Below are 72,089 nucleotides of genomic sequence, written 5' to 3' on the forward strand. Positions count from 1 at the left end.
TTTTGTGTTTGCAATTTGCCACTCTGCTGTGAAGTATGTCCACCCTGAAGAAGTGTAAATCTTCCCTTTGACGGGAGTTCAGTGAGACCCTCTCTCACTGCTCCTCCTATGTGACCTCCGCCTCTCTCCGACTTTTCGACCACATCCTGACCCAGACCCGCTACCATAGCCACATCATCCTCCTGGGGACATGACTCTGCCGCCATCTCGTAGTGCAGAGATTCCAGCTCCAGTTCCAGGCCTCCCACTTCAGGCCCAGTGACGATCCCAGGTACCTCCGTTTTATTGACCGTTGCTCCCTCCGCTGCTCCCACCGGATTCTCTGAGCCATGCTCACCGCCATGCGAAGATATCTACGGACCCTGTCTCTCTCTCTGCCACCACTCCGGGCCCCGCTCTCCACTGTCTGTCATGGACCTCTCCTACACTTCATTCTCCACCAGACTCTTGCCTTCAACCACCATTTCTTCTCCTTCCTCACATCCAAGAAGGACCACAAGCTCACCCGCCTGCAGCCCACGACGACGACCGCCTCCAGCCCAGTCCCCAACCCCTCAGACTTCGACTTCTCAGGCTTTCGGCAGACCAAAGACCCATTTGCCTGTGACTCTGACCCTGACTGGAACCATGGCCTCCTGGGCATGGGCACCAACCTCCGGCGGGCCATGGACTCACTTGCTTCTGACTGGGACCTCAGTTCTAGCACCCTGCAGGCCACAGGCTCAGCCACCCCCAGCTCCAGATCCAGCTTGGACCGAGATTCTGACCCTCTTCAGACTGGGACCGTTGTTACTGCCGCTGGGTCCTACCGCTCGTCTTATTCCTCTACTACCCCCTATCCTCCCCATGTCTCCCAACCTTCCCTATACTCCTCATCCTCACTCCATTCCTCTGATCCCTCATCCTCCCCTGACCCCGCCCTCCCTGAACATCCCAACCCCTCTCTATCTCCTGAGACCTCCACTCTTTATCTTCCTCTGATCCCAGCCCCAACCCTTGCCATGTCTTCACCATCCCCTTTGACCTTCCCCTCTCTGAGGCAGAGCATGCTGTCCTTAGCAAGGGCCTGACTTTTATCCCCCTCCGTCCACACCTCAGTAAGTTCCGTGCCTGCTATGATGCTGAACTCTTCTTCGGTTGCCTACATCTCTGAGCCTACTACTTTAACGAGGATTTCCCACCCCCTATTGATGCCCCCTTCTCCTGTCTTCAAGCCTCCTCCTCCTCCTCCTGGACACCACCCCCCACCCCAGGCCTTCTACCTGCACTCAATCTTTTCATCTCCAAATGTTGCCAAGAAATTAACCGTCTCAACTTCACCACTCCTCTCTCCTGTTCCAACCTCACTCCCTCTGAACGCACTGCCCTCCACTCTCTCTGCGCTAATCCTAACCTCACAATCAAACCCGCAAACAAAGGTGGTGCCGTAGTAGTCTGGCGGATGGGCCTCTACCTCACTGAGGCCAAACGACAGCTCTCTGACACCTCCTCTTACTTACCCCTGGAACAGGACCCCACCAAAAAACATCAAACCATTGTCTCCCGTACCATCACCACCTTTATTAACTCCGGAGACCCTCCATCCTCAGCCAAAAAACTCATAGTTCCCACACCCCGCACTGCTCGGTTTTACCTCCTCCCCGAGATCCACAAGCCTGACTGTCCCGGTAGACCCATAGTTCAGTCCCTCCCCACCTACATCCAGGATACATCCGATGCCCTCCATCTCTCCAACAACTTCTAGTTCCCCGGTCCCGACCGCTTCATTTTCACTATGGATGTCCAATCGTTATACACTTTATTCCCCATCAAGAAGGCCTCAAAGCCCTCTGCTATTTTCTGGACCATAGACCTCACCAGTTCCCCACCAGCACCACACTCCTCCGGTTGGCAGAACTGGTACTCACACTTAGTAACTTCTCTATTGGCTCTTCCCACTTTCTTCAGAACAAGGGTGTCGCTATGGGCACTCACATGGGCCCCAGCTATGCCTGCCTCTTCGTGGGTTATGTGGAACAGTCTATGCTCCAAATCTATACTGGTACTGCTCCCCAACTTTTCCTTCACTACATTGACAACTACATTGGTGCTGATTCCTGCACCCATGCTGAGCTCATCAACTTCATCGACTTTGCCTCTAACTTTCACCCAGCCCTCAAATTCACTTGGTCCATCTCGGACACTTCTCTCCCCTTTCTCGATCTCTCAGTCTCTATCTCTGGAGACAGACTGTCCACTGATATCTTCTATAAACCCACTGACCTTCAGAACTACCTCGCCTATACCTCTTCCCACCCTGCCACTTGCAAAAATGCTATTCCCTATTCCCAGTTCCTCCGTCACCGCCGCATCTGCTCCCAGGACGAGACTTTCCATTCCAGGACATGTCAGATGTCCTCTTTATTTAAGGATTGTGGTTTCCCTTCTGCCGTCATCAATGATGCCCTCACCCGCATCTCCTCTGTTTCCCGCACTTCGGCCCTCACACCATCCTCCCGTCACCACAATAGGGACCGTGTTCCCCTTGTCCTCACCTACCACCCCACCAGCCTCCGGATCCAGCACATTATCCTTTGCAACTTCAGCATCTTCAACAGGACTCTACCACTAAGCACATGTTTCCGTCTCTACCCCTCTCTGCTTTCCTCAGGGATCGTTCCCTTCGTGACTCCCTCGTTCACACGTCCCTTCCCACGGATCTCCCACTTGGCACTTATCCCTGCAAGCGTAAGTGCTATAACTGTCCCTACACCTCCTCTCTTACCACCATTCAGGGCCCCAGACAGTCCTTCCAGGTGAGGCAACACTTCACCTGCGAGTCTGCTGGAGTCATCTATTGCATCTGGTGCTCCCGGTGTGGCCTCCTCTACATCAGCGAGACCCGACGCAGATTGGGGGACCGCTTCATCGGGCACTTCCACTCCGTCCACCACAACAGACAGGATCTCCCAGTTACCACCCACTTCAACTCTGCTTCACATTCCCATTCGGATATGTCCATACATGGCCTCCTCTACTGCCATGAAGAGGCCAAACTCAGGTTGGAGGAGCAACAACTCATATACCGTCTGGGTAGTCTCCCTTGGCATGAACATTGAACTTTCCAGTTGCCGGCAATTCCCTCCCCCTCCCTTCCCCCATCCTAGTTTCACTCTGCCTCCTCCTCCAGCTGCCTATCACGACCCTCATGGTTTTGCCTCCTTCTACTTCCCATAGTGCTTTCCCCTTACATTTCTTCTTCACCTTTCCTGCCTATTCCCTCCCCCACCCCTTTCATCTTTCCCCTTACTGGTTTTTCACCTGGCACCTACCAGCCTTCTTCCCACACTCCCCCCCCACCTTCTTTATAGGGCCCCTGCCCCCTCCCTCTTCAGTCCTGAGGAAGGGTCTCGGCCCGAAACGTTGACTGTTTCCATGGAGGCTGCCCGGCCTGCTGAGTTCCTCCAGCGTGTTGTGTGTGTGGCTTTGACCCCAGCATCTCTTTAAGCTGTTTTGGCTCATTTCCCTGCTATTGCTAAACCCAAAGGTAAGCAGTTGTAAGCAATTGCACTGCTGGTGGCGCTGTTGCCTCTGAGTCACAAGGTTCAAGTCGTACTCCTGAGGCATCAGTCTACGATCTCGGCTTGACATACAGTGCAGATCAAGGGGAGATCTGTACTGTCGGAGGTGCCATCTTTCAAAGAGAGACATTATACCAAGCCCCTTTCTCTCCTCTTCCCTCGCTCTTTCTTTATCTCTCTCTTGCTCATAATTTGTCTTCTTGCTATTTTGGTGCTGAAAGCGTGGTGAGACTTGTGGGCTGTCTAGTACAATCCCCACTGATTTGATTTGACTCAATCTACATGTATGTCTCAACATACATGTGATAAATAAAGCTAAGCCTTATCTTTTTTTCACATCTCTGAACAATAATGATTAAATTATTGTTTTAGTAAATACCATATCAGTTATCCCTAGATGGTATTTACTAAAACAATAATTTAGTCATTATTGCCTGGAATGTAAGTTGGTAGGCCATATTTACAACATTACAAAAGGAGGTATGAAGAACTTTAGTATGTTCTGTAGAGTACCAGGCAAATTTAATCATTTCTATGTACGTCCCACTACGACATATTATTGTTGACTGTAGGCTTATCAGCACTAATACAATCCCAGCTACAGTACATTGCATGCCGGCAACAATGTTAAGTCTCTTCCAGAATTAAATCCAAAATTTGTAACTTGGGCACAGTATACATATTAAAATGTCAAATTACCAGGACATATTACATTAAAGCAAATGGCCTGCCCAAGGCTGCATCCTACACTTGTGAGACCAGCACTAACAGTTAGTCAGTCAGTTAATCAATTTCTTTCTTTCTTTCTTTTTATTGATTTTTTAATGCATTTTCTACAACACTATAAATAAAACAAAACCCAAAACAAAGTAAAAAAAAGTACAGTGCAAGATAAACATACAATAGTAATATAATACAAAAAAAGATAATTGAGAAAGCACCAAGTTGAAGTCATATAAAGTTCTTGTCCTCCCCAAGCCCAATAACAAAAAATACTCCAGACCAACCAAAACAAAATGTAGAGAATATAAATCAGAACATTCAAACCCCCAAAACTGTAAATATACTTGAAAACAGAAGATAATAATGCCTACTACCAAAAAAAAAGAGCTGAAAGCAAGGGACTGAAAAAAAAACTTAATTAAGAGGAAAATTATGAAAATACTCAATAAAAGGTCCCCAGACCTTGTGAAACTTTATATCCAAATTAAGAATTGAATAATGGATTTTTTTCAAGGTTTAAACAGGACACAATATTGTTAAGCCATTGAGCATGCGTGGGCGGGGCAACATCTCTCCATCTAAGGAGGATTAGACATCTAGCCAGGAGAGAAGTAAAAAGATAATTTTTGACATTTAGTCGAACTCAAACGTATATCTGTCTCACCCAAGAAACCAAACAGAGCAATTAAAGGGTTAGGTTCTAAGTGGTGATTCAGAATACAGGATAAGGTTATAAAAACATCTCTCCAAAATTTCTCTAAGCAAGGACAGGTCCAGTACATATGAATAAGAGAAGCCTCGCCACTTTTGCATTTATCACAAGGAGGACTAATATTAGGGTAACATCGAGATAATTTAGATTTGGACATATGGGCTCTAAGAACAATCTTAAACTGTAAAAGACAGTGGCGAGCACAAAGAGAGGTTGAATTAACCGATTTGAGAATCGAGTCCCAAATCTCATCAGATAAAGGGATATTTAAGTCATGCTCCCAAGCCATTCTGATTTTATGCACAGAGGCACGCTGTAAGGATACTAATTTATCACGAATAAATTATATTAAGCCTTTACCCAGTGGATTAATAGAAAGAAAGAAATCCATAGCATTTTTCTCAGGCATTTCAGGGAAGTTAGAAATTAAAGGATTGATAAAGTGTCTGATTTGGAGATATCTAGAAAAATGGGCATTAGGCAGATTGAACTTAGCAGAGAGCTGTTGAAAGGATGCAAAGCGATTATTGATAAAAAGATCTTCAAAATGCCTAATGCCCTTTCTATACCAATCATAGAATGTTGAATCATACATAGTAGGTAAAAAAAAGATGATTATGCAAAATAGGACTAGAAAAGGAAAAACCATAAAATTTCCTAAACTAGGCCCATATTCGCAAAGTATGTCTAATAAGAGGATTAAAATTAGTCTAGACAAACCACTAGGGAGTACAGAACCAAGAAGTGCAGAAATAGATAGATCTTTAGTGGAATTCAGCTCCATTGCTACCCAATTAGGGCACTCAGATTGGCTATGAAAAAAAGACCAAAAGGTAGTGCAACGAATGTTAGCTGCCCAGTAGTATAAACAAAAATTAGGTAAGGCCATGCCACCCTCATTTTTAGATTTTTGAAGATAAACTTTATTAATTCTAGAACGCTTATTCTTCCACAGATAGGACAAAATAATACAGTCTAAGGAATCAAAAAAGGTTTTAGAAATAAAAATTGGGATAGATTGAAATAAATATAAAAATTTAGGGAGAACATACATTTTAACAACATTAATACAACCTACCAAGGACATAAATAGAGGTGACCATTGTGACAGACTCTGTTTTATAGTGTATAAAAGATTGGCAAAATTTTCACGAAAAAGATCTTTAAACTTCCTTGTAACTGTAATACCAAGGTAAATAAATTGATTATGAACTACTTTAAAGGGGTGGTCATGAAATGCTAATACTTGTGCTTCATTATTAATTGGGAGAAGTTCACTCTTATGTAAATTAAGTTTATAGCCAGAAAACTGGCTAAATTATTCAAGAAGTGAAAACGTTGGAGGAATCAATTTCTTTCTTCTGCTACAAATGAAAATTTTAAAAAATGCATCAACCTTAGGCAGTCTAAATTTATTATATGGTTCAGATAGTATGGGCTCCCCAGGACCCTGATCGCAACATCATCCGGGCTGCCTGGGATTACCTGGACAGACAGAAGCAGCCAAAGTCTGCAGAAGAACTGTGACAAGTTCTCCAAGATACTTAGAACAACCTACCATCCAATGTTCTTATCAAACTGCAAGAGTGTACTTCCGAGAATTGATGCAGTTTTAAAGGCAAAAGGTGTTCATACCAAATACTAATTTGATTGAATTTTCCTGTTTACTGCTCCATTGTATATTTCTGATATTTAGAAACTCTTCATTATATTTGAAAACATCTTCACTCTACAGAATTTTTACGTGTGCCTGGGACTTTTCTACAGTACTGTAAATGTCATCTTCTTGTGAATATTCATAGTAAATAAAAATAAACACAACAGAATTAATGCAAGACTGTGCGTAACAAGGCAGACAAACAACCTATGTGCAAAGAAGCAATAATAGTAATAATTTAAAAACAAGCAATAAATATTGAGAACGTAAGTTGTAGAGTCCTTGAAAGTGAGTCCATAGGTTGTGGAATCAGTTCAGTGTTGGGGTGAACGAAGTTCAGTGAAGTTATCCCCTCTGGTTCAAAAACCCGATGGTTAAGGGCAATAACTCTTCCAGAACCTGGTGCTGAGGGGTCTGAGGCTCATGTATCTATTTCTTGATGGCAAAAGTGAGAAGAGAATATGGCCTGGATGGTGGGGGTCCTTGATGGCGGATGCTGCTTTCCTGCGACAGCGCTTTTTGTTATTCCCATGTCAGGCAGTGTCGCCACCATTCAGAATACTCTCCATCATGCATCTATGGAAGTTTGCTGAAGTTTTAGATATCATGTCAAATCTTTACAAACTTCTAAGAAGGTAGAGGTGCTGCTGTGCCTTCTTTGTTATGGCAGTTATGTGTGGAACTCTGGACAGATCCTCTGATAGTAATACGCACAGGAATTTAAAGTTGCTGACCCTGTCCACTTCTGATCCCCTGATGAAAACTTGCCTCGTGGGCCTCTGGTTTCTTCCTCCTGTAGTCAATCATCATTTGGTTTTGCTGACACTGAGTGAGAAGTTGTTGTGGCACAATTCAGCTAGATTTACAATCTCCCTACTGTATGCTGATTCATTAGAACCTTTGATATGGCCAACAATAGAGGTGTCATCAGCCATCTTAAATATGGTATTGGAGCTATATTTAGCCTCACAGTGTTAAGTATTAAGTGAGTAGAGTGGAGGGCTAAGCACACAGCTTTGAGGTGCACCTGTGCTGGCTGAGATTGTGGAGATGTTGTTGCCAATCCAAACATACTGGGGTCTACAAGTGAGGAAACTGAGGATCCATTTACACAAGGAGGAATTGAGGACTAGGTCTTAGAGCTTATTGATTAGTTTTGAGGAGATGATAGTGTTCTTTTGCGCACTGATTAAACCCACAAGTTAGTCCAGTCTTTCATTGATTCTGTTATGGTTATTATTCTATCACAGATTCATTGAGTATGTCTGCTAGAAAATATACCTCAGGGTTGTATAGGGTACAAATGGCATCTGCTGTTGATCTGCTGTGATGGTAGGCAAATTGGAGTGGATCCAAAACACTCCATGTGCAGGAATTGATATGTTTCATAATCAACCTCTCAAAGCAATTCATTGCAGTAGATGTAAGTGCTACTGGAAGACAGTCATTGAGGCAGATTTATCACATTCTTCTTGGAAATGTTGAAAATCCTGAAATAAAGAATTATGTAAAATCCAGAAACATTGAGCAGCTCATGCAGGATATGTACAAAAAGAAGCAGTGTGAACATAACAGGCCAAAGGACCATTTGTCACAAAACATTTAGTCATATTTCCTTTGCCACACACATTGCCGGACCCACTGATTGTTCCTGTTTTGTTTATTTCTGTTGTTTGAACCTGTCATTCCATGTACAGTTTTTCCTGCTTTTGCATCTTCTGAGGTGAATGATTCCTGCTCCCATGGATCAATCTGGGCAGACTTCAGGATTTGTTTTTAATAGTTGCAGATAAGAGGCTTATTCATAGTATATTTTATGCTTTTTGATTACATCACCTTGGGAACATAAGAATGGTCCATGAACTTATAGACACTACCTCAATATTTTTCTTTATTCTATTTATTTATTTTATTTTTGTTGCAACTTATACTATTTTTTATGACTTGCACTGTACTGTTGCCAAAGTTAGAATCAGAATCAGGTTTATTATTACCGGCATGTGATGTGATTAAACGAACTTCATGACATATGTCAACGATGATAATCCTGATGCTGATTCTGAAGGGGCCACTTAATCCCTCAAAATTATTAGACTGTGTTCCATTTACTTACCCTCTTGCCATCTCTCAAGAAACACATAACAGACTGCTTTGAAAATTCCAATCTTCCCAACATCAACAAACTTACCCAAAAAAAAATTCCCACTTCTCACTATTCTTTCTTGGACATATGAGTGTTGAACTTATGTGTACATGTGTGTAGGCATGCTTGTATGTATCTGAACATATATGAAAGTGAGAAAGAGTGAGAGAGAGAGAGAGAGAGAGAGAGAGAGAGAGAGAGAGAGAGAGAGAGAGAGGGAGGGAGAGAGAGAGAGAGGGAGGGAGGGAGGTTTGGAGCAAGAAACCTGGCCAGTCTTCCATCTCTCTAACTTCAGAATCCCAAATTCGCTGAAGTCACCTTGTCTGCATCTCTGCGGATTTAGCTATGCCAGCAGAACTAGGTCTGAGATGGGACTTGGAAGTATATTGCAATTATACTGATATATCCTCTTCCAGTAATCTAGTTTAAATGCAGCACAAGTGAAGCTGAGTCAGATGAAGAAGTGTTATTTTACAAGAGCTTTTTTTTTATACAGATGTAACAGGAGTAGCTTGCAAGGATACCAAGACCTTTTGCAGAGATGAAAAGATGCCCACAAAGTATGCTTGCATTGCTGCAACAAAGTTGATGCTGAGGCAAAGAGACCAAGAGAACCTGAAGTAATCTTTAACACTCATTATCATAATATGAGAGAACTTTCAGATGAGGAGAGTGACTTTCATGTCTAAAAATATTGACTTTGCCATTCAGCGTAAAGTGCCAGCATGACTCAGAACTTACTAGACTCATCACTGTATAGAGGATAGGATATGGTTTTAGTGGTCTTCTGGGTCTCTTATATTTCAATACTCTTTTGGGTTTTCAGTTACCTGGGATGTGTGCTATGAACAACCTTGCTGAGCTACTCTGCATGAGAACACAGGCTTATAGTAGGCCCTTCAGTCTGCCTTATGGTCATCAATATTCAATGTAGGCCTCCACTTTTCTTCTGCGCTAGTGCCCCGTTACTCTTTATTCTCTGCTCATTTATCTCTCCTGCTACCCTTCTTTCTTTCTCCAGGACTTCATTTCAATATGCCTCTTTGCCTCTGCTTTTGGTCACTATGCTGCTAATTGTAACATCCTCATATAGCAATTGGGTCCCCAGAGGAGACAACCTGCCCTGCTTACCTGGTTGGGCTTATATGTGAATTCATACCCAGCCCGTGTGGTTGATTATTGCTAAGCAAGAAAGTCACTCTGATTAAGGTCAATAGGGAAATGAGGAACAAATGAGTAGACCCTGACAAAATGAACTTAAAAATTCCCCTTATTTGACAAGAATGTTACACTGGACTGAAGAATTTGAGCTATTGGCTGAGACTGTTTTTTATAGAGCATAGGAGGATGAGGGGGTCACCTTGTAACGGTTTACATAATCACATGGGGCATAAAGAAGGTGAATAGTAACAGTTTTTAATAGAGAGGGGAAAGATTTCAAAAGAACCTGAGAGACAAGTTTTTCACACAGAGGATGGTGCGTATATGGAATGAGCTGCCAGATGTAGTGGTTGAGGCAGGTACAATTAATATGTTCAAAAGATGTTTGGACAGGTACATGGATAGGAAAGATTAAAGGAATATGGAATATAACAGTTGTGTTGTATAAATCTCTAACTGTAATATATATGTATATGCCTATGCAAACATGGACTGAAACAATTTGCATTGTTGTTAAAGTTTTCAGCTTTACTAGACTCCATCATTCTGTTCACAACCTCTACCTTACATGGGCTTCTTGGCAGAATCATGTAGATGTATGTACCTTCAGCAAAAAAAAATGAACTACTGAGGCAACATAGTAGGCCAGGCAGCATTCTGAAGGACAATGGATAGTCAACATTTCAGGTCGAGACCCTTCATCTCGATTGAGGGGCTGTCTAGGTCTTCACTGATGAGGACATTCAAAGTTGTCCTAACGTCGTGAATCCTGAGCAACACACACAAAACGCTGGAGGAATTCAGCTGGATCTGTGGAAAAGAGTGAACAGTTAACGTTTTAGGCCAAGACCCTTCATCAGTCCTTGCTACAAAATGTCGACTGCTTACTCTATTGCATTGGTGCTGACTGAGCTGCTAAGTTCCTTCAGCATTTTCTGTGGGTTGCTCTGGATTTCCAGCATCTGCAGAAATGTTTGTGTCCCTGATTCCTTATGTTGTCAAAAGGCCTTTTTCACTGCTTCTAAGTCTTTCAATGATCAAAGACAATTGTAAAACATTTCACTAACTTAAAGGTATTAGATACATAAAAAATATGTTTAACAAGTAACTAATCTATTTAAAAGCATATTTCATTTTAATTAATTAAAATTGATATTATCTAAAGCACTAAAGCATAGTTATAAAAAATATAATGCCTACATTTTAGTGAAATTTGGCAATCCCATTTTAGTCAATGGAGCCACTCTAGATCTGCCAGTGAGGGCTGATTTAAGGCTAATGGACTAGATAAAATGACCCTGCCAGAGGGGTAGGAGGACAGATGTGCCAGTGCTATAGCAAGTCAGCAGTTCTCTAATGAAATGTCATTTGAATGTCAGTCTGATCACATCTATTGGTGAAAGCCTACTGTTATTTTGTAGAAATTAAGAAAGCCCCACCAACTGAAATGGAAGATTCAATATCACTCTGTGGCTCAGAAAGGAAGGGGGTGAAGAGGAGTGCAGTAGTGCTAGGGGATTCCATTGTTAGAGGAGCAGACTGGAGATTCTATGGATGTGAAAGGGACACCAGCCTAGGGTCAGAGATGTCTCAGTTCAAGTCCACAGCATTCTAACAATAGACAATAGACAATAGGTGCAGAAGTAGACCATTCGGCCCTTCGAGCCTGCACCACCATTTTGAGATCATGGCTGATCAACTACTATCAATACCCGGTTCCTGCCTTGTCCACATATCCCTTGATTCCCCTATCCATAAGATACCTATCTAGCTCCTTCTTGAAAGCATCCAGAGAATTGGCCTCCACTACCTTCCGAGGCAGTACATTCCAGACCCCCACAACTCTCTGGGAGAAGAAGTTTTTCCTTAAATCTGTCCTAAATGACCTACCCCTTATTCTCAAACCATGCCCTCTGGTACTGGACTCTCCCAGCATCTGGAACATATTTCTATCTTGTCCAATCCCTTAATAATCATATATGTTTCAATCAGATCCCCTCTCAATCTCCTTAATTCCAGTGTGTACAAGCCCATTCTCTCTAACCTCTCTGCGTAAGACAGTCTAGACATTAACCTCATGAATCTACACTGCACTTCCTCTACAGCCAGGATGTCCTTCCTTAACCCTGGAGACCAAAACTGTACACAATACTCCAGGTGTGGTCTAACCAGGGCTCTGTACAAATGCAAGAGGATTTCCTTGCTCTTGTACTCAATTCCCTTTGTAATAAAGGCCAAAATTCCATTAGCCTTCTTCACTGCCTGCTGCACTTGCTCATTCACCTTCAGTGACTGATGAACAAGGACTCCTAGATCTCTTTGTATTTTTCCCTTACCTAACTCTACACCGTTCAGATAATAATCTGCCTTCCTGTTCTTACTCCCAAAGTGGATAACCTCACACTTATTCACATTAAATGCCATCTGCCAAGTATCTGCCCACTCACCCAGCCTATCCAAGTCACCCTGAATTCTCCTAACATCCTCATCACATGTCACACTGCCACCCAGCTTAGTATCATCAGCAAATTTGCTGATGTTATTTTCAATGCCTTCATCCAAATCATTGGCATAAATTGTAAACAGCTGTGATCCCAATACCGAGCCCTGTGGCACCCCACTAGTCACCACCTGCCATTCCAAGAAACACCCATTCACCATTACCCTTTGCTTTCTATCTGCCAACCAGTTTTCTATCCATGTCAATGTCTTCCCCCCGATGCCCTGAGCTTTGATTTTACCCACCAATCTTCTATGTGGGACCTTATCAAATGCCTTCTGAAAATCGAGGTACACTACATCCATTCGATCTCCCCCGTCTAACTTCCTGGTTACAACCTCGAAAAACTCCAACAGATTAGTCAAGCATGATTTACCCTTGGTAAATCCATGCTGGCTCGGCCCAATCCTATCACTGTTATCTAGATATGCCACTATTTCATCCTTAATAATGGACTCTAGCATCTTCCCCACCACCGATGTCAGGCTGATAGGTTGATAGTTCTCTATTTTCTCCCTCACTCCTTTCTTAAAAAGTGGGATAACATTAGTCATTCTCCAATCCTCAGGAACTGATCCTGAATCTAAGGAACATTGGAAAATGATTACCAATGCATCAGCAATTTCCAGGGCCACCTCTTTTAGTACCCTAGGATGCAGACCATCCGGACCTGGGGATTTGTCAGCCTTCAGTCCCATCAGACTTCTCATCACCGTTTCCTTCCTAATGTCAATCTGTTTCATTTCCTCTGTTACCCTATGTCCTTGGCCCATCCATACATCTGGGAGATTGCTTGTGTCTTCCTTAGTGAAAACACATCTAAATTACTCTTTAAATTCTTCTGCCATTTCTCTGTTTCCCATAACAATTTCACCCAATTCATTCTTCAAGGGCCCAACATTGTTCCTAACTATCTTCTTTCTCTTCACATACCTAAAAAAGTTTTTGCTATCCTCCTTTATATTCCTGGCTAGCTTGCGTTCGTACCTCATTTTTTCTCCCTGTATTGTCTTTTTAGTTAAGTTCTGTTGTTCCTTGAAAACTTCCCAATCATCTGTCCTCCCACTCACCTTAGTTCTGTCATACTTCCTTTTTTTTAATGCTATGCAATCGCTGACTTCCTTTGTCAACCACTGTGGCCCCTTTCTCCCCTTTGAATCCTTCCTTCTCCGGGGGATGAACTGATTTTGCACTTTGTGCATTATTCCCAAGAATATCTGCCATTGCTGTTCCACTGTCTCTTCTGCTAGGCTATCCATCCAGTCAACTTTGGCCAGCTCCTCCCTCATGGCTCCATAGTTTTCCCTGTTCAACTGCAACACTGACACCTCTGAGCTACCCTTATCCTTCTCAAATTGCAGATAAAAACTTATCATATTATGATCACTACCTCCTAATGGTTCCTTTACTGCAAGATCGTTTATCAAATCCTGTTCATTACATAACACTAAATCCGGAATAGTCTTGTCCCTGGTTGGCTCTCGTACAAGCTGTTCCAAGAATGCATCCTGTAGGCACTCTACAAACTCCCTATCCTATGGTCCAGCACCAATCTGATTCTTCCAGTTCACCTGCATGTTGAAATCCCCCATAACTACTGTGACATTACCGTTGCCACATGCCAATGTTAACTCCCTATTCAACTTGCACCCAATATCCATGCTACTGTTTGGTGGCCTGTAGACAACACCCATTTGGGTCCTTTTGCCCTTACTGTTCCTCAGTTCTATCCACACAGACTCTACTTCTCCTGACCCTACGTCCCCCCTTGCAAAGGACTGAATCTCATTCCTCACCAACAGGGCCACCCCACCCCCTCTGCCCACATTTCTGTCCCTACGATAGCACGTATACCCTTGTACATTCATTTCCCAGGTCTGATCTCCCTACAGCCATGTCTCTGTTATCCCAACAGCGGAGGGTGAACAGCAGAAGTCGTGGTACATATTGGTACAAACAACATAGATAGGAAAAGGGAGAAAGTCCTAAAGGGAGAACATAGAGAGCTTGGTAGAAAGCTGTAAAGCAGGACCTTCAAGGGAGTAATCTCTGGATTGCTGCCTGTGAGGGCAAGAATAGGATGACTTGGCAGATGAATGCTTGGTGCAGGGGGCAGGGCTTCAGACTTCTGAGTCATTGAGAACTCCTCTGGGGAAGATGTGACCTGTACAAAAAGGAGAGGTTACACCAGAACCTGAGAGAGACCAATAATCTTGAGGGCAGGTTTGCTAGAGCTGTTTGGTAGGGTTTATGCTAAGTTGGCAGGGGGTTGGAAGCGGAGTGATAGAGCTGAGGATGGAGCAGTTGGTATTCAAGAAGATGCAATATGTAGTGAGACACTGAAGAAGGACAGGCAAATAATAGCGCAATGGGATGAGCTGTAGACTAGCATGGGGGCAATATCTAAAAAGGTGATGAACACAGGGCTGAAAATGTTATATTTGAATGCAGGCAGTATATGGACTAAGGCAGATGATCTTTTTAGCACAGTTAGACTTTAGCAGACCTTATGTTGTAGCATCACTAAGTTGTGGCTGAAAGAAGATCATGATTGGGAGCTTAACATCCAAGGATATATATTGTATTGAAAGGACAGGCAGGGAGGCAGAGGGGTTGAGGTGACTCTATTGGTGAAAATGAAATCAAATCCTTTGAAAGTGGTGACATTGGATTGGAAGATGTAGAACCCTTGTGATAGATGTAAGAAACTGCAAGGGTAAAAAGTGGGAGCTATATAGATAGCTCCAAATAGTATTCAGGATGTAGGGTACGAATTACAATAGGAGACAGTAAAGTCATGTAAAAAGGGCAACCACAAATGAGAGAAAATCTGCTGGAAATCCAAGTAACTCACACAAAATGCTGGAGGAACTTAGCAGGCCATGCAGCATCAATGGAAAAGAGTACAGTCAACGTTTCAGCTTAGACCCTTCAGCAGGACCAGAGAAAAAAAGATGAGGAGTGGATTTAAAAAGTGGGGTTGGAGAAGGAGAAACACAAGGTGATACGTGAAACCAGGTTGGGGGGGGGGGGGATGAAGTAAAGAGCTGGGAAGTTGATTGGTAAAAGAGATACAGGGCTGGAGAAGGGGGAATCTAATAGGAGAGGACAGAAGGAAGAAAGAAAATGAGGGTGGATCTCCAGAGGGAAATGATGGACAGGCAAGGAGATAAGGGAAAAGAGGAAAAATGGGATGGAAATGGTGAAGGGAGGGATGGGGCATTACCAGAAGTTTGAGAAATCAATGTTCATGCCATCAGGTTGGAGGCTACCCAAACAGAATATAAGGTGTTGTTCCTCCAACCTGAGTGTGGCCTCATCACAGCAGTAGAGGAAGCCATGGATTGATATATCGAAATGGGAATGGGAAGTGGAATTAAAATGGGTGGCCATTGCGAGATCCCGCTTCTTCTGGTGGACAGAGTGTAGATAGCGAAACGATCTCCCGATCTATGTTGGGTCTCACTGATGTACATGACCCCTCCCCCACCTGGTTTCTCCCTCCTCTCTGCCCACCTTTTAAATCTACTCCTGATCTTTTTTTCCACTTGGAAACCTGAAATGTCTGAAACTAGTTGTCACTTGGAGCAAATGGACTACACCCCAGGGTTCTGAAAGAGGTAACAGAAGAGATTATGGAGGCATTAGTAATAATCTTTTAAAAATCACTAGATACTGGAAAGATTCCAGAGGATTAGAAAATTACAAATATCACTCCTCTCTTTAAGCAGGGAGGGAGGCAGAAGAAAAGAAATTATAGGCCAATTATCCTGACTTCAGTGGTTAGGAAGATGTTGGACACAATTATTAAGAATGAGGTTTCAGGGTACTTTGAAGCACATGATAAAATAGGCCAAAGTCACCATGGTTTTCTCAAGGGAAAATCTTGCTTGATAAATCCAATGGAATTCTTTGAGGAAATTGCAAACAGTGTAGACAAAGTAGAATTAGTGGATATTAATTACTTGGATTTTCAGAAAGCATTTGACAAGGTGCCACACATGAGTCTGCTTAACAAGACAAGAGCCCATAGTATTACAGGAAAGATACGAGCATGAATAGAAGACTGGTTGACTGGCAGGAGGCAAAGAGTGGGAATAAAGGGTGCCTATTCTGGTTGGCTGCTGGTGACTAGTGGTGATTCACAGGGATCAGTGTTGGAACCTCTTCTTTTCATGCATTATGCAATGATTGGGTGATGAAATTGATGGCTTTGTGGCTAGGTTTGCATATGATACTGAGATAGATAGAGGGGCAGATAGTGTTGAGGAAGCAAGGGTGGGAGGAGGGGCAAAATAGTATCAGATGGGATATAGAGAAGGGAAGTGTATGGTCATGCACTTTGGTAGAAGAAATTAAGGCATAGACCATTTTCTAAGTATATTGACAAATTGGAGGTGTCAAGCAACTTGGGAGTCCTCAAGCAAGATTCTCTAAAGATTGAGTCAGAGGTAAGAAGGGCAAAAACAATATTAGCATTCATTTTGAGAGAACTAGAACATAAGAGCAAGGATGCGAAGCTGAGGCTTTATAGGGCATTGGTCAGACTACATTTGCGGTATTGCGAGCATTTTTGGGGCCCTTATCTAAACAAAAGATGTGCTGGCATTGGTGAGGTGCAGAGAATGATTCCAGAAGTGAAAGGGTTAATGTATGAGGAGTGTTTGATGGCTCTGAGCCTGTACTCACTGGAGTTTAGAAGGATGAGCAGGAATCTCATTGAAACCTACCGAATATTGAAAGACATAGATATAGTGAATGTGGAGAGGATGTTTCCTATAGTGGGTGAGACTTGGACCTGAAGGCACAGCCTCAGGATAGAGGGGCATCCATTTAGAACAGAGAAGAGGAGAAATTTCTTTAGCCAGAGGGTAGTGAATCTGTGGAATTCATTGCCACAGGTGTCTCTGGAAACCAAGTCTTTGATAATATTTAAAACAGAGGTTGATAGGTTCTTGATTGTTTATAGCACCAAAGAATATGGGGAGAAAACAGGTGAATGCAATTAGAGGGATTAATAAATCAGCCATGATGGAATGACAGAGCAAAATTAATGGTCCGAATGGCCTAATTCTGCCCCTATGTCTTATGGTCTAATAAACACAAAGATATATAGGAAAGATTTTGTTCCTTTAGGAAGCTCCATGTCTCCTTCAGGGAGGTGCTAACAATTCAAAGTTCATTTAGTAAAGAGAGGAGTCCACAAACTGAAAATGGCCAGGTGATCTGTTGTGGTGTTGATATCTGGGATTGGCAGAGGCCGGGCAGCAAGTAAAAATTGGAGACACAAGAGACTACAGATGCTGGAACCTGGAACAACAAACAATTTGCAGGAGGGACTTGATCCATTGAGTACTCCAGCAGATTCTTTGTTGCACCAGACAAACCCTGTTCTTCAACTTGATCTCATTGGAATCTTAGCACTTCTGAGAGCAGGAAGGATGTCAGTCTAATGGTTTTCCAAAAGATGGAACATCTGACACTGTACTTTGTTCTTCAAAGTAGTGCTAGTGCAGTCTCCGAGAGGGACTTGAGCTCAGAACCCCTGAGTAAGAAACAAAAGAGCAACTCAGCAGAGTCCACCTTGCCGAGTGTGGACCAGAACTAGATTGGTTTGATTGCTGTAAGGTGTAGGCTGGTTAGTACCTAGAAATTCCAGATCAAAGGTGACCTGAACAAAGAGCTCAGAAGGAGCTTTAATCATTCATTTGTCTAAATAATAATCTTTCAATACTAAAGCCATTATCGACTTTTTTTTAAAAAGTGAATGCATTCAAGCTTGGCTAAATGCTTTATTTAGAATGTGGCCCTGGAATTTTCTCAAAATTCAAAAGTTCAAAGCAAAGTTATTATCAAAGTACATATGCATAACCATATACACCCCAAGCTTCATTTTCTTGTGGGCACAGTCAATAAGTCTACATTAGAATCAATAAAAGACCACACCAACTTGGGTTCAAACAGTGTGCAAACGACAACAAACTATGTAAATACAAAAATAAATAAATAATAATAAGAAGAAGTAGATAAGCAATAAATATCGAAAATATGAGATGGAGTCCTTTAAAATGAGTCCATAGGTTGTGAGATCATTTCAATGTTGGGGCCAGTGAAGTTGAATGAAGTTATCCCCTTCGGTTCTACAGTCTCATGGTTGAGAGGTAATAACTGTTCCTGAACCTGGTGGTGTGAGTCCTGAGGCTCCTGTACTTACTTTCTGATAGAAGCAGTGAGAAGCGATCATGTCCTGGGTATATGAGATTGCTGTTAGCTTTCAGCCTCAATCCCTATTACATAAAATATGATAAAATCAGCACCATTTCAATCCAATTATATCTCCAACCTTCAAATTCATATAGCTATGTGATTTTGGATATGAAGCAGATGTCAAATGCCCAATGAAAGCATCTGATAAATGATCAGAAATGTAGTTGTTCTACTTTTAGGTTTAGAAAGATATGGGCAAATGTGAATAGCTTGGATGGCCATCTTCATTGGCCTGGACAGGTTGGACTCCGTCTCTATAATTTACTTGGAGACAAGGCTTCACAATCTCAAGCCCAGTACTTATTGCCAAAAGCACCATGACAAGTTACACTTTTAAGTCTTGTCATCACCCACTCCACTCCACATGACTAGAAATTGAGTAAGCCTGCAGCTCAAGTTATGACAAATTTACAACCAACTTCACTTTCACTCTAAGTCAATATGTTTACATGTTACATAAGACTAGACGTCAGGCTCTTTTGGTATCTTTAAGGGTCATTGGAATATTTGAACTCTTTCTGTTCCTTTTAGCCTGATGGTGATATTATTAACTTTAATGATGTCACTTTATGAAATTGTCAGGTAAAGGAATAGCTTTAAGTCTTTTCAATAGATACATACATTCCATTTATTTTCTTGCCTGAAACTATCACTTAAGATATCAGATAATTCCACCCACCTAAGTAACCCTAGTTGCCTTTGAAGCTTTGCTTAATTCATTTTGAGTGGGTGATTTATTTAAGTTCATATGCTATTCACCTGTGTTGAAATAAAGCTTATAATGTCTTATAGTGATAGCAATACAAAACATTATCATAGTTAAAATAATAAAACTGAGCTGGTTCTCTGGTGCCAGACAAATAAAATCCTCCTCAATGTTACAGGATTATAGACCTCAGGAGAGGGGAAGCAGAGGTTCATGAGTGAGTCCTCATTGGAGAGGGTTAGCAACTTTAAATTCCTGGGTGTTACTACTCAGAGAACTGTCCTGTAACCAGCACATAAGTGCAATTGCAAAAACAGCATGGCAGCACCTCTACTTCCTCAGGAATTTGCAGAGATTCTGTATGACTTCCAAAACTTTGACACACTTCTATAGATATGTTGCAGAGAGTGTATTGACTGGCTGCATCATGGCCTGGTATGTAAACACCAATGCCCTTGAACGGAAAATCCTGCAAAAGGTGGCGAATTCAGCCCAGTACAGCACAGGTAAAGCCCTCTGCACCATTGAGCACACCTACATGAAAGCAGCATCCATCATCAGAGATCCCCACCACCCAGGTCATGCTCTCTTCTAGCTGTTGACATCAGGTAGAAGGCAAAAGTGTCTCAAGACTCACACCAGCAGGTTCAAGAACAGTCACTACTCCTCAGCCATCAGCTTCTTCAATAAGAAGGGATAACTACATTCACTTGACCCATCATTGAAATGATATCACTTTAAGGACTCTCTATCTCATGTTCTCATTATTTATCACTCGTTATCTATATTTGCATTTGCAGTTTGTTGTATTCTATATAATGCTTGGTCTTTCATTGATCCTGTTACAGTTACTATTCTATAGGTTTGCTGAGTATGCCCGCAGGAAAATGAATCTCAGGGTTGTATGTAGTCACATATACAGGTATGTATTTTGATAATAAATTTGGAAGAAAGGAAATGGTTATTAACCATGAGAATTTGCACCACTTGCACCCCTTTTTACATCAGCGACATGGCAGTGAAAACAACTAGCAGGTTCAAATTCCTGGGAGCACACATCTCACACAAAGTCTCATGGTCCCAGAACACATTCTACACCAACAGGAAAGCTCACCATCGCCTCTACCTTCTGAGGAGGGTAAGTAGAGCTGGACTGTGCACATCAATACTCATGCCCTCCTACAGAGGCGTGACAGAGAACATCCTAACTTGCTGTGTCACTGCACAGTACGTAAACTGCACTGCAGCATTCAGGAAGGCTCCACTACAGGTAGTCAACATTGCTCGACGTGTCACTAACACCCTGACACCAGCCTACCCTCGATCACGGACACATAACAAAAATGTGCCGGAAAATGGTCAGTAACCTCATGAAAGATCACACCCATTTTGCTTATGACCTGATTTCTCAATCCCATTTCGAAGAAGGCTATGCAGCATCCGTGCCAGGACTACCATGCTCAATAACAGTCACTTTCCCCATGCAGTAAGGATGATCAACACCTCTGCCCACTACCCTGCCTATCCACACCCTCCACCACCATTACTTTATCATTTTGCGTCTGAGTCACTGCTTTGCCTAGTGCCACTTCTTGGACATGCAATCTTTCTATTCATATAAGCTATTTCATGTGTTTATATTTATTGTATTTTTATTAATGTGCTCTTTATCTTTTTGCTTTTATTTTTGTGCTACATTAGATTTAGAGTAATAATTACTTTGTTCTCCTTTATACTTGTGTACAGAAAATAACATCAATCTTGAATCTTCAAGCTAATGCAACAAATCTTTGACAAGAATTTTCTGTTGAGCTATCCAGTTTTGTACATCAGGTGACTCTGACAGGAAATGATAAAGTAGTGGTGGTGGGCGGAGGGGTGTGAAGGTAATGATCAGACTGCTTGGGGAAAGTACCTGTTTTAGAGTATTTTGACAGCTTGTACATCTGCCATTGTCTTCATGTTAATTCCAACTATTGAGAAATACAGTTTTTGGTGCTCCTAATATAGATCATTTAGAAAAAAAAGGGAATGGCCAAATAGACTTTGAATGAAAGTTCAAGGAAGAAAAGGGCTTCATTCAGTCCCTCCATGCTCATTATATGCATCCGATCCCTACCTTCTCCCCTTCCTACCAACACTATGCTTCACCATTGGTCATACTTTCTGCAGCACTGCAATTCCAAGTGACCCTGAGATCTCAGTTTCCTAGGAACCCTGTAATGTGAGGTGTTACTTGTGCGACAATAAGATCCTAAGAGCCAGACTTCCATCCGAGAAAGCACACACCCCCAATCACTGCAGGACCCCTTCTTGTTTGTGATATATGCTGAGAAAGATATTTTGGTGTGAGAATGAGAAGTGAGAATTAAAATGTCTGTCAATGTCTTTATTTACTGCCAAAATGAGTCTAGATACACATCCCACCTTGGTAATCTCCAACTCGATGGCATGAACATCGATTTCTCTAACTTCTGGTAAACACGACACTCCCCTCCACCCCCTTTTGTTCCTTTATGTTTCCTTATCCCAAAGGCTCCATCACTCTTTCTAATTCCCCTCCCCTACCCTTTGAATCTACCAATCATCCACACATTCCTCACTCGTTACCTTTCTCTCCTCCTTTCCTTTATTTTATGCTCCACTGTCCCATCCTATCAGATTCCCATCACGTTCAACCCTTACTCACTTCCACCTATCACCTCTCAGCATTTTACATCATTCATAATCTCTGTCTCCCCCATCTCCTGCGTCCACCTGATGACTGTCAGCTCCTGCTCTACATTTCATCCCACCTTTTTATACTGGCTATCTCCTCTCTTCCTTTTAGACCTGAAGGGTCTCAACACCAACTGACCATTTCCTTCCATACTGTATATGTTGTCCGACCTGCTAGGTTCCTCAATCATTTTCTGTGTTGCCTGTGATCTATCTTACTGATTTGCTTGAGAACATTGCTGGTATGGTTAGTAAGTTTGCAGATAACATGACAATATAGAACTTAATACAGACAAATGAAATTAGTATAGTTGGACGAAAAGGTTGATATGGATGTGATGGACTGTTTCTGAACCGTGCAACTCAAAGCCATCCAATCCAATGAGATCATGCCAACCAGCATCCATCCATTTACACTAATCCTGCACTAGTCCTGTTTCATTAATTTTCCCCACATTCCCATCAACTAATATCCTCCCTCCAGACTTTACCATGGACCTACACACCAGACGTCATTCTACACTGACCGATAAACCTATTGACTGCATATATCTGTGGAAAGAAACTGGAGAATCTGGAGAAAACCCAAGTAGTCAAGAGGAGAACATGCAAACTAGACAGAACGTGGCCTTCAAGGTCAAGAAGGGACCTGAAACACTGGAGCTCTAAGGTGGAGACCGGACAGTTGTCCCATAGTCTATGGTGTAAAAAGATAGGAATGAAGTCAGAACACTTTGAAGTCATGATGCATACTCTTGCCAAATAAATGAGGAAGAATGCAGGAAATACTTGGCATGTAAGAGAGTGCTATAATATTAACCAGATGGTTTGTATTTGCAGTTTTCATCATGGAAAAGAAGATCTAATTCAAGTGGGCAGTCTTAGTGTTACATTAGCTTTTTATGGTCCCTGGAGTTCTACAACCACACAGACCACCATTCAGGAAGGATATATGCAGTGCCTGGAATAACTGGAAATAATAGTTGTGGGTTTTTGTCTGAAGATATGAAATAGCTGTGTGAATACAAACACCACAACTAGGAGGAGTTAATTTCAAATGTTTTAAGCTCACTCCTATTGTTTCAGAAAATATAAGCCATAAACCATTCCCAAAACTCCTTCCCAACAAAATGTGGTTAAAATTCAGGAGCTGATGGAGATAAATATAAGTTGCCTTTTGGCAGTCAGGATTGTCTAACCTGGGTAGGAGGTGTGAGGTAGGTATGGTTATCAATAGAAATGTTTTTAACTGAAGGAAATGAAAGTGGTTATAATATGTTTGATCATTTCCGGGCGCATCTCTTCCCCCAACATCAGCCAATTCCAGGAAACCCTGTTCTTATAGTTGAGAATCAGAATTATTATCGCTGAGTTATATAGCAAGACATTTGTTGTTCTGCAGCAGCGGTACTGTACAAAGACACAAAATTGCCAGAAAATACAAAATAATAAATAAGTAGTGCTAATACAAAAAGAACAACACAGTCGTGTTCATGAACCATTGACAAGTCTGACTGTGGAAGGTAAGGAGCCACTTCTGATAGGTTTCTGGTAGCGCAAACACAAGAAAATCTGCGGATGCTGGAAATTCAAGCAACGCACACAAAATGCTAGTTGAACGCAGCAGGCCAGGCAGCATCTATAGGAAGAAGCACAGTTGACGTTTTGGGTCAGGAGTAAGAGATTTGAAAGTGGGAGGGGTAGGAGGAGATCCGAAATGATAGGAGAAGACAGGAGGGGGAGGGACGAAGTTAAAAGCTGGGAAGTTGATTGGCAAAAGGGATACAAGGCTGGAGAAAGGGGAGTATTATAGGATGGAAGGTGATACATTTTCAGTGATACATGTTTGAATCACAACATTCTTAAAAGACACTTAAAACTCACAAGGGTTTCAATCTCAAACATTTTCAAATTACAAACCATTTTCATATCTCAAAGCACTTCTCAAACACAAAACGTAAAGATAAAGGATTTCCAATACATGAGAAGGACGTACCGAAGTGTTGCAGATGAATGAATTGTCTGTTGCAGAAATTGAAGCAAAGGAACGGACTATAGTTTAGCTTATGTATTTTCCTTGTTTCTTGATTTTTTTTTTACCTATTTCTAATAAAGTCAAACTACACTTTACATTTATCTCCACTTTATCCTTATTCCTTTAACTCCACTTGGTTTACTTCACATGCATATGATATTTCCTCAGATATTCCTTTTACCCAAATGGCCTAAAACAATCTTTGAGATATAGGTTTCAGCTAGCTTAATTAACGCTATGAAGTTAACTTCTTTGAGCCCAAAAATCTCCAAACATTAAACACATCAGTTATTCATATAGAAAAAGATAATACCCAACTGTTCTGCAAGCTCTTTGAACTAAACTCAGGGGAGCTTAGTGAACTAAACTCAGGGGAGGGTCTTTCCCCTCCCTCAGCTTTTAATTCAGACATCTCAGCACTTCCTCTCAATCCTTGGCCCAAAATGTCAACTGTTTACTCTTTTTCATAAATTCTATTTGACCTGCTGAATTCATCCAGCATTTTGTGTGTTTTGTGCTGAATTTCCAACATCTGCCGGTTTTCTCATGTTTAGAATCAACTTGCCTGTTAGATACAACTCAAATTAAACAGATTAACACAATAAAGCAGGTCCAATGAGTTACATCTGCTTCTCACAGACAGAGTGTATTCTATATAAAGATTTTGTTTGCAAAATGCTTCTATAGGCAGTCATCTGATTTGACCTCAATCCTAGAGGAACGCATTTGCAAAGAGATCACAGGCTGTTGCAAGAAACATAAGGTTGTTATAGTAGGTGATTTTAACTTTCCACATATTGACAGGGAGCCCCATACTGTAAAGATCTAGATGCAATAGTTTGTCAAAATGTGTTCAGGAAATTTTTCTTCTTCAGTACGTAGAAGCCCCACTGGATCTGCAATTCAGGAATGAGGCAGAGCAGCTGACAGAAGATTGTGTAGGAAACTCTTTTCATCCAGTGACCATAGTACCATTGGTTTCAAAGTAAATATGCAAAAAGGTTGAGATTATAAATTGGAGAAGGCCAGTTTTGATTGTATCAGAAATTATCTGGCAAATGTGGATTTGATCAGGCTGGTTTCTGGCAAAGGTGTACTTGGAAAGTGAGAGCCCTTCAAAAAAGAAGTTTTAAGAGCACAAAGCTTGTATGTGCCTGTCAGAATAAAAGGAAAAGATAATAATTATAGGGAACCTTGTATGAACCTTGGTTAAGAGAAAAAAGGAGGTGCATAGCAGGTAGCATGCAGGAACAACTGAGGTGCTTTTGGAGTATAAGAAATTAAAGAGAACATAAGAATGAAATCAGAAAGGCTAAAAGAAGGCATGAAATTGCTCTAGCAGACAAGGTAAATGAGAATCCTAAAATATTCTACAAATATATTAATTGTAAAAGAATTGCAACGGACAACATTGGACCTCTGGAAGACCAGAATGGTAATTGATGTATGGAGTCAAGACAAGTGGGAGAGATCTTAAGTGAATTATTTGCATCTGTATTTACTCTGGAGTTGGATACAGAGTCTATAGAAGTGAGGCAAAGCAGCATCAACTTCATGGACCCTGTACAGATTAGAGAAAAGAAGGTGTTTGCTACCCTGAGGCAAAGAGAGTAGTAAAATCCTCAGGGCCTGACAAGGTGTTCCCTCAGACCCTACGGGAAGCAAGTGCAGAAATTGCCGGGGCCCTGGCCGAAATAGTTAAATCATCCTTAGCGACTGACAAGGTACCAGAGGACTGGAGGATGGCCACTGTTGTTCTGCTCTTCAAAAAAGGCTCTAAATAGAAAGCAGGAAATCATAGGCCAGTAAGTCTGACATCAGTTGTGGGAAAGTTATTGGAAGGTATCTAAGGGACTGAAAATATAAGCATTTGGATAGATATGGACTGATTAAGGATCGTCAGCATGGCTGTATGTGTGGTAGGTCATGCTGAACCAATCTTATAGAGATTTTTGAGGAAGTTACCAGGAAAGTGGATGAAGGCATGGCAGTGGATGCTGTCAACGTGGACTTTAGTAAAGCATTTGACAAGGTCCTACATGGGAGGCTGGTCAAAAAGGTTCAGTTGCTCAGCATTTAGGATGAGGTAGTAAATTGGATTACATTGTGAGAGAAGCCAGAGAGTGGTAGCGGAGGGTTGCTTCTCTGACTGGAGGCCCATGACTGGTGGTGTGCTGCAGGGATCAGTGCTGGGTTCTTTGTTGCCTTCATCAATATCAATAATCTGGATGAATATGTGATCAACTGGATCAGCAAATTTGCAGTTGACACCAAGATTGTGGGGTGTAGTGGACAGTGAGGGAGTCTATCATGACTTGCAGAGGGATTTGCATCAGCTGGAAAAACGGGCTGAAAAATATTAGATGGAATTAAATGCAGACAAGTACAAGATTTTGTCTTCGGTAGGACAAACAAGGGTAGGTCATACACAGTGAATGGTAGGGCACTGAGGAATATGGTAGAACAAAGGGATCTGGAAATACAGGTCTATAATTTGTTGAAAGTGATGTCACAAGTAGATAGGGTCATAAAGAAAGCTTTTGGCACATTGGCCTTCATAAATCATAGTATTGACTACAGGATTTAGGGTTAGGGTTAGAGTACAAAGAAAATGTACAAGGATGTTGCTGGGTCGGGAGGACCTGAGTTATAACAGAAGATTGAATAGGTTAGGACTGTATTCAGAGGAGATTTGAGAGATGTATACACAATTATGGAGGGTATAGAATAAATGCAAGCAGGTGTTTTCTAGTGAGGTTCGATGGGACTACAACCAGAGGTCATGGGTTAAGGTGAAAGGGCAGAAGTTTAAGGGGAACATGAGGGGAAATGTCTTCACTCAGAGGGTTGTGAGAGTGTGGAATGAGCTGCCAGTGCAAGTGGTGCACGTGAGCTCGATTTTAACATTCAAGAGAAGTTTGGATATGGAGTTTGGTTAGTAGGGGTAATGGAGGGTTATGGTCCCAGTGCAGGTCATATCAGTTTCAACATGGACTAAATAGGCTGAAGGCCAGTTTCCGTGCTGTGCTACTCTATGAATCTATAACTATGATTACTGCTGGCCATTTACATTTTAAGAACTGAAGACTGACTCCCATTTTACAACCAGAAACTAAACAAATATATACCTGTAGTTGGAACTTTACTTACAGCTGTTTGCTCTTATAAGAGGCAGCTGTTGAGTTTAGAAAGTGAGCTTGGCAAAACATGAGAAAGTGGCCTAGGAAGTAAATATCCATGCAAGGCTCACAAAGCAACAGCAATCAATGTCATTTAATGTTCTATTACAAATACCACACAACATACTGAATTCACCATTCCCTTTAATCCAGGCACCAGAAACTGCAGATGCTGGAGGAACCTGGTGGGTCAGGGAGCAGCTGTGGAAGGAAATGACAGCTGAGGTTTCATCTGGACTCTGACCTGAAATATGCCACTTCGACGCAGTATGCCGACTGTCCACCTCCCTCCACAGATGCCTGACCCACTGAATTCCTTTAGCATCTTGTTTGTTATTCGCCTTAATACCTAATTTCCTTTGAACTTGAAGTATTAATTGCTATACAGCTTTCTTCAATTCTAGAAGGATTAGGCAAACTCTAGTCATTCTGAGAAGAACTGTTTTGAGGTCAGGGTGCTGAACCAAAGATCTCAGTGCAATAATTCTGACAAGAGATGCTTTGGTATGGAGGCTAGTTAGTGACAGATAAGTTCTGTGGATGTCTTTCCCTTTCTTTCTTTTAAGTCAGTAATAGCAAGGGGACGTGTCAGAGGTGTGATATGACGATATGAATTCAATCATGCCTGATCAATTTTTTCAAACTTTTTCTCCTGCCTTCTCCCAAAACACCTAAAACTCCCTTACCATTCATAGAATGACTTGGCCTCAACAGCCCTCGGAGGCAACAAAATCCACAGATTCACCACCCGCTGGCTGAAGAAATTCCTTCTCATCTCATTTCTAAAGAGACATTTCTTTATTCTGAGTCTGCACCCTTAGTTCTTAGATTCTTTTACAAATGGAAATACCTCTCCACATCCTTTTTATCAAGGCCATTCAGTATTTAGTAGGTTTCAATAAGATACCTGCCTACCACCCCCACCCCCCCCCCCCCCCCCCACACACAACTGCCATTCTGAAGCCCATCAATTTAAGGACAGGAGTCATCAAACACTCCTTATATGTTAAACATTTCTTTCCAAAGTTCATTCTTGCAAACCTCCTCTGAACCCTCTCTGAGACCAGTACATTCTTCCTTAATTACACGGCCCATAATTGCTCATATATTCGAAACGTACTCTGACTAGCTGTGCTTACTCCTTCTGTAAAAGGTGCTCTTCACTCTAACAGGAATATGTTTAAATTTAGAAACATAGAAATCCTACAGCACAATACAGGCCCTTTGGCCCACAAGGCTATGTCAAACATGTCCTTCCCTTAGAAATTCCCTAGGGTTACTTTTCTGTGCTCCATGTACCTGTCCAGGAATCTCTTAAAAGACCCTATTGTATCTGTTGCTGGCAGCCCATTCCACGCACTCACCACTCTCTGTGTAAAAAACTTACCCCTGACATCTCCTCCATACCTACTTCCAAGCACCTTAAAACTGTGCCCGCTCATGCTAGCCATTTCAACCCTTGGAAAAGTCCTCTGACTATCCACACAATCAATGCCTCTCATCACCTTATGCACCTCTATCAGGTCACCTCTCATCCTCCATCGCTCCAAAGAAAAAAGGGCAAGTTCACTCAACCTATTCTCATAAGGCATGCTGCCCAATCCAGGCAACATCCTTGTAAATCTCCTCTGCACTATTTCTATGGTTTCCACATCCTTCCTGTAGTGAGGCGACCAGAGCTGAGCACAGTACTCCAAGTGGGGTCTGACCAGGGTCCCATACAGCTGCAACATTACCTCTCGGCTCCTAAACTCAATCCCATGATTGATGAAGGCCAATGCACCGTATGCCTTCTTAACCATAGAGTCAACCTGTGCAGTAGCTTTCAGGGTCCTATGGACTCAGACCCCAAGATCCCTCTGATCCTCCACACTGCCAAGAGTCTTACCATTAATACTATATTCTGTCATCAGATTTGACCTAAAATGAACCACTTCACACTTGTCTGGGTTGAACTCCATCTGCCACTTCTCAGCCCAGTTTTGCGTCCTATCAAATATCCTGCTGTAACCTCTGACTGCCCTCCACACTATCCACAACACCCCCAACCTTTTTGTCATCAGCAAATTTACTAACCCATCCCTCCACTTCCTCGTCCAGATCATTTATAAAAATCACAAAGAGTAGGGATCCCAGAACAGATCCCTGATGCACCCCACTGCTGACCGACCTCCATGCAGAATATGACCCATCTACAACCACTCTTTGCCTTCTGTGGGCAAGCCAGTTTTGGATCCACAAAGCAATGACCCCTGGATCCCATGCCTCCTACTTTCTCAATAAGCCTTGCATGGAGTACCTTATCAAATGCTTTGCTGAAATCCATATACACTACATCTACTGCTTTACCTTCATCAATGTGTTTAGTCACCTCCTCAAAAAATTCAATCAGGCTTGTAAGGCATGACCTGCCTTTGACAAAGCCATGCTGACTATTCCTAATCATTCTATGCCTCTCCAAATATTCATAAATCCTGCCTCTCAGGATCTTCTCCATCAACCTACTGACCACTGAAATAAGACTCACCAGTCTATAATTTCCTGGGCTATCTCCACTCCCTTTCTTGAATAAAGAAACAACATCCGCAACCCTCCAATCCTCCAGAACCTCTCCTGTCCCCATTGATGATGCAAAGATCATCGCCAGAGTCTCAGCAATCTCCTCCCTTGCCTCCCACAGTAGCCTGGGGTACATCTCGTCTGGTCCCAATGTCTTTCAAATCTTTTTATTATTATTATCCAAAATAACAAGAGTACATCGAGGTAAGTAACACTTACAATGTCTCAAAGGAAAAAAAATGTTTTAAAGATTGAAAAATATGGCGACACAAAAAAAAAAGAAAAGAAAAAAAAACCCTACTAAAGTAAAGAAAAGTGAGAGAGAAAAAAGAACCCGTTAGGTGTTCAACCCCGGAGCCATGCATCATACAAAGAGCTTCTAAAGATAAACATCAAACCACCATTAAAAAAATTACCAAAATTTACAATTAGATCATGGAGGAAATCTATCAATTAACTCAAATGGTAGTAATGAGCAAATGAACCCCATCTTTTCTCAAAATCAAACATAGGTTCGAAGTTTTGACTTCTAATTTTCTCCAGACTAAGACAATAACAACACTTGAGAGAACTGTCGTGACAGAGCGGGAGCCGACGTATCTTCCCACTTCAACAGAACGGCCCTCCCAGCTATCAATGTGACAAACACAATAACATGTTGGTCAGACACAGAAATACCACAGATACTTTGGGGAATTATTCCAAAAAGCACAGTTAATTAATAAAGTTGTAAATTAATTTTAAGTGCTTTAGAAATTGTAGACAAAACTGACTTCCAAAATTGTTCCAGTATAGAACAAGACCAAAACATGTGTGTTAGTGTAGCTGTCTCAGTTTTACATCTATCACAATAACTAACAACATTAGGAAAGATTTTAGACAATCTCTCCTTCGTCAAATAGTAACGATGTACAATTTTAAATTGAATCAGTGAATGATCAGCACAAATCGAAGAAGAGTAACCAACTTCAGATTCTGTGTCCAGTCCTCTGTCATAAAAGTCAAATTAAGTTCCTTTTCCCAATATTGTTTAATCTTAAATAAAGGACGCTTATCCCATTGTAATAATAAATGATAAATTCTTCCAATGGAACCCTTCATCAAACGGTTCATACTCATAATAATATCTAACAGGTCGGCATCCAATATGTAAGGAAAATTACTTAAGTATTTTTGTAAGAAATGTCTAACTTGAAAGTATTGTAAAAAGTGTGAGTATGAAAGAGGATATTTATCAACTAATTATTCAAAAGACATCAGTCTATCTTCTTTAAATAGATCTAAAAAAGAATTAATACCTTTATTTTTCCAAAGTAAAAAAACTTGGATCACTCAAAGAAGACTTAAAAAATAATTTTGATAAATTAAACTACAAAGTTTAAATTTTTTAAGATTAAAAAAATTTGCGGAACTGGAACCAAATTTGTAAAGAATACTTAATCACAGGGTATAAATTTAAATTTGCAACTTTAGTTCTCTTGGTAGATTCTATGAAGTATTTACTTAGTAGATAGAACCCACTTATGATTTCACTTGCTGGCTGCATCCATATAGTAAAAATTATGATTTTACCAAATTTTTATATTTATTTCAGAATATCCCTGTTTTTTTGACTAAGTTTTTTGATCAAATTGATTCTATTATCTCATCTTTTATTTGGAATGATAGAAGACCAAGAATTAGTAAATGTCACTTACAAAAATTGAAAAAGGATGGATGTCTTGCTTTGCCTAATTTAAGAATGTATTACTGGGTGTTAATGTACGATGTAAGTCCTTTTGGTTACACTGAGTTGATAAGAACGAGCAGCCAGTTTGGGTAGATTTGGAATTGAAAGCTGTAAAACAGTTTTATCTAACCTTGTTATTGGGAGCGGTCCCAATGTCTTATTCAACTTGATACTTTCCAACAGCTACATCTTCTTTCTTAATATCTACATACCTAAGCTTTTCAGTCCGCTGTTAAGTCATCCCTACAATTGCCAAGATCCTTTTCCATAGTGAATACTGAAGTAAAGTACTCATTAAGTACCTCTGCTATCTCCTCCGGTTCCATACACACTTTGCCAAAGAGCTATTCTCTCATGTCTTATCCTCTTGCTGTTTATATATTTGTAGAATGCCTTGGGTTTTCCTGAATCCTGTCCGCCAAGGCCTTCTCATGGCCCAATCTGGCTCTCCTAATTTCTTTCTTAAGCTCCTTCCTGTTCATCTTATAATTTTCTAGATCTCTATCATTACTTAGTTTTTTGAATCTTTCGTAAGCTCTTTTCTTTTTGACTAGATTTACAACAGCTTTTGTACACCACATTCCTGTACCCTACAGTCCTTTTCCTGTCTCATTGGAATGTACCTATTCAGAACTCCACACAAATATCCCCTGAACATTTGCCACATTTCTTCCATACATTTCCCTGAGAACATCTATTTCCAATTTATGCATCCAAGTTCCTGCCTGATAGCCTCATATTTCCCCTTACTCCAAATAAACGCTTTTCTAATTTGTCTGTTCCTATTCCTCTCTAAAGCTATGGTGAAGAAAATAGAATTGTGATCACTATTTCCAAAATGCCCTCCCACTGAGAGATCTGACACCTGACCAGGTTCATTTCCCAATGCCAGATCAAGTACAGCCTCTCCTCTTGTAGGCTATAAGAAACACCCAGTAGAGGTATTGACCCCTTCCTGCTCCTAACTTCCACCCACAGAGACTCTGTAGACAATCCCTCCATATCTCTGATCAACAGTGCCATGTCCCCACTTCTTTCGCCTCCCTCCTTGTCCTTTCTGAAACATCTAAAGCCTGGCACTTGTAGTAACCATTCCTGCCCCTGAGCCACCCAAATCTTTGTATTGGCCGCAACACCATAGCTCCAAGTACTAATCCATGCTCTAAGCTCATCCACTTTCTTCATAATACTCCTTGCATTAAAATAGACACATCTCAAACCTTCGGACTGAGCGCGTCCCTTCTCTGTCTCCTGCCTGTCCTCCCTCTCTTGCTCCAAGCTTTCTCTATTTGTAAGTCAACCATCTCTTCCTCCAGCTCTTCAGTTTGGTTCCCACCCTCCAGCAATCCTAGTTTAAACTCTCCCCAATAACCTTAGCAAGCCTCTCCACCAAGATATTGGTCTCCTGGGATTCAAGTGCAACCCATCCTTTTTGTACAGGTCACTCCTGCCCCAAAAGAGGTACCAATGATCCAGAAATTTGAATTCCTGCCCCCTGCTCCAATCCCTCAGCCACACATTTATCCTCCACCTCACTCTATTCCTATACTGACTGTCACGTGGCAGAGGCAGTAATCCCGAGATGACTACTTTTGTGGTCCTGCTTCTCAACTTCCATCCTAACTCCCTGTAGACTGCTTTCAGGACCTCCTCCCTTTTCCTGCCTATGTTGTTGGTACCATTATATACCGCAACCTCCGGCTGTTCTTCTTCCCACTTCAGGATATTGTGGACGTGATCAGAAACATCCCAAACTCTGGCATCCTTCAGGCAAACTGCCATCCATGCTTCTTTCCTGCGTCCACTGAATCGCCTATCTGACCCCCTAACTATAGAGTCCCCTATCACTACTGCCTTCGGCTTCCTTTCCCTACCCTTCTGAACCACAGAGCCAAACTCTGTGCCAGTAAGTTTAGTATCAAAGTAAGTGTATGTCACCTGAGGTTTTTTTTCATAATAGAACAAAGTAACACAATAGAATCAATGAAAAAACAGACCCAAGGACTGACAAGCAACCAATGTCTTCTAAACTCTTCCCATCTTACTTTTAAAGTCTCTCACATTCTGGGCATCCCTAAACCTGCAACTAGCCTTACCCAATCAATCTTAGCAAGTTCCTGTGTAATACCATCAGAATTATCCCAATTTAGAATCAGAATCAGAATCAGGTTTATTATCATCGGCATATGTTTTGAAATTTGTTAACTTAGCAACAGCAATTCAAGGCAATACATAATATAGAAGAAAAGAAATAAATAAATCAATTACAGTGAATGTATATTGAATAGATTAAAAATCATGCAAAATGCAGAAATAACATAAATTTAAAAAGTGAGGTAGTGTTCACAGGTTCAATGTCCATTTAGGAATTGGATGGCAGAGGAGAAGAAGCTGTTCCTGAATCACTGAGTGTGTGCCTTCAGGCTTCTGTACCTCCTACCTGATGGTAACAGTGAGAAAAGGACATGCCCTGAGTGCTGGAGGTCCTTAATAATGGACTCTGCCTTTCTGAGACACCGTTCCTTAAAGATTTCCTGGGTACTTTGTAGGGTAGCATCCAAGATGGAGCTGACTAAATTTATGACCCTCTGCAGCTTCTTTCGGTCCTGTGCAGTAGCTGCCTCTCCCATACCAGATAGTGATGCAGCCTGTCAGAGTACTGTACGTGGAACATCTGTAGAAATTTTTGAGAGTTTTTTATTGACATACCAAATTTTTTCAAACTCCTAATGAAGTATAGTTGCTACAATGAAGTATAGAACATAAAAACAGAAATAGGAGCAGGTGTAGGCCATCGGTTCCATCAAGCCTGCTCTGCCATTCAATAGTGTCATGGCTGATCTGGCCATGGATTCATTTCCACCCACCTCCCTTTTCCCCATAACTTTTAATTCCCCTACTATGCAAAAATCCGTCCAACCTTATCTTAAAAGTATTTACTGAGGTAGTCTCCTCTGCTTCATTGGGCAGAGAATTCCACAGATACACCACTCTCTGGGAGAAGGAGTTTCTCCTCATCTCAGTCTGAAATCTACTCCCGTGGATCTTGTGGCTATGTCCCCTAGTTCTAGTCTGACCTACCAGTGGAAACAACCTTCTTGCCTCTATCTTATCTGTCCCTTTCATAATTTTATATGTTTCTGTATGATTTCCTCTCATTCTTCTGAATTCCAGCGAGTACAATCCCAGGCGACTCAAATTTTCCTCATAGTCTAACTTCCTCATTTCTGGAACCAACCTGGTGAGCCTCCTCTGCATTGCCTCCAAAGACAGTATATCCTTCCTCAAGGAGACCAGAACTGCACGCAGTTCTCCAGGTGTGGCCTCACCAGTACCCTGCACAGTTGCAGCATAACCTCCCTGCTTTTACATTCAATCCCTCTAGCAATGAAGACCAACATTCCATTTGCCTTCTTGATCGCTTGCTGCACCTGCAAACCAACCTTTGTGATTCATACACAAGCACTCCCAAGTCCCTCTGTACAGCAGCATGCTGCAGTTTTTTTACCATTTAAATGATAATCTGCTTTTCCATTTTTTTCTTCCGGTGGATGACCTCACATTTACCAACATTGTACTCCATCTGCCAGACCCTTGCCCACTCACTTAACCTATTGATATCTCTCTGCAGACACTCCGTATCTTCTGCACAATTTGCTTTTTCACTCAATTTAGAATCATCAGTAAACTTAAATGCCCTCTTCCAGATCGTTAATGTATATCGTGAACAGTTGCAGGCCCAGCACTGACCCCTGCGGCATACTGCTCCCCACCAATTGCCAATCAGAATAACACCCATGTATCTCAACTTTCTGCTTTCTATTAGTTAACCAGTCCTCTATCCATGCTGATACATCACCCTCAAATCTATGCATCCTTATCTTATGGATAAATCTTCTATGCTGCACCTTATCAAAATCCAAGTAAACAACGTCCATCTGTTTCCCTCTATGTACTGCACTCATTATATCCTCAAAAAACCCCAGTAAGTTTGTCAAACAGGACCTGCCTTTGCGGAATCCATGCTGTGTCTGCCCGATGGATCCATTTCTTTCCGGATGTCTTGTTATTTCTTCTTTAATGACAGCTTCAAGCATTTTCCCAACTACAGATGTTAAACTAACTGGCCAATAGTTACCTCCCTTTTACCGACATCCTTTTTTGAACAATGACGTGACATTCATCATCTTCAAATCCACCGGGACCTGCCCAGAGTCCGGAGAGTTTTGGTAAATTATCACCAAAGCTCTATTATAACTTCTGCCATTTCTGTCAGTACCCTGGGATGCATCCCACCAGCACCAGGGTTCTTACTTACCTTCAGGCCCTCAAGTTTGTCCAGCACTACCTCCTTAATGATGGCTATTGTATCGAGGTTCTCACTGCCCATTGTTTCTGTACCATCTCTCTTTGGCATGTTAGACGTGTTCTCTACCATAAAGACCAACACAAAATAATCATTCAAAACCTCTGCCAGTTTAACTCATGGAGCAGTCCTATCTCTTTCCATAACTGTTTTAACACTAATAGAATCATGGTCACTGTTCCCAAATTGACACTTGACAGACACTTCAGCCACTCGCACTGCCTCACTTACGAATAGGAAGCCCAGAGTTGCCCTTTCTCTACATATTGCTTGAGAAAACTTTCCTGGACTTACTTAACAAATTCTGCCTCATCTAATCCCTTGGCATTATAGCAATCCCGGTCAATACTAAGGGAAGTAAAATCATCTATTATTATACCCCTATTATTCCCACAGCAATCTGTGATATCCATACACAATTGCGCCTTTAATTCCCACTGCCATTTGGATGGTCTATAGTATAATCCCATCCGAGAGATTACTCCCTTCTATTTGTAATTCTACCCTATAGCCTCTGGATGATTCAAGAGGAATATCCTAAATACTACTGTGATTTTCTCCTTAATTAAGAAACATAACTCCTCTGTTTCACCACTGTCACCCCTGTAGTATCTGTACTCTGGAACACTGAGCTGCTTGTCTTTCCCATCCTTTGACCATAATTCTGTCATAGCTACTATATATCCATCCCATGGGCCTATTCCTGTCTTGTTTTCACAAGGATCAGGTATGAAAATTTCAGTGTTTGCAGTATAAATGAATAATTTTCGATCTAAATGGAGGTGGTCTAATTAGTAACTCTGTAAATTACACAAAACTTATGGAGTTGTGGATGACAAGGAGGGTTCAAGTTAGAACCATTATAACATCTTTATTTTAACCTTGCATTATTGAAGCAAATCTTTCTAGTAGTTCCCATTCACTCCTGTTCTACAAGGAAAGGTCATCCTCTGTGTTCTGGGAAAATGTTCTGGCTTGTCAGTGTTTTGTATAATTAATGAAAAAATTTCACTTCAGTAATGATCTGAGAATTGGCATTTCCAGTTCTTGTTGGGGTTTATTCCAAACCCATAGACAGCCAGACCACAAGAGTTTCAAAGGAGACAGGCAGACGTCGGATATAAACAGACATGTCATCACATGATTTGATCATTTAGTTCATATGCCCAATTTCCTGTTTGCTTCTATAAAGAGGTAACTGCTCAGGCATTTCCTTCAGCTCAGCTCCGTTTAGAAGTTCAATTAAATGGCATGCAGGGATATGAAGCTTGATTAATCATTCATTCTTGTACAACATAACTGTCTCCTTTAACGTTGATGTATTTTTGAGTCAAGTGCATTTTATTGCAGGTCTGGCTGTAGGGGGTAGATCCCCAAGTAACTGATGTCCTCACTCAGGGAATCAGTCCCATTTAATCAAATTCACCTTTCTTTCACTGAAATAAGATCAATTGCTTGTTCTGCTTCAGCCACATAGATGCCATGATCAAGAAAGTGCACTACTTCCTCAGGAGGCGAAGGAAATTTGTCATGCCTTGATTGACCGTCATCATTTTTATAGATAAAGCGTAGAAAGCATTTTATGCTGACGCATCATAGCTAGGTATAGTAAAGGCTCTGCTCAAGACTGCATGGAACTGTGGACCGCTCAACACATCGTGAAAACTACAGTCTCTCTATGGATTTTGTCGACACATCTTGCAGCCTCGTTATAGCCTCCAACTTAAACAAAGACCCTTCCCATCCCAGACATCCTGGCTTCTTCTCTTCCCAAAGTACATAGATTTGAGATTCAAGATACAAATATATTTATTATCAAAAGATGTATAAATGGTACACCTGAGATTTGTTTGCTTACAGGCAGCCACTAGACTCGAGAACAGTGTCTGTCCCATTGTTACAAGTCTATTAAATGGATCTTTCATACAATGAGATGAATGCTTGATCTCACAATCTGTCTCACCATGGCTGTGCACCTCATTGCCTGCCTGCCCTGCAATTTTTAATTAATTTTTTGTGCGTTTCTACAGTACACAAAGCAAACCCAACAACAAAATGAAGATCGATACAGTGCAAAACACATCTAATATATAATTCATAACAATAAGGGAAAAGCACCCAAAATAAAATCATTTAAAGTTAGTATCCTCCCCACCCTCCCACTACAAAACTCCAGGCCAACTATTACAATATGTAAAAGAAAAATTAATTGAAGCGTTCGACCCCACAGAGCTGTAAATGTGTGTATATATATATATATGTGTGTATATATATAAAGTATAACGCCTACTACCAAAACTATAATGTAATTCCCATTAAAAAAAATGTAAAACTTACAGAAAAAAAGCTGAAAGTAAGGGATTATGGTACAGAAAAAAAAGAATAAACTTAATCTAAAAAGGAGTTATGAAAGTATTCAAGAAAAGGTCCCGACAGCTTATGAAACTTTATGTCCGAATTGAGAAGTGAATAATGAATCTTTTCAAGATCTAAACAGGACATAATATCACTAAGCCATTGAGCATGAGTGGGTTAGGCAACATCTCTCCACCTGAGAAGAGCTAAGTGTCTAGCCAAAAGAGAGGCAAAAGATAATGTTGGACGTTTAGTCAGACTCAAATGCATAGCTGCCCCACCCAAGGTACCAAAAAGGGCAATCAGAGGATTAGGTTCTAAGTGGCAATTAAGAATATGAGATAAAGCTAGAAAGACTTCTCTCCAGAATTTCTCTAGACTAGGATAAGCTCAGTACATATGCATAAGAGAAGCCTCACCTCCTTTACACTCGTCACAAACAGGACTAACGTCAGGATAAAACCGTGACAATTTAGTTTTAGACATGTGAGTCCTATGTACAACCTTAAACTGTAAAAGACAGTGACGAGCACGTAAAGAGGTTGAATTAACTGACTTGAGAATTGAATCTTAAACCGTATCAAATAAAGAAATATTTAAATCATGCTCCCAATTTTATCAAAGGAGGCACGCCTCAAGGTCACTAACTTATCATGAATAGAAGATATTAATCCTTTACCCAATGGATTAATACAAAGAAACGGGTCCACGATGTTTTTCTTGGGCATCTCAGGAAAATCGGATATTAAAAGGTTAACAAAATGTCTAATTTGAAGATATCTAAAGAACTGAGTATTAGGTAGGTTAAACTTTACAGACAGTTGTTGAAAAGTTGCAGAATGATTATCTGTGAGAAGATCTTCGAAGCGCCTAATGCCCTTTCTATACAAATCGTGAAATGTTGAGTCTTGCATAGAAGGTAGGAAAAGATGATTGTGTAGAGTAGGACTAGAGAGAGAGAAACCATGAAGGCCACCTGCACTTTCTGTGTAACAATATATTAAGATTCTCTTCTAGATTTTCCTTTGTACTGTCTCAATGTACTGATGTACTGAAATGATCTGCATTGATGACATGTGAAACAACTTTTCACCGTACCTCAGTACATGTGATGTAATAAACCAATTACTGATAAGCTTGAGCATTAGTCTTCCCTGCTTCCTCCTTCATCGCCCATTCGTTCACCACTGAAATTTGATCACAATCAATGCATGAGAAAAAAATATCAACTATGAATTGATAGTTGTGGATATATTATAAATTTGTAGAGGACAGAAATTGCCCAATTAGTCTGTGCTGACTATCAATCACCCATTATACACATCCTACATTTATCCTTATTTTATTCTCCTTACATTTCCATCAAACCCTTTGAGATTCTAACATTCATCGAGATACTAAAGGCAAATTACACATAGATTCTTAGAGTCAGAGAAAAGTACAACACAAAAACAGGCCTTTCAGTCCATCTAGTCTGTGCCAGACCATTTAAACTGCCTACTCCTATCGACCTACACTGGGACCACAGCCTTCCATATTCCTACTAACCATGAACCTATCCAAACTTCTCTTAGATGCTGAAATTGAGTTTGCATGCACCACTTGGCCTGACAGCTCATTCTTCACTCACACACCCTCTGAGTGAAGAAGTTTCCACTCACTTTCCCCTTAAACCTTTCACCTTTAACCATGACTCCATTTATAGTCTCACTCAACCTCAGTGGAGAAAGCCTGCTTGCAATTACCCTATCTATACCCCTCATGATTTTGTATACCTCTATCAAATCTCTCAATCTTCTACTTTCCAAGGAATAAAATCTGAACCTATTCAATCTTTCCATATAACTCAGATTCTCCAAACCCGGCAACATCCTTGTAAATTTTCTTTGTACTCTTTCAAGCTTATTGACATCTTTCCTGTAAGTTGGTGACTAAAACTGCACACAAAGCTCCAAATTAGGCCTCACCAATTTCTTATACAACTTCAATATAACTTTACATCTCCAGTAATCAGCACTTCGGTTTATGAAGGCCAATGTGCCAAGGGCATTCTTTATGAACTGATCTACTTGTGATGCAACTGTCAATGAGTTATAGACCAGTATTCCCAGACCCCAGGAACATTGGCTGATTAAACCATCAGCAGGCACATCTTTGGGGTGTGGGAAGATATTCCTATCTCGCTTTGTTTTTAATTCCATCCAGGTTCTGTTACATTGGAAAAAGTCTCAAGGGACTGCAGATCCTGGGATGTGGAGCAAAAAGCAAGCTGCTGGAGCAACTCAGTTGGTCAGGTGGAGGCAAAGAGGTAGGTGAAGCTTTGGGCTGCATCAGGACTGAGCGCATAATGGGAGGATAGCTAAGCCAAGCTGATTCCCTGTGTACAAGTACAGTTCAGTACAGGTACAATGAAAACCTTTCTTGCTGCAGCATGACAGGCATGTAGGGACAGAAACACAGAAATTAAATACTATACAAATTATACAAGATATTAAAGAGTGAGAGAAAGAAGGCATGAAGAGAAGAAATGAAGCAAGAACTGGTAAGTAAAACGTGGGAGTAACACACACAAAATGCTGCAGGAACTCAGCAGGCTGGGCAGCATCTGTGGAAAAGAGTAAGCATTCGATGTTTCAAACTGAGACCTTTCATCAGAACTGGAGAAAAATGATGAAAAGTCAGTGTAAGAAGGTGGGGGTGGGGGGAATGGGAGAAAGAAATACGATTTAGCAGGTGGTAGGTGAAACCGAGAGGGGGGAGGCATGAAGTAAAGACTTGGGAAGTTGATTGGTGAAAGAGATAAAGGACTGGAGAAGGGGAAATCTGATAGGAGAGGACAGAAGGCCATGGAAGAAAGGGGAGGGGGAGGAGCACCAAAGGGAGGTGATGGGCTGGTAAGGAGATAAGGTGAGAGAGGGAAATGGGAATGGGGAATGGCGAGGGAGAGATGGGCGCAATTACTGGAAGTTCGAGAAATCGGTTCATGTTGGAGGCCACCCAAAAGTAATATAAGGTATAAAACACTGATTTCTCAAACAACACTCTTCCCCCTCCCAGTTTCACCTATCACCTCCTACTTTTTATTTCTTCCCCCCCTCCTCTCACCTTCTTACTCTGACTTCATCTTTTTTTCTCCAGTTCTAATGAAGGGTCTCAGCCTGAAACGTCGACTGTTTACTCTTTTCCATAGATGCTGCCTGGCCTGCTGAGTTCCTCCAGCATTTTGTGTGTGTTACTTAGATTTCCAGCATCAGCCAATTCTCTCTTGTTTGTGAAGTGTGCAGTGCATCCAAGTGGGGAGGGTTTGAGTAGGCCGATGAGGACAGGTGGGCAAGGGAGGAGTGGAGAAACTGACAGAGGCTGGAGGTAATAACTGGAGATAACAAAGGGCTGCAGACTATGGAAGCTGACTAGTAAGAAGTTGATGAGTGAAGTGAGACAAGGAAGAAGTACTGGGTAGATGGTAACAGTGGGTGTAGGAAAGAGGATAGTGGACTGTGTGGATGATAGACAGGTGGAATAAGGTAAGAGAAGAAAATGTGTAACCGGGATGTGGGGGAGGATGGGTGTTGGAAAGGAGGGGACTTGGCTGAATCAGAAGGCAAAAGAGGGGAACAGAGGGAGGAGCAGGTTAATACCGTGGGGCTGCAGACTGCCAGGAGACAAGTTGCTGAACCCTTAGTCTTCATTTGGCCTCATCCTGGCAGTGGAGAAGGACGAGGACAGATAGGAATGGGGAGAAGAACATGAGAAGGCAATGCCACCGATATCTCAAGGTGACCACAGTACACAGAGTGTGGATGCTCAGCCAAATTGGTCATCTAGATTGAGTTTGGTCTCGCCAATGGAGGGCACATTGTGAGCACTGAATGCAATGATCAAGGTTGGAGGGGGGTGCACTTGAATCCTGTAAGGGTTGGGGAGGGCTGCAGATGGCGTTGAGGGAGGAAGTGTTACATCTCCTATGGTTGCAAGGGGAAGTGTCATGGGGGAGGGAAGGATGGGCAGGAGTTATGAAGAGAGTGATGCCTGTGGAGAGCAGGACATTGTGGGAGGAGACATGACTAGTCATGGGATCTTTTGCAGCTGGAGGAAATGATGAAAAATTGTGTAATAAAGGAGGAGGCTGGTAGGGTAAAAGGTGAGGATGAAGGGTAGTCTGTCTCTGTTCTGTCCAGGAAGGGAATGCTGGCTGAGAGCAGTAGTGCCCAGCTCAACCCTCGCTGATTTGATTTGATGAAAACTGAGCATTTCACCGGATGTTTCAACATACCTGTGACAAATAAAGCTATGTTTAACCGCAATGCTGAGGAAGTCACATCTCCTGAAAACCATGGACATTTCAAATATTCTGCACTGGAAAGCCTCATATTGACAGCAGATACAGTGGAGACAGAAACAACTGAGGGAAAGAGATGTTACCCGTGGGTTCTATCACAATCATTTAATGTATTTGTTGTCTTATCCTGAACTTCAAGTTCAAGCACATGGAAAGTTAAAGCCATGTTTGTTAACTTAAGCTGCCATGTTCAAATTGGAAAGTCAATGGGATATGCCATTACTAGTTACTGTGCTAAAAATGTCTACCAGTACCACAATCGCAATACAAGGAGTTGGTTGTATAACTGGGTATATCAATTTACCAATGAATAACAGCGATGACTTTCCCTGGCCTAAAGCTTGGTAAATGAATTGCACTGTGTGCAAAAGTGCCACTCAAAACTGTTTATTTCCATTTGTTTTCTATGACAGTTCCTTCACTTAACTATGACCAACTCAAAGCATTTCCATTGACCGAGTTTGTTCGCAGCTGCAACTTTTATTTCCCTGACCTAGAGCTGATCTTTGGAATCGAGCAGGTCCTCTGTTGGCTGGAGCTGACCACAGATGTTGTGTCCTAGTTATCTACAAGATACACAAGATGGGCAGTACGATATGGAGTGCAAGCAAGATATGGATGCATCCAAATGAGGGCAGAGGTCAAAAGAGTTTAGAACCAACAGCATCAGAGGAGTTGCCAGTCAACATTGACCCCAACATACGACTACCTTAGGGAATCCAGCTCCATTTTATTTCTTGGATTTCAATTCTGAAGCCTTGCCCATGAGTTAATTTAGCTGTAAGACAGAAGAGGTTTGAGATCTGAGTTTTCCTTCTCCATGATGAGCTGCCAACCATAGCTGATGAGCCCCATCTGCCTGAAATGACTGTTTTTAAGGTGTCAGTAACCACCTTTGCCCTTCCTCCTGTCAGTAGAAATGTCTCTGCTGGGCTTACTAGAGGCTCTTTGAGATGCATGCCGCGGTGAGCATTTAGTAGGTTGTGGGAGCTTTTCCCCACCTCCACCCTCAGCTATGACAACCTTCAGGATCTTTGGAATACAGACTCTTAATTCCTTACAGAGTCAGGCACATTCAGTTCAAATATACAACTGTCTTTCATTTCACAAATAATTAATTTTCTTGATAATAAACAGTACCCCTAGTTATTGTCAGAACTAACAGCATAATCGATTACAGCATGGTAACAGGGCCTTCTGGCCCAATGAATCCATGAAGCCCAGATACACCACCCACGTGACAAACTACTGTAGGCCTCCGTTAGTCTCAGTAGACCTTGGATTTGCACCTTGGAAAGTTTCCAGGGTGCAAGCCTGGGCAAGGTTTTTTTAATGGAAGACCGGCAGTTGCCCAAGCTGCAAGTCTCCCCTTTCCATGACACCGATGTTGTCCAAGGGAAGGGCATTAGGACCCATACAGCTTGGCACCAGAGAGAGAACAATGTGTGGTTAAGTGCCTTGCTCAAGGACACACACGCAAGCCTCATAAATAAAGCCTCAAACTAGTGACCTTCAGATAACTAGATAGATGCCTTAACCACTTGGCCATGCGTCAACATGACAAACTACTAACTCATATGTCTTTGGATTGTGGAAGGCAACTGGAACTCCCAGAGGAAAACCACACGGTCATGGAGAGATCATGTGTATAAACAGATAGTGGAATGAATTAAACCTGGGTTGCTGGCACACTAACCATTACACGGCTGTACCACACATCTCAGGTGTTCTAAAATAGAAAACCTCATCCTGAGAACAGATGTGGCAGAAATGGAGGAACTGGGAAAAGGGAATTGCAGTTCTACAATTTAAAGGGTGGGAAGGATTATAGTCAAGATAGCTGTGAGAGTCAGTGGGTTTGTAATGGAGACAGAGAATTTGAGAAAAGAGAGAAATGGAACGATTAAATTTGAGGGCCAGAGTGGAAGTTGGAGGCAAAGTGAATTGATGAGCTCAGCATATGTCTTGGAAGCAGCAGCAACATAGCAGAGAAACAGTTGGGGAGTGTTGCCAGTATAAATCTGTTAATCTTTTATATTTATCTGGCAATGCTTTGAAACTAATCTATTTTTCATCTTAGACATCAGAATATCAGAATGGCAAAAACCTAAAACAATATTGAAAATAATCCTGTGGATAAAGTAAAATATTTACATTCAGGATGTTTATATTTATGTGCAATCCCCTTTAACCATTTCCAGGAGATCAATTCAAGGTCAGCAATGATAAATAAGTGGGAATCTTGGTGTAGGAATTGGACTTTCTCAAGCATTTCACCAAGTTAACTGGAATTGTGTGTCGCTATCTTGAATAAAATGGGTTGGACCCCAGAAAGCAGAGACATCCACTTAGCTTCTTCAAAGGACATTATTTCTTTAAACCTAAGAGTTCTTACTTCCTGCTACTTCAAATAACAAACAAGTATCTTGTTCCCTGTTATATGATTTGATTTTGCACGAATATATAATATGTTTACAAATTTGACCTTCATGCTCTTGACATTTATGATGCAAGTTTGAGGCATGTAAGATCAAGTTCTCTCACTTCCTGTCAGCACCAGCTGTCACTAATTCCCAAGGCAGTGTGAATGGTAAAGACGGTCCCCAAGACCAGAATTGGTTTTACCATGAACTGATTTACAATGAACATTATTTCCTATGGTCCACCATTTCATCATGTTCAAGGCAGTCCTTTCCTCCCCAATTATTCCTTTTAAGATTCAAATTCTTCCATTCTTGGATGTGGAACTTTTTAATTTCTTAGTTAGAAAAGAGCAGTCACTTTTTTGGGAGCATTCTATAGCACCCCCTCCCTCCAGTAGAAACCAGGATACCAAGGAGCAGGTAAGTAGACAGATTTTGGAAAGGTGCAAAAATAACAGGATTGTTGTCATGGGTGTATTGAACTTCCCTAATATTGATTTGCACTAACTCATTACTGCAAAAGGTTTAGGTGGAGCAGAAATTGTTAGGTATGTCCAGGAAGAATTCCTGATACAGTTTGTGGTTAGGCCAACCAGAGAAAAGACCATACTAGATTGAACACTAGACAATATACCTGGTCAGGTGAGATAATTCTGGGTGCGTGAGCATTATGGAGAGAGTGGACACAACTCCCTGACCTTTAACATATGCATAGACAAGAATAGGAGAAGGCGATATGGTTAAGTATTTAACTGAGAGAAGGGTAATTGAAATATTATTAGGCTGGGATTTGGGAGTGTAACTTGGAGACAGCTGTTCTCAGGGAAATGTAAAACAGAGATGTGGAGGTTGTATAGGGAGAATTTGCATGGGGTTCTGGATATGTCCCAGAAATAAGGAGTAGATGGTATGCTGAAGGAACCATGGTTGATAAAAGAGGTGGAACAAAAGGGGAAGGAAGCATACTTCAGTTTCCAGTGCCAAAAATTAGAAAGGACTCATGAAAGTTAAAAGGTAGCTCTAAATGTTAGTGAGCTTAAATTTAGGAGAGCCTGAAGGGCTGATGAGATGTTAATGGGTAGGATTAAGGCAACCCCAAGGCATTCTACATGTATATGAAGAATAGGAGGATGACTAGAGTGAAGATAAGACCACTCAGAAATGTGCCTGGAAAAGAAGAGGGTAGGGGAGGTCATTAGTAAATACTTTGCTTCAGTATTTACCAGGGACAAATGTAAGGTCAGCTAAAACAGACTAATGTGCTTGATTATACTGAGGTTAACAAAGATACGGTATTGGAGCCTTTTTAAAAATAAAGGTAAAATGCAGGGCTGGGCAGGATATACTCCAGGTTGCAACAGGATGTGAAGGAAGAGATTATTGAGCATTGGTGATGATCTTCGTGTCCTCCCTGGCCACTGGAGAAGTATTAAAGGATTGCTTTAAATGCTTTCCTTTTCTTCAAGAATGTTAATGGGGATAATTCTTGGAATTATAGAGCAGCAAGCTAATGAGGAAGGTTCTTAAGAACAGGGTTTACAAGCATTTGGAGAAACATCGTCATAATGAGGTAGTCATCATAGTGTTGTGAGGGGTAATTCTGCCTCACAAACCTGATTGAGTTTTGTCAAGGAGGTAGCAAAACAAATTGATGAAGGTAGAGTGGTGGATGAGGTTTATATGGATCTTAGTAAGAGGTTTGACACTTTGTAGGCTCATCCAGAAATTCATGAGGCATGGGATCCACGGAAACCTGTCTGCGTGGATTTGGAATTAACTTGCTTTCAGAAGTCAGAGATGGGTAGCAGATGGAAAATATTTGGCCTAGATATGTGTGATGAGTGTTGTTCCACGGTGATCTGTTCTGCGACCCCAGCTCTTTGTCATTTTTACAAATGACCTAGATAAGGAAGAGGAAGGGTGAGTTATTTATTTATTTTGTGATACAGGCCCTTCTGCCCTTTGAGCTGTGCCCTCCCAGCAATCTCAAATAAACCTGATGAACCCTAATCTAACCATGGGATAATTTTACAATGACCAATCAACCTACCCGGTTCATCTTTGGACTGTAGGAGGACCCAGGGAAAATCCATGCATTCTACGGGGTAGACGAACAGAAACTCCTTAAGGAACAGTGCTGTAACTGAACTCTAAACTCCACAATGCCTGAACCGTAATATTGGCATGCTAACCGTGGCTCTAGTAAGTTTGACATTAAGATTGGTGGTATTGTAAATAGTGTAGAAGGTTGCTGTGAGTTACAAATGGGTATAGACAGGATTCAAAAGTTGGGCTGAGGAACAGCAGATGGAATCTAATCTGGAAAAGTGTGAAGTGATACACTTTGGCAGAATGAACTCGAAAGGCAGAGTGTAAGTTTAATGGCAGGGTTCATCATAGTGTGGAGGAATGGAGGGATTTTCAGATTTAAGTCCATAGATTTCTCAAAGTTGCTGCACAGGTTGATAGGATGGTTAAGAAGGTGTATGGTGTGTGGGCCTTTACTTGTTGCGAGATTGAGTTAAAGTGCCAAAGGTTAATCTGCAACTCTATAAAACTCCACTTAGACCAACTTAAAGTATTGAGTCCTATTCTGGTTGTCTCATTATAGGAAGGATATGAAAGCATTAGAGAGGGTGCAGAGGAGATTCACCAGAATGCTGCCTGGATTAGCGAAAATATCTTATGGGGGAGAGGTTGAGCTGGATAGGGCTTTTCACTTTGGAGCAACGGAATATGAGAGGCAACGACGAAGGTGTATAAGATTTTGAAAGGCGTTCAGTTCCTTTTCCCAGATAGTCAATGGTCAATATCAGACGACATCCATTTCAGGTGAATGATGAAGCGTTTATAGGATATTTCAGAGGCCAGTTTTTTTTTACAGAGAGAGTAGTAGCTGCCAGGAATGCACTGCTGGGAGGTGGGGTGGGTGGGTGTTAGAGGCTGGTATTACGAAGACCTTTAAGACACTCTTAGATGGGCACATGGATGTAAGAAAAACACCAGTGTTTGATAGTATCATGGCTGCAGAAAGGGAGAAATTCATGGCATGATCGCCTGCTGAGTCCATGTGAGTCAGAAACAAGGAGGAAGCAAACACTGTGTTGGAAATGCCAAAAGCTACAGAAACACTGAGGAAAAGATCAGGAAGCAGATTTTGGAAAGGTGCAGAAATAACAGTGTTGTGGTCGTGGTTGGCTTCAACTTCCATAACATTGATTGGCACCTCCTTTATGCAAAAGCTTTAGATGTGTCCAGGAGGGAGTCATAGGGTCAGAGGGACATAGAGCCCTACAGTACAGAAACAGGTCTTCAGCCTATCAAGCCCATACTGAACTATTATTCTGCTAAGTCCCATTGACCTGTACCTGGACAATATTCTCTGCACCCCTCCTATGAGAGCAAATTTCTTTTAAATGCTGAAAATAAACCTTCATCCATCACTTCCACTGGCAGCTTGCTCCACACTCCCACCACCCTCTGAGTGAAGAAGTTCCCCTTCATATTTCCCAAAAATATTTCACTTTTCACCTTTAACCCATGACCTCTAGTTTTAGTCTCACCCAACCTCAGTGAAAGCCTGCTTGCACTTACCCTATCCATATCCCTCTTGATTTTGTATAACTCTACCAAATCATCCCTCAATCTTACATATTCTAAGGAATAATGTCTTAGCTTTTCAATCTTTGTTTATCACTCAGATCTGTTTATAACTCCGATCCTCATGTCCTTGCAAAATCCTTGTAAGTTTTCTCTGAATTCTTTCAATCTTATTTACTTCTTTCCTGTAGGTAGGTGACTAAAGTTGCAAACAATACTCAAAATTTGCCTTCACCAACATCTTAGACAATTTCAACATAACATCCCAACTCCTGTACTCAATACTTTGATTTATGAAAGCCAATGTACCAAAAGCATTCTTTTTGACCCTATCAGTCTATGATGCCACTTTCAAGGAATTGACAGCGGAATCATCAACAAATTTGAATATGGCATTGAAGTAGGGCTTAGCCACAAAATCATAAGTATAAAGCAGGTAGAACAGAGAGTTAAGCACACAGCCTTGTGGTGCACCTGTACTGATGGAGTTTGTGGAGGAGATGTTGTTGCCAATCCAAACTGACTGGGGTCTGTACATGAGAAAATCGAGGATCCAGTTGCACGTTAGAAATTTGAGGCCAAGGTCTTGAAGCTTACTGATTAGTTTTGAGGGGATGACAGTATTGAATGCCAAACTGTAGTCAATAAAAAGCATCCTGATGCATTCATCTTTACTGCTCAGATGTTCCAGGGTTGAGTGAAATGCCAATGAGATGGCATCTGCTGTGGACCTATTGCTCCAGTAGACAAATTGGAGTGCGTCCAAGTTGCTTCTCAGGAAGGAGTTGTTATGTTTCATCATTAACCTCTCAAAAGACTTTATCACTGGATGAGGCAGGTTACCATATTCTTCTTAGGCACTGGTATGACTGCTGAACTGAAATTTTGGAGGTGTCGATGAACACTCCAGCAAATTGATCAGCACAAGTCTTTAGTACTAGGTCAGGTACCTAGTGAGTACTAGGTCAGGTACCCTCCTGAAGGCTACTCACACATTGGCTTCAGAGAATGAAATCACAAGATCTTCAGGGCCTTGGGAGTTTGTGATGTTTCCTCTATGTTTTATGGTCAAAGTGAGCATAGAAGGCATTGAGCTCATCTGGAATTGAAGCCCTGGTGTTACCTATGCTACTTGCTTTAATTTTTAAGAGGTAACAGTATTCAAGCCCTGCCACAACTTTCCAGCGTCCTTCATTGATTCAAGTTTAATCTGGAATTGTTAAGTTTCAGAGCTTGTACCTAGATCACAAGTAACTTTCTTTGTCACCAAACTTGTACGCTTTTGATCTGGCCCTCAGCAGATAACAGATTTCATGGTTCATCCAGGGCTTCTGCTCGGGGAAGACTCTGACTTTGTGGGGACATGCTCGTCTACAACAGTTTTAATAAAGTCTGTGACAACCATAGTGTATTCATTTAGATCCACAGATGAACTCTTGAACACTGCCCAGACCACCAGCTCGAAGCAATCCCATTGCTGCTCCTCTGTCTCCCTCAGTCACCTCTTTGTTGTCCTTATCTCTGGAGCTTTGATGTTTAGTCTCTGCATGTATGCAGGTAGGGGACTCAAGTGTTCAGATGGCCACAGGGGTACTCTGCACTAGCAAACTCTCCCCTTTCCCCTTCCTGATAGTCAACCAGATTACAATAGATGAAATGATTAATGTGAGGTTTTGAGGTACTTCGACAAAATAGGCTGAAGTCAGCATGGTTTCCTTAACGGAAAATCTTTCCTGATAAATCCGTTGTAATTCTTTGAGGAAATAACAGATAGGATAGACAAAGGAGAGTTAGTGGATGTTGTTACTTGGATTTTCAGAAGGCCTTTGAAAAGGTCCCACTCATGAGGCTGCTAAACAAGATAAAAGCTGCTCAGGAAAGAAACTAGCAGAGTCAGAAGGTTGGTGGACAGGCAGAAGGCAGAGTGGTTGCCAATAACTAATGTGTTTCCACAGGGGTCACCATTGAGTCTGCTGGTTTTCACAGCATATGTTAATGATCTGGAGGATGGAACTGATGTTTGTAGCCAAGTTTGTGGATGATACAAAGAAAGGTGGAGGGACGTGTAGTGCTGAGGAAGCAGAGAGTCTGCAGAAACAGACAAATTAGACAGATTAGGAGAACAGGGAAAGAAGTGGCAGTTGGAATGCAGTGCAGGCAAGTGTATAGTCATGCATGAGGCATAGACAATTTTCTAAATAGGGAGCAAATTTAGAAATTGGAGGAACAAAGGGACTTGGTATTCCTTGTGCAGGATTCCCTAAAGGTTAACTTACATGTCGAGCTGAAGGTAAGGAAAGCAAATGCAATGTTGGCATTCATTTCAAGAGTACTAGAATATGAGAGCAAGAATGTAATGTTGAGGCTTTATAAGGCATTGGTCATTAGACGCATATGGAGTATTGTTGGTTGTTTTGGGCCCCATGTCTAAGAAAGGATGTGCCAACAATGGAGAAGATCCAGAGCAGATTTACAAGAATAATCTGAGAATGAAATTGTTAACTGATGAGGAATGTTTGACATTCACTGGAGATGAGAACAAAGGGGAATTGGGAGGGTGAGGGAATCCCATTGAAAACTACTGAATATTGAAAGAGTGGGTGTAGAGCGCATGTTTCCAATAGCGGGAGAGTATAGGACTAAAGGGTATATCCTAAGATGTCTTTTTTTAGAACAGATGAAGGGGAATTTCTTTAGCCAGAGGGTGATGTATCAATGGAATTCATTACCAAGTACAGCTGTAGAGGCCAAGTCATTGGGGTAGCTAAAGTGGTGGTTGATAAGTTCTTGATTAGTAAGGGTGTCAAAGGTTGCAGGGAATAGGGAGGGGGATGGGATTGAAAGGGAGAATAAATCTGTTGTGATCAAATGACAGATCAGACTTGATGGGCTGAATGGCATAATTCTGCTTCTATATCTTATGGTCATATGGCCTTAAGATCTGCATATTATATCTTATGTGACTTTTATCTTCAAAACTCGGCACTTACAAAATTATTTTCACTAATTATTCAATGAAAATATATTGTTCATCTGATCCCATGCCAGTTCTCCCTCAAGAGATTAAGAGAATACCTCTCTCTCTAGGATCATAGTTTTAGTTAGGGCAACAGATGTCTTCTATGGAAAAGGCCTTCACCTGCTTCATGAAGTTAGACACAGAACTATACTGGTAGATTTTGTTGAATCTTTCTCATCTTCCTGCTGCAAGTTGGGAAAGATTCAACAAAACGTACCTGTGTACACCGTCAGGACTTTCTGATCTTCATGTGGTCTTATATATGGTTTTTCCTTTGTGGATTTGGATTATAGGCTGTATAAATTGAGTCCACAAGAAAATACATGGAGGGATGGACTGTCAAGCCTCTCAAGCCTGCCTTTTCAATCAATATGATTATGGCTGGTCTATGCTGGCCTTAAACTTCTCTGTACAGTTCCATCAATTCCTCAATATTTATCTTTTTGCACATTGAATACATCTAATGTTCGAACCTCCAACACCTTCAGGGGCAGAACATTGTGGAGATTCAGTTTTAGTTATAACCCCTTGTTTATGATTCTCACACTGGTGAGAACATCTCTGCATCTAGCCTGTCAAGCCCCTTAGGTCCTTACTCATCTGCATAAGAGAACCCCCAATCTTCTAAATCAAGCAATTGAAGACCTAGCAATTTCCAGCATCTGCAGATTTTCTCATCATTGAATTAAAGACCTGGACTGTTTTAACTATCCTTCGCACTTCGCACTCCAGGAATTAGCCCGATGAATCTCCTTTGGATAGCGCCAATAATATTGTATCTTTATTTTTAGATACGGCAACCAAAACTGCGCACAATGGTCCAGTTGTGGTCTCAGTAGCAGCATGTACAACTTCAGTAAAACTATCAAATTCTCGAACTCCAAACTCTTTGCAGTAAAAGGCAAACTCTCCTTATCCTGTAAACTACTTGTTGGACCAACCATTGACATTTTGTGATTAATGGTCTGGAGCGCAATTTCCACAGAGTTTCACCCACTTACAAAATTGCTCCCTGAGGATTATTATCTGCCTTTAGGCAATCATCGCAAACATCCCCCACATCCTCTCCCTGATGAGGTTGTTTTTCCATTGTAATTAATGCTTTGCTAGTTTTCTTGGACTCTGCAGGATGATGTCATTCTTCTGTGCCTTGTGGTAGCAAGCAATTAGAAGGAATCCATCTGGATATTTAAGGAAATAATGTTGGAGAAGGAGGTTTATGACTTGGAGTCAGCAAAAAATGAACACAGGTGATGGTGTGTGATTTGGAGGGGGACCTACATAATTCACTCCATATGGTTTCTCGGTAGGACAACACAGTGACACAGCCAGCAGGGTTCATTCTTGCCATAGGGTGCTCATCTTGACTTTGCACATCTTCACCATGGGTTTCCTTGAGATGCTCCATTTTTCTCCCACATCCCAGAGATGAGCAACATGCACAAAATGCTGGCTGAACACAGCAGGCCAGGCAGCGTCTATAGGGAGAAGCGCTGTCGATGTTTTGGGCCAAGACCCTTCGTCAGGACTAACCGAAAGGAAAGATAGTAAGAGATTTGAAAGTAGGAGGGGCGGGGGAAATGCAAAATGATAGGAGAGGACCGGAGGGGGTGGGATGAAGCTGAGAGCCAGACAGGTGATTGGCAAAAGGGATACAGAGCTAGAGAAGGGAAAGAATCATGGAACGGGAGGCCTCGGGAGAAAAAACGGGGGAGGGGAGCACCAGTGGGAGATGGAGAACAGGCAGAGAGAGAAAGAAAAACTAAATATATCAGGGATGGGGTATTAATGGAAGTTAGAGAAGTCAATGTTCATGCCATCAGGTTGGAGGCTACCCAGCTGGTATATAAGGTGTTGTTCCTCCAACCTGAGTTTGGATTCATTTTGACAGCAGAGGAGGCCATGGATAGACATACCTGAATGGGAATGGGACGTGGAATTAAAATGTGTGGCCACTGGGAGATCCTGCTTTCTCTGGCGGACAGAGTGTAGGTGTCCAGCAAAATGGTCTCCCAGTCTGCGTCGGGTCTCACCAATATATAAAAGGCCACACCGGGAGGAACAGATGCAGTATACCGCACCAGCCGACTCACAGGTGAAGTGTCGCCTCAGCTGGAAGGACTGTCCGGGGCCCTGAATGGTGGTGAGGGAGGAAGTGTAAGGACAGGTGTAGCACTTGTTCTGCTTGCAAAGATAAGTGCCAGGAGGGAGATCGGTGGGAAGGGATGGGGGCGATGAATGGACAAGGGAGTCGTGTAGGGAGCGATCCCTGCAGAAAGCAGAAAGAGAGGGGGAGGGAAAGATGTGCTTGGTAGTGGGATCCCGTTGGAGGTGCTGGAAGTTACGGAGCATTATACGTTGGACCTAGAGGCTGGTGGGGTGGTAGGTGAGGACAAGGGGAACCCTATCCTGAGTGGGGTGGTGGGTGGATGGGGTGAGGGCAGATGTGCGCGAAGTGGGAGAGATGCGTTTGAGAGCAGAGTTGATGGTGGAAGAAGGGCAGCCCCTTTGTTTATTATCCTTCATCCTGGAATGAAAAGCCTCATCCTGAGAGCAGATGTGGTGGAGACGGAGGAATTGTGAGAAGGGGATAGCATTTTTGCAAGAGACAGGGTGGGAAGAGGAATAGTCCAGGTAGCTGTGAGAATCTGTAGGCTTATAGTAGATATCAGTAGATAGGCCACCTCCAGAGATGGAGACAGAAAGATCAAGAAAGGGGAGGGAGGTGTCAGAAATGGACCAGGTAAATTTGAGGGCAGGGTGAAAGTTGAAGGCAAAGTTAATGAAGTTGACGAGCTCAGCATGTGTGCAAGAGGCAGCGCCAATGCAGTCGTCGATGTAGTGAAGGAAAAGAGGGGGACAGATACTCGTATAGACTTGGAACATGGACTGTTCCACAAATTGGTTTGGAGGAAGTGGGAGGAGCCAAAGGAAAAATGATTGAGAGTAAGAACTAATTCAGCTAGATGGAGGAGAGTGGTGGTAGAGGGGAACTGGTTAGGTCAGGAATCCAAAAAGAAGTGGAGAGCTTTGAGACCTTCCTGGTGGGGGATGGAGGTATATAGGGACAGGACGTCCATGGTGAAAATAAGCGGTGGGGGCATGGGAACTTAAAATCATTGAAAAAATTTCGAAGCGTGAGAAGTGTCAGGAACATAGGTGGGAAAGGATTGAACAACGGGGGATAAAACAGTGTCAAGGTATGCAGAAATGAGTTCAGTGGGGCAGGAGCAAGCTGAGACAATAGGTCTACCTGGACAGGCAGGTTTGTGGATCTTGGGTAGGAGGTAGAAACGGGAAGTGTGGGGTGTGGGAACTATGAGATTGGTGGCAGTGGATGGGAGATCCCCAGAGCTGATAAGGTTGGTGATGGTATTAGAGACAATGGCCTGGTGCTCCTTAGTCAAGGGGTAAATGATCAAGGGGTAAATAAGAGGAGGTATCAGAGAGTTGTCACTGTGCCTCGGCCAGGTAGAAGTCAGTACGCCAGACAACAACAACTCCCCTCTTATCAGCAGGTTTGATAGTGAGATTGGGATTGGTGTGGAGGGAGCAGAGAGCAGAGCGTTCGGAAGGAGTGAGGTTGGAATTGGAACACGGTGTGGTGGTCGAGACAGTTGATGTCCCATCTACAATTAGCAATAAAGAGATCCAGAGCAGGCAGAAGACCAGAGCGGGGTGTCCATGAAGAGGAGGAGGGTTGAAGATGGGAGAAGGGGTCATCAGTAGGGGTTGCAGAGTCCTTATCAAAGAAGTAAACTCGGAGATGGAACCAGTGGAAGAAGAGTTCAGCGTCATGGCATACACAGAACTCACTGAGGTGTGGGTGAAGGGGGACAAAGCTGAGGCCCTTACTGAGGACAGAACGCTCTGCCTCAGAGAGTTGAAGGTCGGAGTTAAAGGTAAAGACCCGGCACGGATGAGAGATGGGATCGGGGGGGGGGGAGGGAGGCTGGTGGTGTCAGTGGAGAGGGGAGAGTTGGGGTGAGAGGAAGATGCAGCCTCTGAGGGCCCAGGAGCTGACGATGGGATCTGAGGGAGAGGGGATTGCAGAGTGGTGGTGGGGGAAGGGGAGACGGGAGTCACAATCGCAGTAAGTGAAGACCCGGCCTGGAGTTCATGTCTGGAGTCGTAGTCGGTGGTTGCGCAATCGCTTTGAAGCTGTCCATGTCCGTTGGAACCCGTGATGATTGTGCTGGAGTCTGGGTTGTGATCATGCCCTGGGTAGCTGGGGCAGCTGAGATCGACGGCTGGGCCCGGGGCCACAATACGAAGTCCATGTTTTGGAGTCTGCAGATGGAAGATCTTGTGATCCTTGCAGGATGTAATAGAGTCAAAGAAATGGCAAAAGCATGCATGGAATCGACGGAGGATGAAATAACGGACAGGTCTGTTGCAAACGGAGACAAAGGTGTGCCGGAGGCGTGGAAGGGATTGTGATAGGGACGCCAGGTACCTTCTCATGGCGGAGAGTGTCGCCCTCAGAGCTCGACGGAAGAAACAACGGGAGGCAGAGTCAATTAAATGTGAGTACCTGGGATCCTCAGAAGGTCCAAACTGAGAAGCTTGAAACCGGATCCTGAAGCCAACTGGGGTCAGTTGGCGGCGGAGACACATTCCAAGGAAGGATATATGGCTGTAACAGCAGGTCTGGGTCAAAATATGATCGAAAAGTTGAAGGGCCGAAGAAATTATAGATGAGGAGCAGTGAGAGAGGGTTTCACTGAACTCCCGTCGAAGAGAAGATTTAAACTTCTTCAGTATAGGCATCATTGGCAGAGGCTTCACAGTAGTAAATTTGAAAGGCAAACATGAGGAAATCTGCAGATGCTGGAAAGTCAAGCAACACAATCTGCCTGGCCTGCTGCATTCCACCAGCATTTTGTGTTGATCTCCCTCCTGGCACTTATCCTTGCAAGCGGAACAAGTGCTACACCTGCCCCTTACACTTCCTCCCTCACCACCATTCAGGGCCCCAGACAGTCCTTCCAGGTGAGGCGACACTTCACCTGTGAGTCGGCTGGTGTGGTATACTGCGTCCGGTGCTCCCGGTGTGGCCTTTAATATATTGATGAGACCCGACACAGACTGGGAGACTGTTTCACTGAACACCTATGCTCTGTCCGCCAGAGAAAGCAGGATCTCCCAGTGGCCACACGTTTTAATTCCACGTCCCATTCCCATTCTGATATGTCTATCCATGGCCTCCTCTGTTGTCAAAATGAATCCAAACTCAGGTTGGAGGAACAACACCTTATATACCGGCTGGGTAGCCTCCAAGCTGATGGCATGAACATTGACTTCTCTAAATTCTGTTAATGCCCCTCCCCTTCTTACCCCATCCCTGATATATTTAGTTTTTTTTTCTCTCTCTGCCCATCACTCTGCCTGTTCTCCCTCTGGTGCTCCACTCCCCCTTTTTTTCTCCTTAGGCCCATGATCCTTTCCCTTCTCTAGCTCTGTATCCCTTTTGCCAATCACCTGTCTGGCTCTCAGCTTCACCCCACCCCCTCCGGTCCTCTCCTATCATTTTACATTTTCCCCTCCCCCTCCTACTTTCAAATCAGTTACTATCTTTCCTTTCAGTTAGTCCTGACGAAGGGTCTCAGCCCGAAATGTCGACATCACTTCTCCCTATAGATGCTGCCTGGCCTGCTGCATTCCTCCAGCATTTTGTGTTGATCTCCCTCCTGGCACTTACCCTTGCAAGAATGGTAAACTGCGCTTACAGAGAAAGAGCAGTGCAAGCTTTCAAATGACGAGGTTGACTGAGAGATCAGAAATTCATCTTTATTGTACAAGCAGTTACTCAGGAGTCTTATAGCAGCTGGGTAGAAGTTGCCTTGGAGTCTGACTGCATGTGCTCAAGCTTTTGCACCTTCTGCCCAATGGGAGTGAGGAGGAAGGCAAATTGGGGGTGGGAGGGGGTCCTTGCTTATTCCAGCTGTTTTCCCAAAGCGTGACAGAAAGCGTGGACAGAGTCCATGGAAGGCCAGTTGGTTTTCGTGATGTACTGACCTATGTCCAACACTCTCTGCAGTTTCTGCTGCTCTTGGGCAGAGCAGTCATCATACCAAGTTACAATGCATCAAGATAGAATGTTCCTCGTGTTGGATCTACAAAAATCGGTAAGAGTCAGTGGTGACATTCTGAATAGGTCATGTACTGTTGTACAGATCATCGGTTAGATGGTGGTTATGTGTATTTCCCATTGCCATGTTATAGGAAACACGTGATTAAGCTATAGAGCAGGGGCTCTTAACCTTTTTTATTCCATGGATCCCTACTATTAACTGAGGTGTCTGTAGACCCCAGTTTGAGGACCTCTGCTACAGAGAGTACAGAAAAAGTTTCATAGAAATGTAACTAAGGAATCGAATTCTTGGATTATAAGAAGAGATTGGATAGGTTGGGCCTGATTTCCCTGGAGAGGAGGCTGGGTATAATGGTGGCTTATATAATTATGAGGGGCATTAATAGGGTTGACGATCACAGTCTTTTTCCACGAGCAGGGTAGCCTAAGACTAAGGGGCACAAATTTAAACTGCAAGAAGTTGTTTTAAAGGGAATTAGAATCTGAGGGAAGGCTTTCTCCCCACACAGAGGGTGGTAGGCACATGAAATGCAACACCAGACAGAGATAGAGCAGTAGAGATTAGTACAATTATGTTTAAAGACATTTGGACAGGAACATGGATAGGAAAGGTTTAGAGAGATATGGGCCAAACACAGGCAAATGGGACCAGCATATATAGGCAGTTTGCTCAGAATGTTTGAGTTTGGCCAAAAGACCTCTTACTCTACTGTATATATTCTATAAACTCTGTGAAAAGATAGGGCTCCCTTTATACCTACTGAAGCTTAGTTGATTGTTCACATAGACCATGAGTTGAGCTGCTTATTCATCTAGCTGGTACTCATTTTTCTTTCCAGTATTAAATACATCCTTGGTCATACCCAAGTGGCACATGTACAACTAGTAGCTGTTGTAATCTCATTACTGTTTATGGCTCAGGCCCCCTTCCATCTTAAAAGCAGAAGTGGTGTTAAATGGTGATCATTGAAAACTGAGCTGCATAGGAACATAGCTGAGGCTTGTCCCTCTGGGATTCTCTCCCTTGTTCTCAATGAGAACGAGATTCTTGGATGGCATGCTATGTCTCGGGTGCCAGGGTCAGGGATATCTTGATTCAAATCCATAGCATTCTTAAGTAGAATGGTGGGCAGGCAGAGGCTGTGGTCCACGTTGGTACCAATGACATGGGCAGGAGAGGTAATGAAGTCCTGTAACGTGATTTCAGGGAGTTAGGTGCTAAGTTGAAGGGAAGGACCTTCAGAGTTGTGACCTCAGCTTTGCTACCTGCAATCAGATAAACAAAGATCATAGTGTTTAACCTGCGGCCAAGGAGGTGGTGCAGAGGGGAGTGCTTCAGATTTTTGGATCAGGGCTCTCTTCCAGAGAAGCTGGGAGTTGTACTGAAGAGATGATTTGCACCTGAACTGGAGGGGGACTACTATCTTAGCCGGATAGTTTGTTAGTGCTGCACAGGGGTTTTAAACGAGAGTTTCAAGGGGATGGGAACCAGTGCCAGAGCAGATAGTGTTGTGGCTATGGGGAAAGACTACTTCCAAAGTCAGGAATCAAAAGGCAGAGCATGGTGGGACTAATATTCTGAGCTGTGAATCTCTCAATAGAAGAAGTATTGTAGGAAAGGCAGATGAGCTTAGGGCATGAAGTTATGACATTATAGCCATTAATCAGATTTGATTGCAGGAGGGGCAGGACTAACAGCTCAAGGTTTCAAGGTTTCATGGTTGTAGATGTGATTGAGCAGAAGGGATTGAAGGGAGACTGGTGGCATTACTAGTCAGGGGAAATGCCACAGGAGTGGTCAGGCAGGAGAACTTGTCTAGTGAGGCTTTATGGGTAGAAATGCAGAATAAGAAAGGGTGACCACATTAATGGGATTATATTTAAGACCACCCAACAGTCTGAAGGATTTTGAGGAGCATGTTTGTAGAAAAATCGCACTGTTGCAAGAAATAAGGTTGTGAGAGTAGGTGCCTTTAACTTTCCATATATTGACCGGGACTCCCATACTTTAAACGAGCTGGATGGGATAGAGTCTGTCAAATGTGTTCTGGAAAGTTGCCTTGATCAGTACATAGCTGTCCCAACTAAAGAGAGCGTGATACTAGATCTCCTATTAGGGAACGAGACAGGGCTGTTGGCAGAAGTTTGTGTAAAGGAACACTTTGCATATAGTGTTTATAATACCATTAGTTTCAAGGTAATTATGGAAAAAGATAAGTCTGGTCCTCAGGTTGTAAATTGGAGAAAGGCCAATTTTGATGGTATCAGAAAGGATCTGGCAAGCCTGCATTCAGACAGGTTGTTTTCTGGCAAAGATGTACTTGGTAAGTGGAGGCCTTCAAAAGTGAAATTTTGAGAATACAGAGTTTGTATTTTCCTGTCAAAATAAAAGGTGAGGATAAAGGTTTAGGGAACACATCATTCTCCACAGCTTATGCCATCTCCAAAGGGATCTTACCACTAAACAGATCTTTACCTCCCAGCCCCCACCCCCAGCTTTTTGCAGGGATCATTTCCTCCCTGATTTCCTTGTCCATTCGTTCCTCCCCACTAATCTCCCTGCTGGCATTTACCCTTGCAAACATTCACCTACCCATTCATCTCCACCCGTGTCTCCATTCAGGGCCCCGAACAATCCTTCCAGGTAAGGCAACACATCACCTGCAAATTTGCTGGGGTCACCCATAGTGTTCATGGCTCTGGATGCAGCCTCCTCTACGTTGTTGAGACCTGTCATAAATTGGGGGAACACTTCATCAAGCACCTCCGTTCTCTCTGCCAAAACTGGACCTTCCCGGTGGCCAAACATTTTAATTCTGAATCCCATTCCTATGTCGGTCCATGGCCTCCTCTTGTGCCAAGATGAAACCACCCTCAGGGTGGAGGAGCAACACCTTATATTCTGTCTGGGTATCCTCTAACTTGACGGCATGATTATTGATTTCTTTTTCTGGTGATTTTTTTTAATTCTCCCCCCTCCCCTTTCTTCTATTCCCCACTCTGGCCTTTTACCTCTTTTCACCTGCCTATCATTTTCCCCTGGATCCAGTACTCCTTCGGCTTTCTCCTATGATCCACTCTCTTTTCCTATCAAATTCCCAGCTCTTTACCTTTCCCACCCACCTGGCTTCACCTATCACCTTCCAGCTAGCCTCCTTCCCCTCTGCCCTCCTTTTAATTCTGGCATCTTCCCCCTTGCTTTTCAGTTCTGAAGAAGGGTTTCAGCCCAGAAAGTTGACTATATATTCATTTCCATTGATGCTGCCTAACCTGGTGAGTTCCTCCAGCATTTTGTGTGTGTTCCTTTGGATTTCCAGTATCTGCAGAACTTCTTGTGGTTAAGCCTTGGCTTTTGAGAGATATGCAGACCCTAATTAAGGTGCGTAACAGGTATGGCAAAAGGAGCAAATGAGGTACTTGAGAAGCATAGAAATGCAAAGGAATACCGAAGAAGGAAATCAGGAAGCTTGAAGTTGCTCTCACAAGCAAGGTGAAGGAGAATCCCAAGAGCTTCTAAAGATATATTAAGAACAACAGGATAGCAAAGGACAAAATTGGTCCTCTGGAAGATGAGAGTGGTCATCTGTGTATGGAGCTGAAGGAGAAGGGGGAGATCTTAAATGGATGTTTTTGCATCTGTATTTACTCAAGAGGTGGACACAAAGTCTATAGAGAAGAGGCAAAGCAGCAGCGAGGTCATGGACCATATGCAGATTACAGAAGACATTGTGTTTTCTGTCTTGATGCAAGTTTAGGTGGATAAACCTCCAGGGCCGGACATGGTGTTCTCTCAGACCTTGTGAGACAGGAGTGCAGAAATTGCAGGGGCCCGAGCAGAGACATTTAAAATGCTCTTAGCCATGGGTGAGGTGCAGAAAGATTGGAGTAGAGCTGATGTTGTTCTGTTGTTCAAGAAAGGCACTAAAAATAAACCAGGAAATTATAGGCCAGTGAGCCTGACATCATTAGTGGGAAAGATATTGATTGCAATGTATTCTAAGGGAACAGATATATACAGTAAGTATTTGGATAGACAGAGTCCAATTAGGAATAGCCAACTAGCTTTGTGTGTAGTGGGTCATGTCTAACCAATCATCGAATGTTATAAGGAAGTTACTAGCAAAGTTGATGAAGTCAAGACAGTAGATGTTTTCTACGTGGACTTTAGCAAGGTCTGACAAGGGAGGTTGGCCAAGAATGGTCATTTTTTTGGTATTCAAGATGAGGTATTTGGGTTATATTGAAGTTGCATAAGGTGTTGCTGAGTCTTAATTTGGAGTATTGTGTGCAGTTTTGGTCACCTATCTACAGAAAAGCTGTAAATTAGATTGAAAGAGTGCAGAGAGAATTTACAAGAACATTTCCTGGATTTGATAAACTGAGTTATAGGGAAAGGCTGAATACATTAGGACTATATTCATTAGAATGTAGAAGATTGAGGGAAGATTTGATAGAGTTATACAATATTAGGAGTTGCATGGAAAGAGTAAGTGTAAGCAAGTTTTTTTCCACTGAGGTTGGATGTAACTGCAACTAGAGTTCATAGGTTAAGGGTGAAAGATGAAATGTTTACATTGAACATGGGGGGAGGAGCTTCTTCACTTAGAGAACGAACCAACTGTCTGTGCAAGTAGTGGATGTGGGTTCAATTTCAGTATTTCAGAGAAATTTGGAAAGGTACATGGATAGAAGGGGTATAGTGGGCTATGGTCCAGGTGAAATCGATGGAACTAGGCAGAATAATAGTTCAACATGGACTAGATGGGTCGAAGAGCCTGTTTCTGTGTGTAGTGTTCTCTGGCTCTCTGACTCAATGGCTGGTTGTGGATGCTAGATCATTGGGAATATTTAAGAGGAAGCAGATAAGTGTTTGAAAGATCGAGGAATTGAGGGCAATAGGGTACTGGCACAGAAGAGAGGAGGCCTGGGTAGACCTGCAGTGATCATATCGAATGCTGAAGAGGGCTTGAGGCATGAGTGTCCTACTACGGCTCCTAATAGAACCCACATGATACACTGATCTGTTTCCTGACACCAGCAGTAGGTTGGTTGAGGTTGCTGAGGCAGTAGGGTGGCCCACGCACTTGGACTATATTTGCCTTACTGCTTTATGATGTCATGAATCAAGTCTTCAAGCACAATGCACAGCATATTCAAACACATTTTGATGCAGATTGACACAGCACAGGTGTGATCACATCTGAAAAATTGCATACAGTTTTGAAAATTTAAAAAATTCTACGTACCTGGAAGTCTAAAGTTCAAAGTAAGTATATCAGGAGAGGCTTTTTTCCCTATCATTCTGCTCGTTTTTTCTCTTTCATTAGTATTCCCTGATTGAGCAGGTATGTCCCCTTAATGGTCTCTTTATTTCTCACTATCAGGAGAATGGTGCCGCATGATATCGTCCTTCACGTTACCTTTCTCAACTTGTTTTTCTCTCAGTTCTGATAAAGAGTCATTAGACTGAAATACCAACAATAAGATGCATTTAAGCTATTCTGCCCATCAAGCTTTCTGCAGCCCATTACCAAACTGATTTTCCCAGTTACCCAGATACTAAAGTCTCCTATGATCACAGTAAAGTTGTCTTTCTCAGGTACCTTTTTGAATTCCTTGTGGATCTTGAACCATATATCCTGTCTATCATTCAGAGGCCTGAAAAACTCTCAACACAGAGCTTATGACTTCGCAGGTCTTCAACTCTACCCGCAAAGATTCTACATATTCTGATCTGATAAGCTCTCCTTGTTTTGAGTTAAGTTTCTAACCAACACTCCTCGCCACGCCCTACTACCCCTCTGTCCACTAAACTTCTCAATTGGATGTGTATCCTTGAATGTTTAGATCCCAATTCTAATCATTCTCATACAGCCACTTCCCTGATGTCCATGACATTGTATCCACCAAATTGGATCTGCATTGTAAACTTGTTTCCCTTGTTGTAAATACCGTGTGCATTCAAACACAACACCCTCAGTCTTGTTTTCACCACCTCCCTTCTCAAATTTCTCCCTATGCGGGCTGAATTTATATTCCTATTCTAAACTCTTTCCTTTTTGTAATGATCTGCACTCTACAAAGACCATTGTTTATCCAACAGTTCGACATGCCACAGGTGCTCTCTCTCAGGAACCAAAAGATTGAGCATGGTGTGAGTAATTCCTGAGGTGTATATATTTCAGTACAAGAAGTTATCGCAGGAAAGGCAGATAAGCACAGGGCATAGATCAACACATGGAATTATGACGTTGTAGCCATAATGAGACAAGCAGGATGGCAACTCAATAATCTGTTGTTTTAGACGTAACAGGGCAGAAGGGATTAAAGTAGGAGGGGTGGCGTTACCTGTCAGGGAAAATGTCATGGTAGTGCTCAGTCGGGACAGACTGGAGAATTCATCTAGTGAGGTGCTATGGGCGGAACTGAGGAATAAGAAAGGTATGACCATATTAATGGGGCTATATAACAGGACATCCAAAGGTCTGAGAGATTTAGGGGAACACATTTGCAGAGAGATTGCAGACCGTTGCAAAAAGCATTAGATTGTTATAGTAGGTGATTTTAGCTCTCCACATATTGACTAGGACTCCCAGACTGTAAAAAGGAGAACATGGGATGAGTTTATCAAATGCGTTCAGGAAAGTTTCTTTAATTGGCATGTAGAAGTCCCAACGAGAGAGTGTGCAATACTTGATTAGGGAATGAAACAGAGCAGGTGATGGAGGCTTGTGTAGGGGAACACTTTGCATCTAGTGATCACAATGTAATTAGTTTCAAAGTAAATATGCAAAAAGACAGGGCTGGTTCATGTGTTGAGATTCTAAGTTGGAGAAAGGGCATTTTTGATGGTATTGAAATGATCTGGCAAGTGTATTGAGAATGGCTGTTTTCAGGCAAAAGTGTACTTGGTAAGTGGGAGGCCTTCAAAAGTGAAATTTTGAGAGTACAAAGCTTGTATATACCTGTCAGAATAAAAGGTAAAGATTACAGCTGTAGGGAATGTTAGTTTTCATGAGATATTGAGGCCCTGGTTAAGAAAAAAAAGGACAGTAGACAATAGACAACAGGTGCAGGAGTAGGCCATTTGGCCCTTTGAGCCAGCACTACCATTCAATGTGATCATGGTTGACCATCCACAATCAGTACCATGTTCCTGCCTTCTCCCTATATCCCTTGACTCCGCTATCTTTAAGAGCTCTATCTAACTCTTTCATGAAAGCATCCAGAGAATTGGCATCCACTGCCTTCTGAGGCAGATCATTCCATAGATCCACAACTCTCTGGGTGAACAAGTTTTTCCTCAACTCTGTTCTAAATGGCCTACCCCTTATTCTTAAACTCTGGCCTCTGGTTCCGGACTCCCCCAACATCGGGAACATTTTTCCTGCCTCTAGCGTGTCCAATCCCTTAATTATCTTATATGTTTCAATCAGATCCCCTCTCATCCTTCTAAATTCCAGTATATACAAACCCAGTTGCTCCAATCTTTCAACATATGACAGTCCGCCATCCCAGGAATTAACCTCGTGAACCTATGCTGCACTCCCTCAATAGCAAGAATGTCCTTCCTCAAATTTGGAGACCAAAACTGAACACAATACTCCAGGTGTGGTCTCACCAGGGCCCTGTACAACTGCAGAAGGACCTCTTTGCTCCTATACTCAATTCCCCTTGTTATGAAGGCCAACATGCCATTAGCTTTCTTCACTCCCTGCTGTACCTGCATGCTTACTTTCAGTGACTGATGAACAAGGACACCAAGATCTTGTTGTACTTCCCCTTTTCCTAACTTGACATCATTGTTGTACCCCAATAGTCACTGCTTGCCATTCTGAAAATGACCCATTAATCTCTACTCCTTGTTTTCTGTCTGCCAACCAATTTTCTAATCATGTGTGTACCCTACCCCCAATAACGTGCTTTAATTTTGCCCACTAATCTCCTATGCGGGACCTTATCAAAGGCTTTTTGAAAGTCCAGGTACACTGCATCCACTGGCTCTCCTTTATTCATTTTCATAGTTACATCCTCAAAAAATTCCAGAAGATTAGTCAAGCATGACTTCCCCATCGTAAATCCATGCTGACTCGAACCGATCTTGTTACTGCTATCCAAATGTGCCGTTATTTCATCTTTTATAATTGACTCCAGCATTTTCCCCACCACTGATGTCAGGCTAACTGGTCTATAATTCCCTGTTTCCTCTCTCCCTCCTTTCTTAAAAAGTGGGATAACATTGGAAAGTGATTACCAATGCATCCATGATTTCTAGAGCCACCTCCTTAAGTACCCTAATGCAGATCATTAGGCCCTGGGGATTTATCAGCCTTCAGTCCCATCAGTCTACCCAACACCACTTTCTGCTGAATGTGAACTTCCTTCACTTCCTCCATTACACTAGATCCTCTGGCCACTATTACATCTGGAAGATTGTCTGTGTCCTCCCTAGTGAAGACAGATCCAAAGTACCTGTTCAAGTCGTCTGCCATTTCCTTGTTCCCCATAATAAATTCACCCGTTTCTGCCTTCAAGGGCCCAACTTTGGTCTTAACTAATTTTTTCCTCTTCACATACCTAAAGAAGCTTTTACTATCCTTCTTTATATTCTTGGCTAGCTTACCTTTGTACCTCATCTTTTGTCCCCGTGTTGCCTTTTTAGTAATCTTCTGTTGCTCTTTAAAAGTTTCCCAATCCTCTGGCTTCCCACTCATCTTTGCTATGTTATACTTCTTCTCTTTTATTTTTATACTGTCCTTGACTTCCCTTGTCAACCATGGTCAACCTACTCCCCTTTGAATCTTTCTTCCTCTTTGGAATGAACTGATCCTGCACCTTCTGAATTATTCCCAGAAATACCTGCCATTGTTGTTCCACTGTCATCCCTGCGAGGGTATCCTTCCAGTTAACTTTGGCTAGTTCCTCCCTCATGGCTCCATAGTCCCCTTTGTTCAACTGTAATACTGACACTTCCGATTTTTCCTTCTCCCTCTCAAATTGTAGATTAAAACTTATCGTATTATAGTTACTACCTCCTAATGGCTCCTTTACCTCGAGTTCCCTTACCAAATCCAGTTCATTACACAAAACTAGATCCCGAATTGCCTTCTCCCTGGTAGGCTCCAGTACAAGCTGCTCTAAGAATCCAGCTCAGAGGCACTCCACAACCTCCCTTTCTTGAGGGTCCAGTACCAACCTGATTTTCCCAGTCTACCTGCATGTTGAAATCCCCCATTACAACCTTAGTATTACCTTTGTGACATGCTCATTTTAGCTCTTGATTCAACGTACCCTATATCCAGGCTACTATTTGGGGGCCTGTAGATAACTAGCAAGTCCATAGCAGGTCCTTAACAAATATTGTGCTTATGGAGGATAAGAAATGCAACAGAATGTTTCAGAAAGAAATCAGGAGGGCTGAAAGAAGTCATAATGTTGCTCTAGCAGCTAAGAGGAAGGAGAATCCTAAGGGATTATGTGGATATGTTAAGAGCAATAGGATTGCAAGGAGCAAAACTGATCTTCTGGAAGATCAGAATGGTAATCTCTATTCAGAGCCAAAAGAGATGGGGGAGATGTTAAGTTTTTTTGCATCTGTATTTACTCAGCAGACAGACACAGAGTCTATGTACATGACACAATGCAGCAGCGACGTCATGGGCTCTATACAGATTACAGAGGAGGTGGTGTTTCTTGTCCTGATGTGGATAAATCCCCAGGGCCTGACAAGGGCCCTTGGGTCCTGTCGGAAGCCAGTGCAGAAATTGCTGGGGGCCTCGCAGAGATATTTAAATCATCCTTAGCAAAAGGTGGGTTACCAAAGGATTGGAAGAGAGTCAATGTAGTTTGCTGTTCAAGGTAGGCTCTAAAAATAAACTGGGAAATTATAGCCCGGTGAGCCTGACATCAGTATTGGGGAAGTTATTGGAAGTTATTCTGAGGGAGTCGATATATGATTGTTTGGAGAGACATGGATTGATTAAGGATAGTTCAGCATCCTTACCATGCTTTGTGCATGGTAGGTCATGTCTAACCAATCTTATAGAGATTTTAGAGGAAGTTACCAGAAAAGTTGATGAAAGCAAGCAGTGAATATTGTCTATATGAACTTTAGGAAGGCATTTGACAAGGTCCCGCTTGCGAGGTTGGTCAAAAAGGTTCAGTTGCTTGACATTCAGGATGGGGTAGTAAATTAGACTAGACATTGGTTTTGTGAGAGAAGCCAGAGAGTGGTAGTAGATGGTTGCCTCTCTGACTGGAGGCCTGTGACTAGTGGCATGCCATAAGGATCAGTGCTGGGTCCATTGATGTTTGACATCTATGTCAGCAATTTGGATGATAATGCTTTTAACTGGACCAGCAAACTTGTGGATGACACCAAGACTGGGGTGTAATGGATAGAGAGGAAAAATATCATGGCCTGCAGTGGGATCTTGGTCAGCTAGAAAAATGGACTGAAAAATGGCAGAGGGAATTTAATGCAGATAAGTGCGAGGTGTTGCACTTTAGTGGGCCTTACACAGTGAACAGTAGAGCACTGAGGAATGTGGTAGAAAACAAGGATCTGCGAATACAGTTCCATAATTCATTGAAAGTGATATCATCACCTAATAGAATCATTAAGAAAGCTTTTGGCACATTGGTTTTCATAAAACAATGCACTGAGTACAGGAGATGGAATATTATGTTGAAGTTGTAAAAAGATATTGTTAAAGCCTTACTTGGAGTATTGTGTGCAGTTTTGGTCACCAACTTACAAGAAAGTTGCAAATAAGGTTAAAAGAGGACAGAGAAAGTTTACAAATATGTTGCTCACTCTGGTTGACCTGCATTATAATGGAAAATTGAATAGGTTAGGACTTTATTCCTTGAAACGTAGAATACTGAGAGGAGATTTGATAGAGGGTTGCAAAATTATGAAGGCTGTAGATGGGCTAAATGCAAGCAGATGTTTTCCATTGAGGTTGGGTGGGACCAAATCCAGAGGTCATAGGTTAATTGTGAAAGGTGAAAAGGTGAAATGAGGGGATACTTCACTCAGGCAAGTTTGAGAACGGATGGTAGAGGTATGGAGGGCTATGGTCCCTATGGTAGGCTATAGTAGGTTGATGAAAGTGGGCAATTTATATGGTTTGGCATGGACAAGATGGGCTAAAGGGCCTGTTTCTGTGCTGTACTTTTCTATGACTGTGACTTACCTCTTTAACTTTGTTGATTCAGTGCCAATTAGTGTGTGATTCTGAGGTTATTTTTCTGGTTCTGTTTTTAAATGTATTTAGCTGCTTATATCCCTTCAGCAGAACATCTTCCTTGTTCTGTCTAATACATTGGAACTCATATGAACTGTGACAATCCTCCCACTCTAAATCACTCTGCAATTCTAATACAAGAAATACCCTGAACCCAGACACCAGGCAGACAAAACATCAGTCTGGAATCTTGAACTTAGTGAAAGAGAGCCATGACTGTATTAGCTCCAATTTCAACTACATTTCCCTACTCTCCCTCTTGGAATTGTACTTTGAACCATTGTGCTGTGTCTAACACACACAAAATGGTGGAAAACTCATTGGATCAGACATCAGATGATGGTGGGGAATAAACAGTTGACATTTCAGCCGAAGAGTTGCCTGGTATGGAAATTGCCTTGTATGGCGGTCGACCTTGAATGGAAGATCCTGCAGAAAGTAATGCAGATGTTATGCATAAAGCCCTCTCAACCACTGAGCATTACCTACACAGAGCGCTGTCGCAGAAAAGCAGCGTCCATATCATGGACCCCACCAACTGGGGAATACGCTCTTCTCCCTGCTGCCATCATGACCAAGGTACTGGAGTCTCAGGACCCACAGCATGAAGGTCAGAAACAGTTATTACCCCTCAACCATCAGGCTCGTGAACCAGAGGGATAACTTCACTCAACTTCACATCCCATCACTGAACTGTCCCTGCAGCCTATGAGCTCACTTTCAAGGACACTTCATCTCAGATTCCTGATTTTTATTGCTTATTTATTTGTTTGTCCATTTATCTATTTATTTATTTATTTATTTATTCATTTATTCATTCATTCATCCATCCATTTATCTATTTATTTATCTATCTATTTATTTATTTATTTATTTATCATTCTTTTTGTATTTTCACAGCTTGTTGCCTTTTGCACATTGGCTGTTTGACCATCTTGCCGGGTGCAGTCTTTCATTGATTTTATTGTGTTTTTTTGTATTTACTGTGAATGCCCACAAGAAAATGAATCTCAGGTTTGTATATGGTGGCATGTATGTACCTGGATAATAAATTTATTTTGAACTTTGGATTGAGTTCACAGCATTCTCAAGGGAAAGATCAGCAGCCAGACTTCATGATTCATATCACGAAGGGCAATAAGAACCTGCATATGGAGTTTCCAGAGTGCTACCTGTGCCAGGTGCTGGTGAGGCAAGAAACAGGAAGGTAGTGCAGCTTAACATCTGGCTATATTTCAACTAAATTGTCAGTTATCTTATAAAGCCATCTAAATGCGTGCAGTATTCTCGAACTGCTAAACATCACATTTCATTGTCAATAAAATTCCATTCAATTTGAATAGCAATGTTTGATTATCAGTGAAATCAAAAAGCATCTACAGACAGATGATCTTTAACAATTCCTACTTTCACTTCTGACTACGGCTAGCATAGTTTATAAAGTTCACAGACATGCTGGAACAATAAGCATCCTGTTGACTTTCCAGTCTCACACACAGGGTGGCCGCCATCAATGGTGATTTATTTTAGAAGCATCAAATGATCCAAAGTTTATTTATTATCAAAGTAAGCATGCAGTCTACATTTGTCTTCCTCACAGACAGCCACAAAACAAAGAATGCCATTCAAAGGAAAACATCAAATCTTCTCCCCAATGTGCAAATAAATTGCGCAAGCATCAACAAAAGGAACGAAAACACAGAAGATAAGACACAAAAGTGAAAGATCCATATTTAGTTCAGCTCAGTGTTCATTATCTGCAAGCTGCCTTGAATCAAAGTCACCCAAAAATAGCAACAGAGAAAGGAGCAATTAGAAACCAGACAACACATCATAATTTATAGATATCTGAATAATTCATGACAGGGCATCACTGAAGGACTTGATCTTTGCCATTTTCCACTCAAAGCATTTGAAAATATATGGTCAGGTCCATTAGCTTTAGTAAAATATTCATTTGACATGATTGGTGTGAAAATAAAGCCAATGGACATTTTTGAGATAATAATAATAATAACAATATTATTATTAATAATAACAAGAAGAATAATAGGATTTAAAGAGCAAAGACGAGGAAATCTGCAGATGCTGGAAATCCAAACAACGACACACAAAATGCTGGTGGAACACAGCAGGCCAGGCAGCATCTATAGGGAGAAGCGCTGTCGATGTTTCGGGCCAAGACCCTTCGTCAGGACTAACTGAAAGGAAAGATAGTAAGAGATTTACTTACAAAGAAATAAAGAGATGGGTGGACTAGCCCTACCTAATTTTAGGTTTTACTATTGGGCTGCCAATATAAGGAATATTGGTCCTTTTATATTCTGGTCCTATTATATTTATTGTAAAGATTGCCCATCATGGGTCTCCTTAGAAGTTAATTCTGTAAAAAAGTTCCTCTCTTCTCTCTCTTCTTAGATCATACTCTTCTTTTTCAGCAAATAAAACAACAGATAACATAATTGTTAAGCCAACTTTGAGGATTTGGTCTCAATTTAGAAAATTTTTTGGTTTAGCAAATTTTGTATTATCATCTTCCGTTCTCCTTAATTATTTTTTTATCCCTTCCATGACTGATAAGGTCTTTAAGGTCCGGGATGAACTAGGTATTAAGTGTTTTTGGGACCTGTTTATCTCAGGATCTCTTGCTTCATTTGACCAATTGTCAAATAAATTTGCACTCCCAAAATCACATTTTTACAGTTATCTTCAAATTAGAGATTTTCTACGTTTCCAATTAGCTAGTTTTCATATAGGTCCTGATAAAAATTTACTGCACGATCTTTTAAATTTAAAACCTTTTGTTAATGGTTCTATCTATAACTTGTTGATTGACTCTAGACAAGACTTTTTCGATAAAATAAAAAAAGCTTGGGAGGATGACCTAAATTGTCAGATTGCTGGTGATAGATGGAATAAAATACTTTTTTTTTAAACTTTTTTTATTGCATTTTTAAGTAGTTACAAAGTGCATAAAATTCTTAAACGGGTTAAT

The sequence above is a fragment of the Hypanus sabinus genome, chromosome 11, assembly GCF_030144855.1.
Source record: "Hypanus sabinus isolate sHypSab1 chromosome 11, sHypSab1.hap1, whole genome shotgun sequence".
In the NCBI taxonomy this organism is placed as follows: domain Eukaryota; kingdom Metazoa; phylum Chordata; class Chondrichthyes; order Myliobatiformes; family Dasyatidae; genus Hypanus; species Hypanus sabinus.